Source organism: Hoplias malabaricus, chromosome 1 (assembly GCF_029633855.1).
Source record: "Hoplias malabaricus isolate fHopMal1 chromosome 1, fHopMal1.hap1, whole genome shotgun sequence".
Taxonomy (NCBI): Eukaryota; Metazoa; Chordata; class Actinopteri; order Characiformes; family Erythrinidae; genus Hoplias; species Hoplias malabaricus.
In genome coordinates, this window is record NC_089800.1 from 43,004,002 (window position 1) to 43,067,027 (window position 63,026).

General features: G+C 38.0%; 4 protein-coding genes across 9 annotated transcripts; 1 reads left to right on the forward strand and 3 right to left on the reverse strand.

Moving 5' to 3' along the window:
- Positions 1 to 4,235: 4,235 nt before the first annotated feature.
- On the reverse strand, positions 4,236 to 23,373 carry ube4a (ubiquitination factor E4A (UFD2 homolog, yeast)). Its single transcript, XM_066663001.1, has 20 exons — positions 23,215 to 23,373; positions 21,393 to 21,553; positions 21,082 to 21,258; positions 17,104 to 17,216; positions 16,843 to 16,995; positions 15,582 to 15,741; positions 15,234 to 15,436; positions 14,940 to 15,131; positions 13,422 to 13,755; positions 13,217 to 13,343; positions 12,426 to 12,733; positions 10,933 to 11,065; positions 9,928 to 10,118; positions 9,708 to 9,808; positions 9,448 to 9,561; positions 8,623 to 8,797; positions 8,349 to 8,529; positions 8,091 to 8,238; positions 6,810 to 6,967; positions 4,236 to 6,143 (listed from the first exon to the last, which is right to left on the reverse strand). Exons 2-20 carry the CDS (start codon positions 21,517 to 21,519, stop codon positions 6,008 to 6,010), a joined length of 3,231 nt encoding a protein of 1,076 aa, XP_066519098.1. The 5' UTR covers positions 21,520 to 21,553; positions 23,215 to 23,373; the 3' UTR covers positions 4,236 to 6,007.
- A 5,177-nt stretch (positions 23,374 to 28,550) lies between these two features.
- phykpl (5-phosphohydroxy-L-lysine phospho-lyase) lies at positions 28,551 to 33,983 on the forward strand. 4 transcript variants are annotated; one of them, XM_066663068.1, is made up of 12 exons: positions 28,600 to 28,649; positions 29,738 to 29,794; positions 30,473 to 30,632; positions 30,731 to 30,805; positions 30,913 to 31,000; positions 31,089 to 31,205; positions 31,609 to 31,691; positions 32,252 to 32,477; positions 32,798 to 32,952; positions 33,315 to 33,404; positions 33,507 to 33,637; positions 33,842 to 33,983. In XM_066663068.1, exons 3-12 carry the CDS (start codon positions 30,517 to 30,519, stop codon positions 33,880 to 33,882), a joined length of 1,122 nt encoding a protein of 373 aa, XP_066519165.1. In that variant the 5' UTR covers positions 28,600 to 28,649; positions 29,738 to 29,794; positions 30,473 to 30,516; the 3' UTR covers positions 33,883 to 33,983. The 4 variants fall into 4 exon arrangements, with proteins under 4 accessions (XP_066519174.1, XP_066519165.1, XP_066519146.1 ...); XM_066663049.1 differs by lacking the exons at positions 28,600 to 28,649; positions 29,738 to 29,794 and adding exons at positions 29,339 to 29,481; positions 29,570 to 29,688; XM_066663077.1 differs by lacking the exon at positions 29,738 to 29,794 and having other exon boundaries at positions 28,551 to 28,649.
- A 144-nt stretch (positions 33,984 to 34,127) lies between these two features.
- On the reverse strand, positions 34,128 to 44,963 carry nherf4a (NHERF family PDZ scaffold protein 4a). Its single transcript, XM_066644873.1, has 11 exons — positions 44,882 to 44,963; positions 43,053 to 43,080; positions 42,770 to 42,834; positions 42,026 to 42,231; positions 41,445 to 41,646; positions 40,609 to 40,745; positions 40,306 to 40,510; positions 39,301 to 39,497; positions 38,631 to 38,825; positions 37,985 to 38,209; positions 34,128 to 34,628 (listed from the first exon to the last, which is right to left on the reverse strand). The coding sequence occupies exons 1-11, from the start codon at positions 44,961 to 44,963 to the stop codon at positions 34,596 to 34,598; spliced, it is 1,575 nt and encodes a 524-aa protein (XP_066500970.1). The 3' UTR covers positions 34,128 to 34,595.
- nlrx1 (NLR family member X1) lies at positions 44,769 to 60,453 on the reverse strand. Of its 3 annotated transcripts, none has more exons than XM_066663024.1 (9): positions 60,321 to 60,449; positions 56,946 to 57,084; positions 54,823 to 54,892; positions 54,293 to 54,402; positions 51,515 to 52,131; positions 48,892 to 50,312; positions 48,005 to 48,091; positions 47,490 to 47,741; positions 44,769 to 47,268 (listed from the first exon to the last, which is right to left on the reverse strand). In XM_066663024.1, the coding sequence occupies exons 2-9, from the start codon at positions 57,049 to 57,051 to the stop codon at positions 46,920 to 46,922; spliced, it is 3,012 nt and encodes a 1,003-aa protein (XP_066519121.1). In that variant the 5' UTR covers positions 57,052 to 57,084; positions 60,321 to 60,449; the 3' UTR covers positions 44,769 to 46,919. The 3 variants fall into 3 exon arrangements, with proteins under 3 accessions (XP_066519121.1, XP_066519130.1, XP_066519113.1); XM_066663033.1 differs by lacking the exon at positions 60,321 to 60,449 and adding an exon at positions 60,136 to 60,262 and having other exon boundaries at positions 56,946 to 57,074; XM_066663016.1 differs by having other exon boundaries at positions 44,770 to 47,268; positions 56,946 to 57,074; positions 60,321 to 60,453.
- Positions 60,454 to 63,026: the final 2,573 nt, after the last annotated feature.

Consider the following 63,026-nt stretch of genomic DNA (forward strand, 5'->3'; position numbering starts at 1 on the left):
CACCAAAGAACCCCTTTCAACTATTAGAGAAACCACAGTAATCTCATAAAACACTAGCAGGCATGTCCAATACCCAAGTCTGCCCCAGAGTAACCATAGCAACACCCTGGAAAGCCAAAACAAACTACCAGCCACCACCTGGATTAACACTGGATCACCAGTAACCAACTGCCTCAAGTGCCTTGCAACATGTTCTCTGGCTTAAAGTTGTTTCACAAACTTTCCAAATCCATTTTTTAAACATTTTACAGAAGCACATAAAACAAGAAAGGCTAGAAATTAATCTCGGCTGATTTTACTTGACAGAGTGCGGACTCTCTTATAGGAGTGTCAGTTTTCACTAGGGCTTAGACATAAAAACACCACCTTCAAACACATTGATCACTGAAATAAATTTTTACTTTTATTTTCAGGTTATTATTCAGCAGCTACATTGTAATTACAATACATTTTTGGGTGGCTCAGCATGGACCTCTACTTTGCATTTCATATTTCAAAACATGGATGTTTTAGATTGTTTGAAAGTTCCCTACTGAGTTGATTACACCTTTAAAACAGCTTAAAAAAAGCACTTAAAACTTCTGAAATGGACCAGCATAAGAGTCAGGCAGGTAAGTTGCTTCAAAAGTATCCTTCTAAATGGACTACCCAACAGACTTCTTCCATGTTAGGGCACAGAAAAAAAGTGCATAATTGCAATTTAAAAAAGAAAAAAAAATCTTGATTTTTTTTACTCTTAACAGTAGTTCCAGGTACATCAGTAGAGCCTATTACAATTACATTATCTACTGTTGTGTAATTGTTTCATGTACAGACCAAGTTTCCATTGATACAATCACAGTGCAATTAGATGTTCATATCTCATATGTCTTCATTGAGCCCCCATTTTACTGTCTTATGATTTATGTATATTAATAATAAGACTTTAAATATAATTTGCAATAGTAAAATCACAGTTAATTGTAACACAAAATTGTTAAAGATTAATTCTGTAGAAATTGTCTTTTATATAGAAGTTTTTAAGGATACTTATTATGACAGTTATGACTATGTCACACACTACTGTTATTGTTACTGAATGCACACGGAAATTAACACAAGCATTATCTGCAAACCGAAAAGTTGGGACACTAAACAAATTATGAATAAAAACTGAATGCAATGATGTGGAGATGGCAAATGTCAATATTTTATTTGCAATAGAACATAGATGACAGATCAAAAGTTGAATCTGAGTAAATGTAACATTTTAAAGGAAAAATATGTTGTTTCAAAATTTCATGGTGTGAACAAATCCCAAAAAAGTTGGGACAAGGCCATTTTTTACCACTGTGTGGCATCCCCCCTTCTTCTTCCAACACTGAACAGACGTCTGGGGACAGAGGAGACCAGTTTCTCAAGTTTAGAAATAGGAATGCTCTCCCATTCATGTCTAATACAGGCCTCTAACTGTTCAATCGTCTTGGGCCTTCTTTGTCACACCTTCCTCTTTATAATGCGCCAAATGTTCTCTATAGGTGAAAGATATGGACTGCAGGCTGGCCATTTCAGTACCCGGGTCCTTCTCCTACGTAGCCATGATGTTGTGATTGCTGCAGAATGTGGTCTGGCATTATCTTGTTGAAAAATGCAGGGTCTTCCCTGAAAGAGATGACGTCTAGCTGGGAACATATGTTGTTCTAGAACCTAAACATAGTTCTCTGCATTAATGGTGCCTTTCCAGACATGCAAGCTGCCCATGCCACAAGCACTCATGCAACACCATACCATCAGTGATGCAGGCTTCTGAACGGAGCGTTGATAACAACTTGGGTTATCCTTGTCCTCTCTGGTCCGGATGACATGGCGTCCCAGTGTTCTATAAAGAACTTCAAATCGTGACTCATCTGACCACAGAACAGTCTTCCATTTTGCCACACTCCATTTTAAAAGACCCCCGGCCCAGTGCAAACATCTGAGCTTGTGGAGCTTGCTTAGAAATGGCTTCCTCTTTGCACTGTAGAGTTTCAGCTGGCAACGGCGGATGGCACGGTGGATTGTGTTCACTGACAATGCTTTCTGGAAGTATTCCTGAGCCCATTCTGTTATTTCCTTGACAGTGGCATTCCTGTTTGAGGTGCAGTGACGTTTAAGGGCCCGGAGATCAGGAGCATCCAGTAGAGCTTTACAGCCTTGACCCTTACGCACAGCAATTGTTCCAGATTCTCTGAATCTTTTGATGATGTTATGCATGGTTGATGATGGTAACATAAAAGTCTTTGCTATTTTACTCTGGTTAACACCATTCTGGTATCCTCCTGCCCAACAATGGTGGAATTGGTGATCCTCTTACCATCTTGGCTTCAGAGAGACACTGACACTCTGAGAAGCTCTTTTTATACCCAATCATGTTGTCAATTGACCTAATTAGTGTTAATTGGTCTTCCAGCTGTTTGTTATATGCTCAATTTCCTTTTTCCAGCCACTTATTGCTACTTGTCCCAACTTTTTTTGGGATTTGTTGACACTGTGAAATTTTGAATCAACATATTTTTCCTTTAAATTGTTACATTTACTCAGATTAAACTTTTGATCTGTCATCTATGTTTTATTACGAATAAAATATTGACATTTGCCATCTCCACATCATTGCATTCAGTTTTTATTCACAATTTGTTTAGTGTCTCAACTTTTTTGGAATCGGGTTTGTACCTCTTGTTTCCTCCAGATGGCATGCTCCCTTCAGGTAAGGGGTGAGAACCTGCCCCAAGTGAAGGAGTTCAAGTATCTCGGGTTCTTGTTCACGAGTGATGGGAAGAGGGATGGTGAGATTGACCATAGGATAGGTGCAGCGTCTGCAGTAATGCGGTCACTGTACCGTACCGTTGTGGTGAAGAGAGAGCTGAGCCATAAAGCAAAGCTCTCAATTTACCGGTCAGTCTACATCCCTACTCTCACCTATGGTCATGAGCTCTGGGTAATGACCGAAAGACAAGATCGCGGATACAAGCGGCCAAAATGAGCTTTCTCCGACGGGTTGCTGGGCGTACTCTCCGTGATTGGGTGAGGAGCTCAGTGACTAGGGAGGAGCTCGGAGTAGAGTTGCTGCTCCTTCGCGTTGAGAGAAGTCAGTTGAGGTGGTTTGGGCATATGATCAGGATGCGACCTGGACGCCTCCCACTGGAGGTATACCAGGCACGTCCAACTGGAAGGAGGCCCAGGGGTAGACCCAGGACACGCTGGAGGGATTATATTTCCCGGCTGGCCTGGGAACACCTTGGGATCCCCCAGGACGAATTGGTGGATGTTGCAAGGGACAGACATGTCTGGGCTTCTTTGCTCGCCCTGTTGCCACCGCGACCCTGAAATGGAAAAGCGGAAAAGAAGATGATGATAATGATCTACCTCCACCTAAAACCAAATAAAGACCCCATATCCCCCTCTAGTTAACACCCATTATCCTTCAACAGCTGACACAAAAGTAGTAAGACCAGAACCAGAACGCAACAATGCATCAATTCATTGAGTTCTGCATCAATTTGAATCAAATTGAATACATCAATTGTACGATAAATTTATAAATACACTAGACTGAGGCTATATATCAAAATACAATTATCATTATATGATCATTATCATATATTTAGACCTCTAACATGGACCATAAAATGAGCTTATATGAAATACAAGAGTCAAGTCAATCCATCAATATGTTGTTCCCAAATTTCAGATTACACTGTTATTGCATTCTTATATCCAGAATATTTGTAACTTTTTGTAATAGAATTGTTTCTATTGTGGAAAATAAAAATGAAGTTTATAAAACTGATTCAACTAAAAGAAAATCTAATTTTAATGTAGAATATACTACATATATGTTCACAATAAGTACTTGAAATGTACCCTTGAGGGTACCACCTTAGTGAGAGTTTATCCTGAGCATAAATTTGAAAAAACAATTCAATGTTCCATTTTTGGATAGGAATTTATCCAGTACATTAATTCAGAACCTACCTGTTCCTTAAACACTCAATGTATCACATATTTGGGCACTAAAATCTCCCCACAGCTGCCACAACCTCCCAACCTTTTATTTTTAAATAAATGTCAGTATTACTCAACCCGTTTGTTAACTGTATTTCAGATTTTCATTTTAGTGAAGCCAAGCTAAAATTTAATGGGAGAATAAAGTGACTCACGTTTAAAAAATGTGAATTTTATTTAATTATTTGATTCATTCATTCATTTAATTATGTTAAATGTATTTATTTTACATCTCATCACCAAGGCAGAATTGTGACAGAAAAGGCTATGAAAATCCACACAATAATCTGAAGAAGAATAACACAATGCACAACTGTGTCATCTTCAGAAAAGGAATAATCTTGAAGCTTGAATACAGCCATGTTCCAGACACTAGCTGTCTTGATGGAAACATTCCATAAAACATACATGCATTTGAAGGATGCAGAGTTCAACTTTAAAGTTCTCTTTAGAAGACAAGGTCAATACATCCAGGACATCTGCAGCCCGTCAGTGTCACAAGCAAAGAAACACTCAAATTATTTAACACATGATGAGCTACAGTAACTGGAAATGCCTACTCTGACTCACCCAGTGCTCACCATTCCAATAAGTAACTCTGCAGGCCACAAGACTAGAGAGACAACAAAATCCAGCAAAAATGAACATATAACAATGTTATTACTATGTAACTTATTTGCACAACAATAAATTTCTTTATCTCCTATAATATAAATATATTTAAGAAAAAAAAATTAAATGAGCTAATAGGTTAGAATAACATGGCATTAAGATCCATAAGTGATGCAGGTTCCTGAATGTAACTTTGAATTAATCATGGACATTTATTGTTAAATTTATCCTGCAAAATATTTTATTTAAGGAATTGAAGGAGAATTCTGAAGAACTTTCAAAATTTCTGTGTAATTCCATTGTATAAGCAAAGTTATTCTTTGTGTGTGTGGGATGGGGGGTTAGTTTTTCTTTTTAATTGAGTAATTAAGAGAAACAGTGATGGTGGGAGGATCCAGGGGTCACAACGATTAAAACATGAATATACCCATTTTATGTTCTACCCCCAATTCTTAAACCATAATTCTACTTTTTTAGACATAAGGTTGATAATGGTGATATGGAAAAATATTTTCTTCCAGTACACTTTTTTTTTAACATTAAATGGCATTTAAAAGAATACATTTTATTCTGTATTTTATTCTGAATGGTGCATTTCACACTGAACCATTCTGAAGTGCTTTGTTTGCCATTTGAAACATAATCATGCAGAAATGTTTAAAAATTCCCTAGTAAATGTGAACCTATGTATACAGCTGAAGATATTTTAGGTTTAATGAACATTATTTCACTGTCAAAAAAGCATGTAGAATTCTGTCTATTTAAATGGTTAAACAAGGCTAATGAATAGGCACAAACTGATACATGATTTTTTTTTTTTTTTTTTGCACGGATGATGCAGCATGTTTACTTTTGAACACTGCAATGCTGTGTGAGCACATGAAGACAGTTATATAGCCGAATAAAATATGTAAATTAATTTATTGGATTTGATGTGATTAGAGGTAGAGGACAAATCTATATCAACATAATACATTTATTTGCAAAGATCTGCATATTCTCTCTTAACATCTAAATAAAATTTCTGTAAGGAAAAAATCTTGACAAGGCAAATTGCAAAGTAAAAGGAATAAGAAGTGTTCAATGCAGCAGTAATAAAGCTGGCTGTCCAGGTAGCCTTTAATATCACGGATGATGTCCAGGCTTTTGAGCAGATGGTGTTTAAAATGAGCTTTATAGAGAATGTCTAAATGCTACAGACATATGCCACTGCATTTGACCTTAAAAGAAAATAGTACATCTTGTTAGTTTGTGTTCCTCTCCACTAATCGTTGACTGTTCTTTCCTTCTGAGGCATACATGTGCATGAAAAGGAGACAGTACATAAAGCGCTGCTGGATCATGCCTGAGGGTTGGGGTGGTGGGTGGTGAACTAGCCACTGGGTTCCATCTGCATGGCCCTTTGCTTATGCTCCGCAAGCCACTGCATGATCTGTTGCTTGAGTTCCTCGTTCGGTCTTATCTGGTCCATGGTGAGTGGACTGCGGTTAAAAGGGTCTGTCTGATCACTGTAGGAAGATGAGAACAAACCAAAAAGATATTAGTTGCATTTGCACAGTAAGTCCCGAGACCAACCTTTACTTTATTGTTAGTACATTGTTCTGAGAACACCAGTCTCTTCTATTTTTTCTCTTCTTTTCGCCAATTTCCTTTTCTTAGTAACTAGTTTAACACATCCTTTCAGACCCACATTATTCTGAAAAGTAATAGCTTAATAGCAGTCACACTGCTCAGGGAGAAGTAGGTTGTGGGTTCAAGTCCCACTCTGGGTGACTGTGTGAGGAGTTTGGTGTGTTCTCCCTGTGTCTTCATGGGTTTCCTCCGGGTGCTCCGGTTTCCTCCCATGGTCCAAAAACACACATTGGCAGGTGAATTGGCAACTCAAACGTGTCCATAGGTGTGAGTGAATGTGTAAGTGTGTTGCACTGTGAAGGACTGGCGCCCCCTCCAGGATGTGTTCCTGTCTTGCGCCCAGTGATTCTGGGTAGGCTCCAGACCCACCACGGCCCTAAACTGGATAAGCAGTTACAGACAATGAATTAATTAATTAATTAATAGCGTGTACTAAATGCCCATTTTGACTGGAAATTAAACAGCTCACTAGTGGTCTCTGGACTTTTGCACAGCTCTTTATGTGAATGGTCAAGTTGTTGCATACAATGTAAATAGTATACCTGAGCAGGTGGCGTGCTATTGTTGAGCGGTCGACTGTAACATTTGAAGAAGGAAGCAGCACAGGATCAAGCATCAATGTTGACATGATGGGATCCAAAAACTCATCAGGAGCATCCGAGTATGTCTCTTCTTCTTGCTGATGTCGGTCTGCTAGAGACTGTTACAAAAAGAATTTTCAAAGTAAAACAGCTACATGTGATTCTAAAGCCAAATGCAAACTGTTCTTATAATAAGATGATGAGAGACATTATTATTTATAATATATCACAAATAAGGTTAATGATTTTAATCCTGTATTTCTGTGTCCATTTCTGTATTTAATCCTGTATTTCTGTGTTCAGTCTTACTGTAATAATAACCCAGACTGCAAAATTTGGTAGTAGAGTGTAGTGCGTTTTGATTGCTATTATAGTTTTGTTTTTGTTTTTTACAATTGCCATGAAATAAAATATAAATTTTATTATTAATAAATAAAAATATTATATTTATTTACACACAGTGTTGTGCAAACGTTTTAGGCACCAGAGATCATGAGATATAAAAACTTATTTATTGATAAAAAACAAACAAACAAACAAACAAACAACAAATAACGCCCAACATTAGAATAAAACCAAATAACGTTATTGCAGTATGAGATATTGTGTGTGTAGATGTGTTGTTTAAATTTTTCCAAATCTCTCCACGTGGAGTCCGTATTTTTAGAGGTTATCATCCAATACCTAGTTTTACTGGTTAATAAATAATGATTTTATATAATGTGTGCTGTTGATTTAACAAATTCATGCAATCAAGGAGAGTCTGAACAAAACATTGTTCTTCAAACTCACTCTCACTTACTACTTTATAGAAAAATGATCTTATATTTTTTATTTCATTCATTCATTAATTGTCTGAAACCATCCATCCATTCATCCATTATCTGTAACCGCTTATCCAATTCAGGGTCGCGGTGAGACACTTTTGAGTCACCAGTCCACCTAACAAAGTGTGTTTTTGGACCGTGGGAGGAAACTGGAGTACCCAGAGGAAACCCACGCAGACACAGGGAGAACACACCCCACAGACTCACAGACAGTCACGGGGAGCGGACTATTCCTCCTTGTTTTATATTATTATTTTTTTGTATTTACTGTTATAATATATAACTTTATACAAACACCACACTTACTGAGAAGGCATTAGTTTAAATATATATAATTATCTTAGGTGCCTAAGATTTCTGCACAGCACTCCTGATTCAATATTGTTTTAGTCCCCTTTTCAAATATGTAACAAACCTTTATTTTATCTGATAGGAGGCTAAAAGCCACAATCATGTCACCAGGTTTGTTGATCTTCTTCAGGACTCGTACTGTCTGGCAGAAGAGGGTCGGGGAATATGACCTTCCATCCTTTGGAACGGTGGCACAGAAGTTCTCCTCATCTCTGAAGACAAGAATAATAATTAAAAAAAAAAAAAAAAAAAAACTAATTTAATTAAAGCACTTGTTGAATTTGGAGAAAATATGTAAATATGAAATTTACATAGTGCTCACCCTAGGTTCAGATAAATGGTGCAGATGTCTGACACCAACTGCTGAGGTTTGAAGTCAAACTCACTAAAGTCTTTCACCTTCAAGGCACCCATCTTGGGCCCCACCAGGTGTTGCAAAAAGTAATTGAGCATGGAGATGATCCTCTCAGCCAGGAAAGGGTGAACAAAGATACCTTTGATCTCTGAGCAAGTTAAGATAAGGAACATAAGGACACTTTCAGAGATACAATATCATGACATCTCTATTACACACTAAATACCCCTATGTATCTTACCAGATGTAAGAAAAGCCAAGGTGCCAATGGTCTCGTTTGACATGATGTTGTGGAAGCGAGCCAGCTGTCCAAACATCTGCAGACTAGACTCTTTCTCTCTGCGGGCATCAGGGGCCAGGCCCTCCCATTCTCCCCGGTCTCTCTCCAGTTGAAGGAGCTTGATCTTACTTAGGTACTAAAATAAACAGAATCAGGGCACAGAGGGTTCGATATTTTAGTCCAGCATCAACAGCCATTGCATTAATACATCAAGGCTGCATGTGCTATAACAACTATCATATCACTTCACTGCATGAAAACCATATACGAAGGTTTGACATGTCTTGCTGGTAGCCATCCAACTGTTCACAAACATTTTCCATAGAAAAAACTGATCAAATAGAATGGGATGCTCTGGAACAGTTAGTTGAGCACTCCCAATGCCAAGAGTGGCCTAAAATGTTAAAAAAAGCCCTCTGGACTGTGTAGTAGTGGAACTGATGGAGCTTCTTCCAGTATCACTGGAATGTGTAAGAATGGCATTTGTGATTCAGAACAAATCAGAGAAAAACAGTACCTGAGTTTACTAATGTTCTTGTGGCTGAAGGATAACAAATACTCATAGAATTGTTCCAACATCCAAGCTTAAGTCTTCCTAAAAGGGTAGAGGTTGTTACAGCCTCAAAGGGGGACAAACTAATAACCTTAGTTTCTTCAGAAGAAACATCAGGTGGGCAGGTGCCAACACACTTTTTACCATACAGTGTACTTTATGGATATATAATGCCAAAAAATTTACATCAAGACAGTGTGTGCAGCAAGCAGATTTTTTTCTTATACCAATACCTGTATGGCCTCATCTAGTAAGAAGATGGCATCATTCATAAGCAGATTAAGGAACCTCAGGAAGAGTGGAGGGTTCATGGCTTCTAGATTTTCAGAAGCATAATGAGCTAAATGCTGAAATACAAAATGTAATTTTCACACTTTGTTAGTCAACAAGCAGATGAATTCATGAAATCATAAATAAGTGAAATACAACCCAACAAATCATGGTATACAAAGTGTCACACAGAAAGTGAAATATAATTTTTAGCAATTCCCACCTTGATGCTCTCCCTGTACCTCTCCTCCCTCCACATGTACTTCAGAATGGGGTACATGGGTCTCCTGTAATTAAACTTTTGTTCAAATTGATGAGGATCACCTGAGGGAGGTTGGAGGGAGAGAGACAGGTGAAGCCATTCCAATAAAATCTGACTAAATTCAGTTTCAGTGACAAATTATGGAATAGATTCAACTGTTTTTGTGTAATGCGAAACTAACCAGTGAACTCAATGTCTACAAACACAGTGATGAGTGCTTCTGCGAGATGAGGCGCGTGACAGTAGGAGCAGAACACCCTCTGTCGCTGGAACATAATGGGCTGCGAAGAGCCAGGCGACACAGACTCCATATGCGGCATCACAGCCTCCAGAACCTCAGCCAGCTTTGCCCGCAAATGAGGATTTTTCATTCTGTCAGTAAACAGTTGCATCATGACAGGCAGAAATACTTTTAACAAGTACAGAAGAAAATGGGGAGACAAACTGCCTAAAATATTTAGTTTTGTAAAGAGTCTGGTAAAAATCACTCCCTGGAAAACTAAAAGCTAAACAAAAGATTTCAAATGTTTGCAAACAATTAACTATAAAAGAGGGTATAGGAGGAAAAATCAACATGTTGGTAAAAGTTTACAACCACGTCCAATCATCTGTTACTATTTGTTAATGAATCAAAAAATATTTGTGTTTTTCAGAATAATGTGAAACAACCAGAATGGAAATGACAAAGCCATGGTCAGGCTGGATGAAAAAACTCACCATTTGATTCAACCTCATGAATAACTGTATACCTGGCTTGTAGTGTGTTATATAAAATGTAATGCATAAAAAATTTTACAATTTTCATTTCCTCTAAAGTTCTTTCAGCTAAAGTACTGCTGTACAAAGCCCTATGCCTTCAACTGCAAAAAAGGGAGCTAAACCATTAGGGCTACTTACGAACAAGCAAACTCATGACAGTGGTCATCAAACTTGATTTCAATGCCTAGTTCCACTCACAAAATATATTCACTCCCAGTATCTGCAGCTTAAGGCCACACATCACAACAATTTCATGTAAATTGGACTAAATTTTGCTCACAATATTTTGTTGAGTTAAGTCTAGTTTGACCACAGTTTAACACGGAAACAAAGTATCACAGCATGTGATGTGTTTGATGTATTAGTGTATACAATATATCATATTAACAATAAAATAGAGGTTTGTTGTTGCTGGTGACACTCTCACCTTTCTACATTTCCCATGTACACAGTGATGAAGTTGAGAACTTGTTCCAAGCCCTCTGAGGATGACTCCAGGACATCATCAGCAAACCGTCGAAGAAATATGAAGAAATCACCCATGTTCTCAGCGAAAAATTCTGCAAAACCAGGAATTTGTTTAACCTTTCAAAAACTTGCCTTTTTATTTTAATAATATTTAATAACTACTACAAATCATTCAATAACTAAAATTAAGCTAAAATATTAACTACAGGAAAATGCATTGAATTAGAGGCTCACATAAAATCCCTGTATGTGATTTCATGTCTGAACATGCATTCACAGAATGACAGACAACCTCAGCTAAGGCTAAGTACAAACAACTACGTTTTGGTACCCCTGATCAAAAACGACATATTTTTCTCCCTTCACATTTATTTTTATTTCAAATAGGTTTTTGAAAAATCCCTGTATCTACAATGGTATGTATTGTAGATGATGAAAATTACCCTACAATTATGCATTGCACTACTCGTTGACATTGTTTTTGGCAAAGTAGCAAGGCTCAATCCATCCTGTTATGGCTGTATCCAAATATATATTGCATACGTTGCCATATATTGACAAAACAATCAAATTAATCCTTTTTTTTTGTTTTTGAAATTGGAGTTGTATACATCCCAAAAGAGATCACACTTCTGCACATTTCACAGCACAGTTTTTGTTACTGTTAGAAAATTCCCAGCGCCCAGGGAGCAGTTGGGGTTTAGGTGGCTGTTTATCAATATCTAGAACACAAAGAATTGACTTGTGTTCTCTTGATGTAGCCACCTCCCAAGAGCAAATTTATGATGCCGCAGTGAATGGGGGGGACTTTCAGGTCAATCTAATTGACATGTCATAAACTGATGTATCTTCATTATCTTGGGTGGAGCAAAAACATCCTGGTACTATAATCTTTCTTGTCGTTTGTGATTTTAAGTATTGGAATTTGAATTTTACATTAGAAGATGACACCAAGCAAGAACATGAGATTGTAAGAACACATATTTAATCAGTGTCTTGCTCAGGGGTACTTCAGCAGTTGATTAAAGAATAAAGACAGTGGTGTTCCTTCATTCCCACCACCCATGATTTTCCTGCTCGTCATGGGGATCAAACCAACGACCTCCCAGTTCCAAGCCTGCTTTTCTGACTATAGATTCCCACAAAACACCTTAAATGCACATTTTTTAAATATTAGAGTATCCTCCACAGAGAACACACATCTGCACACTTCAAAGCATATTTACTGTTCGAAGTTTGAAAAGAAATTAAAATAATTGGTTCCCAATGTTATGCTAAGCAAACACAAATATTCTGCTATACAGGTGAAAATAAAAATTTGTCCGCTGTAGAGGATGTCAATTTAACAAAAACAACACAAATTTGACCAATGCTGTCGAAATGTTTACATATGTCAAATTTAACAGGTGTTTAAGAGCTTGCAGAAGAGCTGATGATGATGGAATTTCCCACCTGGCACATAGCACAGCAGGCTGTTTTGTAATACAGGTAGGGGGAAGGAGAGGGGGATGTGCTCTGGGCCCTGGTTGCCCAGGCTCAGCTGGACCAGCAAGGCTGCGCAGGACGTCTGCAAATTGAGGCAGTTCTGTAGCATTGCGGGCTGAGTGGCTGCAGCTTTAGTGGACAGGTAAACGGTCATGAGGCGCTCAAACTGCTCCCGCAACTGTTCGGCTACTGCCCCTCCACTCAGCTGAGCATCTCTCCATGTACCCTGCAGCCTGTGCAGAGACTGGTTCATTTTCACCATCTGGTCATGTAGTCTACAGAAAGCCAACACAAACCAAGGCATTTAAGCATTTATACATGAACTCCTAAAAAGAATTGCAAACTGCTGCTATTTATTTTATCAAACTCCTGGAGCTCTTGAAAGTAAATGTTAGGAATTACTACTGAGGACTCTGAGATTGGAAGTACAAAATGACCAGTTTTGTGAGCAAAATGATGATAGTGTCAGATTGCTGTATTGTTAAAATATACTAATACTTTCAAAAGACAAGATGTTGCAGGCAAAATGGACCATTGGATTGGATGAATTGTATTTATAACACACCTTTTCTAATTGTAAATACAAAATCTATAAATATATTTATTTCAGTGTGGTAAGTCAATTTACATCCATTTACTTATTAAAATATGAAAGTAAATGTTGTAAACAATAGAATATCAATAAAGCCAATAAGCATCCATCCCTAACCGCAGCTAATAAGTTTGTCTGTTGGTGGCAGTGCAAAAGTTGGAATGACCTGTGGAAGCCCAGGTGCAGGGTGAGCTGAGTAAGGATCAGGTTCTCTGTGAGAAGGCTGTACGACTGGGCAAGTTCCACCGTTTGCTGAGGGGGGACTGGAATCAGACATGTCTCCTTATCAAGCCCTACAATAGAGTCATATATAAATCAGTTTTTCAGCATGAATTAAATCAGATGTTTGTATTGGAGTACAGACAGCTTACCCCTGGCATGCACATTTCTGTTGCGCCTCTCCTCCTCACTTAGGTCCCTAAGAGCACAGTAGGTGGGGTTAAAGGTCAGGAGTTTGGGCGAGCGAGGGCGGCAGAAAGGCTGGCACAGTTTGAGCAGTGCAGCACCAAGATTCAGGAAGAACGCATCTGAGGCATACATCTGGTAGAAGATCTCAGGCATTTGATTGGCCCAAATTTTGGTCCGCCCCATGTTTGCCTGCAGGCAGTTTCCCAGCCAGGTGAGTAGCAGGTGTCTAGTCTCAGTTGACTGCTGCAGCAGGTTCTTCAAAATCTGGTGCAGCTTATCATGAAACTGGCCCATGAACTGATTAGGCAAAGGACAAAACACAAAGACAATTATTAAAAGGGTTATTAAACATTTTTTTATTGAAAGCTACCTAGCAGGGCACATGCATAGGTTTTAAATAACAGAACAATTCTTCATTGTTCTATCCTACACATTTTAATTATGAACTGAAGGAACAGAGAATGTTTTTTTTCTACACAATACTGAGGAAATATTAGGGACACAAATAAAAAACATTCTAAATCTGTTGTATGTCTTTAATTTACGAAAAAAAAAACTTATGGGGATTGAACATTGAGCATTGTATCAGGTTTTCTTTTTAATCCCTGAATGAAGCTGCTTGATATGGATGACCTGAATTATTAAACTAATTTTGTCAGCTCTCATGTCCTTTGGAGAGCCCATGTCTTTTAATTCTGAGGTTGTTTCCTCACCATTTGCTACCTCTAACTAGTAAAATATGTTTACGAAGCCCCAGTGTCTGTAAAAGGGTTTAAAAAAAAAAAATAAATCTTACCGCTATAGGATATAGGTTTTCTCTTTTTTCCGGCATACTGAAGGTTTTAGACAACAAAGAACTTTCCAAACTTTAAAAAACATAAACCAAGATGTGGATATTGCTCTATTCCGGTTCCATAGATGGGTAATATTTACATATTTTTGCTGTGAAAGGAACTGACTCTAAATTCGGAAGAGCACTAACTGCATGAAAGTAAAAACAGAGATATAAAAACTAATCAACTTGATTTACAAATGAGTTCCTGTAGTAATTAAAAAAAAAAACCTTGCAGAGAAGCTAGATTTCAGCCACATATAACCAACCATTGTATGCTTCTCCTCAAATATACCGTTCCACATTAAAAACATTGCATTTCTGAGCATAAACAAAACAGAAAACAGCTTTTCCTCACAATCCTAGATGGTTCCCTTTAAGTCTAATAATTTATAATTTACCATGGATAATAATTTTGAAAAACAGTCATTTTGTTAAAGTAGCATGAATTCTGATTCAGTGGAATTGCAGCGTATCACATACACACCAGATTTCAGTACTATAAATGAAAGTGGCTGATGAAAAAGGTCAGTTTTGGCCCACTTTTACCTGCTGTATATTCAGGACAAAGAGTTTAACTCAGCTTTTTTTGTCTCAGCTCTCTGTGGCTTTAGAATACAGCAAACTCTGTGTCAGAATTGAAGTTCACCTGATGGATATTAGACTCTTGAATCTTCATTTCCTGTGGGCTGGAGCGTGAGGGATTGAGAAAGAAGCCATGGTTTTCCACCACACCAGGAGTTTTCAGCAAAGAAGAAATATTCAATACAGTGCCCAGAAGGGTCTTCTGATACTGAAGTCCATTGTTAGGATCTTTGGGTTGAATATGCTCTACCAGCACCTAGGAAAATAAAATTTTATATGTTGAATGATGGATAATTTGAGTTTTACATGCATAATTTTTAAGTGTATCTGAAAAAACACATGAATTAAGTTAACCAACCTTGGCTATGTCTTTCTGCCGGCTGAAATAGACCAGAATATCCAGATAGGAATAAAGCAGCAGCTGGCAGAGGTCTAAGTCTTTTACACGGCCTTGGAAAATATCAAACACTGGCACCATAACTTCTCCAAAAGAGCGCACCTCCTGGTCAGCCAAAAGGCCAGTGATAACTTCCTCCATAAACTCCACCACTTCCTCAAGTTCTGCAGAGGCATTTGCCAAAAAAATAAGCACCAAATAAATCAGTCATTCATAAAAGGGGTTGTACAGGACATAAGAAAACAAAGAAGTACTTTTAAAATGCCAATGGCAAAATTTAAAACTGAATCAGTCATGCAGAAGACATACGGGCTCCGTTGACTGCTTCCAGTATCAGGTCCAGTAGCTGTTCGTACACGTTCTGACTGATGTAGATCTCTGGGGTGAGCAACACCGTGCGAGCGTTGGACACAGTCAGGTTCTTACAGCGTACAGCATACGGCAGCAGTTTCTCTGGCACTTTAGTGACCTGTGGTAGTTTAAACAAATAGTTATTTTTAAAAGAAAACAATCATAAATAAAAACAATCATACTGGATGATGCAGCAGATGGGTCATCACTTCTGGCCCTGGATGGCCAATGTTGTCTAACACAGGTAAGAATTTCCCAGCTCAAAGAGATCTGATGCAACTCAAGAGATAAGTACTATGTATATATTGTGTTTTAGAGCAAGGAATAAAAAAAGGCTCTCCAGGAACAGAACTGATAACGCTTACAACAGACTTTATAAATTAATGGTTATATAAGCACACACACACTGGTTTGCTTCTAGCTTTGTAGAATCTAACTATCAAATATCAAAAGTTAAAATTCCAGTGTTCAGTAATGTTAGAATAGGACAAAAACACCAAGCAAGTAGCAGGGGCTTCTTTACTGCTTTAAGACACAGTGGAAAATCATTCCATGGGCTTATAACTGAGATTTGTCTATGTGACTGAAAAAGTTCAAAAGTTGAGTGACACTGCTGTTTTCTGTGAAAGGAGAAGTTTGCAGATTGCATGATGATACTGCATATTTTACAGAGGCTTACGTGAGAAAACTGTAATTCTAACATTCATGCAAAACACGGTAGAACACAAAAACTACCTCCCTGACCCTAATCCAAAAGTTACATAGTGCCGTGTAAATTTTAAATAATTAATTCCTTTTCATCACAGATTAAACTGAACAGAGTGGAATTTCTGGCCTTAAGTTAAAACAACAAGGTGTTGCCCCTGTCTTAAGTTAAAGAACTCACAGAACACAAACCCACAAAGCTTGCTTGGCGCTGGTGAAATCTATTATAATGTTCATAAACGTTTGTGGACACACATTGAAATTGAAAAGCTAATGTGACTAAGTTCAGAGGGAAATGTTCACATGCACTACTGAAATGTGCCACACGAGTTTAACAGCAACAATCACCTAAGGCATGTGTCCCTATGGCTGGCCACACTGGGTTCCACAACAGCTCAGTGGTAATGCAGGATAATAGCCATCTGAATTTTATTCACAGACCCTAAAACTAAAGCAAATAAGGCTTTAAACAACAGCAGTATGAAGTATGTAGACAGAGGACATCCTTGCCCACCTCTTCCTTAGCCCTCTGGTAGCAGGCATAAAGGTAGGGTACAGCTTGTTTCTCCCCAGCATCACGATCTGCTGACAGGTTCACTACACTGCAAGAAGTCATGTAGATGAGGTGGTTCCCCGGTTCTTGTAACAGCAACCTGTTGAAAATAGCCTGACAGGCCACACTGAAAAGTTACACAATTATTCCAAAACAAAGTTAATTTTGCTATTTTAAACATGTTAATTTCAGAATGAAAAAAGTGTTTAAAACAAAAAACACCTGCTCTATTGTGTCCATGTCAAGCCAGTCCTGGCCATCGAGGTCAGCTGCCATCTCTTCAAGATAGACACAACGTGGGGGGATGCCATTACCACTTTTGAGACTGGGGTCACCTGGAGCCCCCCCCCCCCAAAAAAAAAAAACATCAAGTGCCTTTTCTGATAGACCAACAAACCAATATTTACTACTGACATAACATTTCTTTCCATTCCAATAAATATACAGTACCTACCAAAAAATGTACAGCAAAATAAATTGTTATTATCAATAAAACTTAGTAAATACTGACTGATATGCTGTTATTTTTTTCTCTTGTGCACATTTTCTCCTAAACATGTGGCCTTTACATACAGGTTTACCATAGATCTGTCAATACTTCTGTTGTGTCCTAATAATTTTGACAGATTTATGTTTTTTTTTTAAATGAATATTTTTCTTTCTGGTCTTTTACAGTTTTTAAATTGTAGCCCAAATAAATTAAGTGTAAGATTACCTGTTGCTGGTCAGTGTACTGATATATGAAAATATATATTTTGCTGCTGTAGACCTACATTAGTGGACTGCAAGAGTTACCACTTAGAGCCATTTTATTAAATGAGTTGCATGGTCATGAAGTGTTGGTCACGTCAAAAAGGGACTTCTGTAATGCATGATAGAATGCATGATAGGATAAAATTGTCAGGATATGATTTTCTGAGGCAATCAAATCCCACTGGTATATCATCTTATGTTTTTAATTTAATTCATGCTTTTGTTTTTTTTTTTTTTTAGCTTTCATCCAAAAGTGTTTCAGCTTCATTTTTATCCCATAACACTAAGGACTGATCCATGACCCTGAACTGGATAAGTGGTTACAGACAATGAATGAATTAATATAATAATTGATCCAACAGAGTTCCTGAGTGCCTTATCTATCTAAAGGCTTTTTAATGTAATATGACACATTACAAATCCAAATCCAGACCTGTCTCTACTAGTCCATTTCTCATCACCCATCAGAATCATGAAAACTGGGAGGGCTTTCAGAATATAACAAAAACAAAAAAAGAATTTCTTATTCTAAGTCTGCATTTTGTTTCACTTTAGAGACACAGATAGCAATTAGGGCTGACAATTATTTTATAAATGGCAGCTCTCTGTCTCTGTGTCACTGTTTAATGATTCTGTTACAAATGTGTTGACTAATTAATTGTATACACTATTTCTATGTCCATGCAGACATTCTTCCAGCCAGACATTCTGGCTCAAAACAGCTAAAACCCCAGCAAGAAGATGCATTAGATTCTGAGTACTCTGGTAAGTTATGGGTAATTTGGCAACAAAAATCACAATATAATGCATGAAAACAGTACTGCCCACCTCCAGAATCCTGTGCTGCAGCAAGGATTGAAAAGCCACAGTTTAAATAAAGTTGGGACACTGAGAAAAAAATGATGTGATGGGGAAGGTAAGGAAAATAGACCAACAAAAGGTGACAAAATGCAGATGACTGAGATGCTTAACCGAAAAAAGGATGAAGTCACTTGCTCTACTTCTGGAAAGCAAAGTCACCCTATTATCGTCATCATAGCGAATGAGCTCATCAGTGCATTAGAACAGATGACCTCATGTTTACAGCATTTCACATGCCATTAGTGAAACAAAAAACAAAACTAAATTTCTTTTGCCGGTAGTGTACACCACATACCAGAAAATCTCTAAATGAACTGTGTTATGTCTTACAGGAACCGAACTGAATTAATCATACAATCACAGTTCGAGTAATAGGTGTTTCATGATCATGAACTTTTAGCTAATGACCAACTACAATGAAATATGTCTGGACAAAAAAAAAATTCTGATCATTGAAGGTAGATATCTTATTTTGTATCTTTCCATATTTAGCAGCTTTCAGCAGCTCCAGCGCAAGCAAACAAATATCACATACTGCTAAATGCATTATAACTACAATCAGATATTAGAACTTTTGTTATTTTTGTAATGATGTGTAATGAGCAGCATTTTCTGCTTTCTTTTATACACATCCATTCAGCTCAATCCAAGAGCCACCCAAACTCAATTCATACTGTTTGCAATGAAATGCCTGATTGTAAGCTAATAACTGTGCAAAATATTTTTGGTCAGTTTTAATAACTACAAACCGATTCCAAAAATGTTGGGACACTAAACAAATTGTGAATAAAAACGGAATGCAATTATGTGGAGATGGCAAATATGTCAATATTTTATTCCTAATAGAACATAGATGACAGATCAAAAGTTTAATCTGAGTAAATGTAACATTTTAAAGGAAAAATATGTTGATTCAAAATTTCACAGTGTCAACAAATCCCAAAAAAGTTGGGACAAGTAGCAATAAGTGTCTGGAAAAAGGAAATTGAGCATATAACAAACAGCTGGAAGACCAATTAACACTAATTAGGTCAATTGACAACATGATTGGGTATAAAAAGAGCTTCTCAGAGTGTCAGTGTCTCTCTGAAGCCAAGATGGTAAGAGGATCACCAATTCCACCATTGTTGGGCAGAAGGATACCAGAATGGTGTTACCCAGAGTAAAATAGCAAAGACTTTTAAGTTATCATCATCAACCGTGCATAACATCATCAAAAGATTCAGAGAATCTGGAACAATTGCTGTGCGTAAGGGTCAAGGCCGTAAAACTCTACTGGATGCTCGTGATCTCCGGGCCCTTAAACGTCACTGCACCTCAAACAGGAATGCCACTGTCAAGGAAATAACAGAATGGGCTCAGGAATACTTCCAGAAAGCATTGTCAGTGAACACAATCCACCGTGCCATCCGCCGTTGCCAGCTGAAACTCTACTGTGCAAAGAGGAAGCCATTTCTAAGCAAGCTCCACAAGCTCAGACGTTTGCACTGGGCCAGGGGTCTTTTAAAATGGAGTGTGGCAAAATGGAAGACTGTTCTGTGGTCAGATGAGTCACAATTTGAAGTTCTTTATGGAACACTGGGACGCCATGTCATCCGGACCAGAGAGGACAAGGATAACCCAAGTTGTTATCAACGCTCCGTTCAGAAGCCTGCATCACTGATGGTATGGTGTGCATGAGTGCTTGTGGCATGGGCAGCTTGCATGTCTGGAAAGGCACCATTAATGCAGAGAACTATGTTCAGGTTCTAGAACAACATATGCTCCCATCTAGACGTCATCTCTTTCAGGGAAGACCCTGCATTTTTCAACAAGATAATGCCAGACCACATTCTGCAGCAATCACAACATCATGGCTACGTAGGAGAAGGACCCGGGTACTGAAATGGCAGCCTGCAGTCCAGATCTTTCACCTATAGAGAACATTTGGCGCATCCTAAAGAGGAAGGTGCGACAAAGAAGGCCCAAGACGATTGAACAGTTAGAGGCCTGTATTAGACATGAATGGGAGAGCATTCCTATTTCTAAACTTGAGAAACTGGTCTCCTCTGTCCCCAGACGTCTTTTGAGTGTTGTAAGAAGAAGGGGGGATGCCACACAGTGGTAAACAATGGCCTTGTCCCAACTTTTTTGGGATTTGTTGACGCCATGAAATTTTGAAACAACATATTTTTCCCTTAAAATGATACATTCTCTCAGTTTAAACTTCTGATCTGTGATTTGTGTTCTATTCTGAATAAAATATTAGATGTTGGCACCTCCACATCATTGCATTCAGTTTTTATTCACAATTTGTTTAGTGTCCCAACTTTTTTGGAATCCGGTTTGTACTATCAGTTTAAAAATGCTATAATTAAATATTTGTGACTATCATATAAATATGGTTGGGTGCTGACCGGTGAACTGTTTGTCCAAAATCATTTTAGTGATAAGATCATCCTAAATTTTAGAGAGTCTTGGGTGTGGTCCTTGCTCAACAGTTTAACACTGATCTTTGATCTAAGACGTTTTTGCGATCCCCAGCACAGGTTTTCTCACATTGACTATGGTCAACTAGACATGGCATTATTGATGACAAGAACTCACTGTTGTCCAAAGTGATGAGAAAAATCCTCTGGATCATGTGATTGACATTGAGCTGCTCACAGAGCTCCTGCCGTGAACGAAAAGATCGGCTGATCTCTGCCACTGAGTCATCATTGTCCTCTATACTGTCAGATACTGAATTGTCAGACTCTGACTGGCTCTCCCCAGAGTCTTCCGCTGTAAGCCACCACATAAAGAACATGACAAGATACAGAATTTTTGAAATATCACTACAAATATTATACATACACATTACACATATATAAGGTCTCTGACTGTATACCATACAGAGCAGTAAACGAAAAACTTACAAGGGGGCTCAGCCTGTTGCTGTAGCTTTTGGCCTGATGCAAACTGTTTTGCATCAGCAAGGGAACTGAAGAGGGCAGCAAACGGGTTTCCAGAGATGTTCTGATTGTTATTTCCCTGGTCTGTCATTTCACTGGAGCATAAACAAGTGCTCAATACCAGCCTATGTGAAGAAAAATTGGAAGATTAGTTTACATGCCACAAGCCATCTGGATCACATCTGTTTTAACAGTGAAGCAGTTACAGTAACAATTTAAACAGTAACCATTCAGATATTTATTTTGAGGTTATGATCACACATAACCTGCTTTCCAGTCAGACGTTTGGAAAGAATTCATAATGTAGTTTTGTGTAAAATAGAATTGTATCAATTCTCATAAAGTGACCTAGATTTTCCTAATAATCCAATGCCTGATTTTGTTAAGTTAAAGAGGAGAGAAATATTCTAAATGCAAAAGTTATTACATACGCCTTTAACTGGATAATACATCACTTTCAAAAGCAGTGAAAATAGCAAACAAAACAGAAGTTTTAAAACTACATATATAAAACATATAAATATAAATATATATTTTATCCCAGACATTTTTTAATTATAAACCAAATGCCAACAGAAATGCCCTTTCAAACTTAAGGTGCATTATTCCCCAAACCAAGCTGAAACTGAGACTGCTCTGACCACCGGGGATGAGTTTCAGCCCAGAGACTTAGCCAGCATTTTTTCACAAAACTGATATATAGGTCTTCTTCTTATATAAGGAATGTACAGGTTGCATTTCTTCATGCAGCAGACTGTGTTAAAGGTTTCCTCAAACTTTTCACAATATTGTGTATGACAGATGATTAAAGACCTTTTAAATTGTAAATTAAATTGTAATATTTGCTGCATTGTTTTGCCGAGAAATATTCATTTTAAATTGTTTGAAAATTCTCTTATTTGCCACAAAGGAGCCACAACTCATCCTTTGCTTTAATTGATGGTCTTTTTATACCTTTTATATTCACATACTCATTGTGGAATGTTTGAAAACAGTGTAACCTAAATATCCTATAACCTTTTCACAAGTTTGGTGCAGGTATAGGATTCTAAATTTCGTTATAATTACATAACACAATCAAGCTGATCTGTGAAAACTTTCAAAATCTTTTTTATTTTTTTTTGTATGTTTGTAGGCTCTCTAGAAATGGGATTGCTGTCTTACATCAAATACAGTGATGTTCATGCAATTTTTACATTTTGGCCAGAGTACCTTTATATTTTCTGTGTTTACATTCATACATTGCATATATTACATGGAAAACTGACCTACGACTTATCCAAATTAATATATTTACCATTCATTAATGTCACACAATATCTTTGTTTCATCATTGTGTCAACAATGCTGAATTCTAATCAGTAAAATTACAGTGAGTATTCAGGTGTATGATTTCATGTATTTGAGTTTCTGAGCTTCACTAAATTTCAACAGCACAGTAACGTTAAATGGCATTACAGATGTTCACTGTCATGAACAAATTTAAGGATGACATTCTCTATCCTGTCAAGTAAAAGCCTTCATTAACTGCCTCTTCCTCCCAGTAAATAACCGTCTTAACTGTTCTGCGGGTGGTATGAGGTGTTAGTTTGTAGCTAATGCACAATTTAAAGTTGAATCGAGAATCCTAATTAGAAACTTTAGGCTACTCTCTCATGCTAGCTCGCTTGCTAACTAGCTTTCCTGCTAAGTCTACATTAGCATGTCAAGCTGCGGAGAACTGAGCAGAATACAGCGTAACAACCTATGGAAAGTGAAAATGTATGAATCGAAATACGTGCCATACCCTTTTGCTGCTGGTAAAGTGTGTGTTTTCTCTCTGGTTTAGAAAAGACAGTGTTGATCTACTGTACAGTGCTGCATTTCCTAAATAAACACATATGAGTGTAGCGTCACCACCAGAGAATCAGATCACACTCCACCGGCACATACACAACCACTCAAGAAAAGAATCGGCTCGAAGAATCGACTCGTAAGATTCGAATCCCAGAAAAGATTCTTCACGACTTGATTCTTTAAATCAAACGTCTGATCCAATAATTCCAAGGACTATTCAGCAGTCAGGCTGACAACCGAGAGCGTTGGACTGCGGGTAACTGTGGACCTGCACCCGGGGTCCTCCTTGGTTAGGGGGCCCTACATCAGCCCCAGAAATAATTTTATTTTTATTTCTATTTTATATACTCTCTTTTATGATAGAAATATATTATATCAGACCGCGTGTTAGTGACAATTTCTGTTTATTTGCGCGTTGTGTTCTTTCATTTCTTCTCCCACCCCTCACCTAGTCGTTTGGTCCTCCAGTACGCAACTCCAGTTTCTCGATTTTCAGTGTTGTGAACTTGGTAGTCTTTGCGACTCTCTTCTCTACATGGCTCTGGGCAAATCATGGGGACTTGGTTTTGAACGACTGTGAGCCGCTGATCTCCAACTCATTTTTACCACCTATCTGTGGCCGTGTATGATTTACAGATCAGGAGATATTGCCGCCTTGGTTTCAAGTGAAGCATATGAAAAGTTTAATATGAATGGCGAAAAACAAACAAAGTAGCTATAGCACAGTGTTTAGGAATGTATATGCTGTACATATACCAGATAGCAAATAACATTGATAAAGCGTTGAAATATGGTTCTATTGCATTTTTTGACGTTGATGATGGAAAAAAAACTTTTAAACAACCTTTATTTAACATTGCCTCATAAGCAACGGTTAGTGTTGAAATTCTGACATTGAATCAACGTTCATTTAAAGGCTGTGAATGGTTAGGGCACCTGTACATTCACAGTACTCTCAGGCAAAATGTGCTACACACATATATTAATTAAAATAGTAAAAAAATTAAATGTATTATTATTATAATAGATGTATTATTTATTTAACATGACTTAAATGTCACCTACACTGCAATGACATAGTACACACACACACACACACACACATATATATATATATATATATATATATATATATATATTAGGGATGGCACAATACCACTTTTTTAGGTCCGATACCGATATTTCACATTTGGTATCTGCCGATACTAATCCGTTTTTTTGAAAAAATAATTGCTTTGAAAAAAAAATTGGGTGCTTTTTACATAAGTCAACAGTCAAAGTATTGTAACACTATGATATTATACTCATTTGCAAGAAATACATTGCACCCAAAACACAGTTCAGTTGCCAGTACTGATTTTTTTATTTAAACATAACTTTTTACAGCATTTAGCTGGTCAACACTATGAAATTTTAAAACTTAAAGCATAACTTAAATATAAGGATCTAAAGTAATATTCAAAATGAAACTAGTGCAAACATGGCTTTTTGTGACCCTCAACTAGAATTAAGATGGCTGCCAGTTCAATCTTTTTCCATCACATGAAACCTGAAGTTCATCTCAGTGAAATCTCAATACAAAACTTAACACTTGTGTAAAAACATTTCCAGTATAAAAAATACAAATATGTTCGTGGTGTTAAAGTTCCCAACACTGCTACCACCTCGTGAGACTGTAGCATTACACAAATTACACTCGGCAGTCTTGCTGTTTTCTTCGTTGACTGTGAAGTAACTCCACACTGCTGACATGTTTACATGCCTCTCACAACAATCGCTCTATCACGTGATGCCTGCGGGTCCTATGTGAAAGTGCTGCATTGGCTTATGGCAGTTTGCAATTTCACCCCAAAAAAATTCTTTTTTTTTATATTTAATGGATCGGATTGCATGTTTTGTTCCTTTCCAATATTCGATCCAGCAATTTAGACCAGAATCGGACCGATACGGATACTGAATATATATCGGATCGGCGCATCCCTAATATATATACGTAATGCAGATGTTGTCCATCTAAACATCTAACATCTAAAACAAATAATACAGTCCTATAATATTCTGTAGTCAAATTAAAATAATGATTGTAGACATGAGAGACCTAATGGATTTCACAAGTTTGCAGTTCACCCCATAATTAGATTACCAAAAATATATAATTAAAATATCATTTTGAGGATAAATTTGTAATGAATGTATTCTACATTAAGTTGCACCCATTACTAACACAGATGTGCAAACGTGCACACACTGCCTCTCTAATCCCTGTAGAGAAATACTGACAATAGAATTGGATTCTCTGGAGTAGAGAAACATGAACCCAATGCCAGGCGAAGAATATATAGCATCCCAGCACTGAGCTGTGCTGATGAACCCATATTTACTGTCATGTCTCTTGTTAGGTAGTGAGTAGTAGCCTATATGTAAGCAAACATTATCATTCTCAGTACATGTGGTCTCAGTTAAATGGTTAACCTCTTTTTATTGCAAGAATTTCACATATTAAGCCAACCACAAACAAGTCTGTAAATCACATAATGCTGAAAATGTACTCCATATAATGTACTTATTTATAAGTATTTAATTTAGTACAATATCCCAAAGAACTCACTGACATTCTCTTAAACTTCCAAACAATGCTCAAACAGAGCAATCTGAGCTGCATTAGATATAGAAATTTGTTAGAAGAAACACAATAACCGGGATACCTATTTTGTGCAGGGCATTTTGCACAAAGCATCACAGTTAACCACACAGCCTAGGTTTCTAAAAGTATCAAACTATACACACTCTCTGAACTGTGGTGTATAAGGTGCCCTGCAGTCTAGTATCTGTGCCTTAAGAATTGAGGTGAGGGGCCCTACAGTCCAGTTTCCATGCCTTAAAAATTCTGGGGTCAGGGGCATGGCTTAACCACAAACATCGCATTGACCCTGAGACCCTGCTCATCAACACAAGCTTTCAGGAACAGCTCCATATCAGCCCTTTTTCAAAAACAAATAAAAAGGGTTCTTTAGCCTCTGGGTCATCTCCATACATGACCTCGTTCAGAGCCTTTATGCCAACTACATATCTCGAAGCCAGCGACGTGCTTGAGTCGTGCTTAAAATGTTCTTCTGCGCTCACTTGGAGCTGTACGGCCCACTTGGAGCTGCCTCCGGCCTGCAGAGATACTCTTCTCCAAAATTCAGAGTACACATCCAAGATACAAAGGATAAGCAATCGATTCATTAGGATTTTCTCTTTCACCTTAAATGCTGCACTAGCTTCATTCTGTCGCCGCTAGGTGGCAAAATACGAACACAACTTCCACACCGTGGAAAAACTACACGTTTAGTTTCATTCCGCGGATATTATCTCTTTATTTTCAAAGTGTCTCAAAAATCTGAAAGACTCACTAAAGACACAATATAACAGACTATTGGTATCCTGAAGATGAAGAAATTTTACTGTGGAAATTTTTTTGTAATGGCCCTGTGAAAATTTTTTTTATTCGCATATTTTACGACACAAAATACAGAACATTAAACAAGAATACAGATTCTCGTGGAGGATATTATATCCACAAACATTCAGCTATCCACAAACTTTCAGCTAGGGGGCGCACATTAATGAAAAAAACCCTTAGAATACAAAGTTTTGAGAGATTTGGTGTGAGATGATTCTAGCAGTTTTCCAGTTTTTTAATCTATTTAAAGCAGAATAATATGAATTAAATTAATTCATGAAACAGAGGAAAGAGGGCGTATTCCCCCTCCACTTACTGCAGTGAATGTGGTATTTTCCTAAGAGTATGATTACATTTATAGCATCAGAGAAAGCTGAACTTAAGTTTTCAATATAAAATAAAATGGCATCAACATCAAATGAAGGAATGTTAAGTTTGAGATTAATCCAATTTCTAATATCCATCCATAAACTTTGTGAATGATGACATGAAAAAAAAAATGTTCCAGATATTCATTTTCTGACTTACAAAATACACATAAATCAGCATCAAAATTAAATCTTTTTTCAAGAAACACAGCTACAGGATATATCATATTTATTATATCTCTTAGAAGATATGGACCATTTAATAATTTTTGAATGAGCAAAAGTCATTGTGGCTTTGTAAATTGTGTTAGGAGGTTTCTTGAAAGATTCTCTATTATATTCAAAATACATTTTTTGTCTCATACCATCATTAATAATCTTATTATTACACTTGGAGTCAACTAAATTATATTCATTTACTTTTAATGTGGGCAGAGAAACAGTCACCTTTGTATGTATAATGATATTTTTAATTAACTGAATCAATGCTAAAGGGAGAATGCTAAACGAGAAAATTCACGAGTTCTATTCAAGAGCAATTATATTCAGATGCATAATTTCAGTGCAAAAAACATTCAAAGATACAAATTCAAAGGTGGTAATATTTCAAAGTCTGATGACAGAGTTTTGCTTCCATAATTTTGTAGTCTGTTAAGTTATTAAATGTTGAAAATTTGGTTAGGCTTAGGTTGTGACGTCACTACTAGAAACCAACCAAAAAAAACAAAATTTAAACCATCCCCCGTTTGAAAAACACGGTTAAACTAGCAGCACGTCAGATAGTTTAGTGCTCATATACTAGTGACAGAGCGGTAATACTCAATGCGTGTGAAGACCTGAAAGTAAGTCTTCATTTTAAAGGAAAAGTAACCTCATTTAAGCGGTTTATATATTGATAATTTCTAGTTGTTCATGCAACCAACAGATATGAGTTCAGTGTTTACTATACTATGTACCTATGAAATATGAAGTGATTTTACTGTATAGTTTTTGAGAAAATAGCATTCAAACTACCCATCATTTTCCAGTTTGTAATAATTATTCAAGTTCCATGTTCAATTAAATTATTTTGAACAAGTAGTCCACAAAACCAAGAGATATGAGTTCAGTGTTTGCTATACTATGTACCTAAAAAAATATTAAGTGATTTTACTGTATAGTTTTTGAGTAAATGACATTCAAAGTCCCCACAGTCCTTCAGCCTGACATACTGAGGCCTGCCAGTGAGGTAGTCAGTGATCCAGATGACCATGTGTGGGTCCACTTGCATTCTCGCTCACTTAGTAGGAAAGGACTGTATGATTTTAAAGGCAATGGGAAAGTAAAAAAACATTACTCTCACATCGCTACCACCCTTGTCCAGATGAGAGTGAGCCCAAGGTAGAAGGTAGAGGATGGCATCCTCAACTCCCAACTTCTCAAAATATGCAAACTGCAGGGGATCCAATGCATGTCCAGTCTGGGGTCTGAGAAGGTGTAGGAGGAGTCGCTCCAGGGTCTTCATAACATGCAATGTTAATGCGACGGGTCTGAAGTCATTGGGCACACTGATTCGCACCTTCTTGGGCACAGGTATGAGGCATGATATTTTCGAGAGTGTGGGGACCCTCCCAAATTCCAGACTCAGATTCAGGTTAAAACTGTGCTGTAAAGACTCCCCCACCTCAGCAGCAAAGGACTTCAGTAGTTTAGGACACACTTTGTCTGGTCCAGCTGCTTTCCTAGTGTGGAGTCCCCTCAGCTCACCTCCAACCTGATCCACAGTAAATATGTGTGGAATCAGCAAATCATTTTAAAATATGGAGAATTTGGATGAGATTTACTCAAAAACTATACTGTAAAATCACTTCATATTTCATAGGTATAATGTCTGGTAAATACTGGACAGATATATGTTGGTTGTATGGCCCACTTATTCCAAATGACCATTTTATAAAACAGTAAACTTGAGTCATAATTAAAAACAATGGACAACAATTATGGGGATTTGGAATGTCATTTACTCAAAAACTATACAGTAAAATCACTTCATATTTTATAGGTACATAGTATAGCAAACACTGAACTCATATCTGTTGGTTGTATGGACCATGACCAATATATAAACAGCTTAAATGCGGTTACTTTTCCTTTAAAATGAAGGGCTTACTTTCAGGTCTTCACGCGAATTGAGTATTACCGCTCTGTCGCTAGTATATGCGCACTAACTGTGTTTTTTAAAACGGGGGCTGGCTTAACCGCAGTACATTCCGTGACCACTGGCTCAGGCTTGGTGGAGTTATACAGCTAAGGAAAGACACCGAAAAAGAAAAGAGAAAAACACAGATAGAAAGAAGACCAGTGCAATGGCTATGGAAATGTTTCCAAAGGAGAAAACTTTGAAAATGCGGAGAAAGCTTATTGGGTAAGTCTGGTTTCGTCCAGTGGCTTTTTGTTGTTGTTTTTTTGGTTGTGAAGTTGTTTTGACCGGGGACCTCTTCTCTCTGTTGTAGGGAGTCTTTTAAACTGTTTTTTTCACACGATCCGGTAAAAATTGTGAGAGCTCGAGGGCAGTATCTTTATGACGAGAACGGGACTCAGTATTTAGACTGCATTAGTAACGTCCACCACGGTTAGTGATTTATTATTTATTTATTTATAATCTTCTCCTTACTATTCAGTTCCAGAGAAAAACTGGAGTGCACACAATGAAAGAAATGACAACTTTCTCAAGAGAGGTAAATGCTCAAGTAGGATTATTATGGCTTGAGGTTTAATTTTTTATATAATGAAGGTATGGCAGATTGCTAAATAGCAATTTATGTTATTTAAAGTGTGGCCCACGTCATCAGCGAAGTTTTAACCGCACTAAAAGATTGTGAAAGTTTTCACAAATCAGATAATGCCTAAAACAATTGAATTTTCAGTTTTCAATATAACCTCATGTGCCTTTCCAGAACTTTCCATCAGACCACACTTTAGTGAAGGCTACCAACAATCCACTGTCATCTTGTGATGTTTTACACATGAAACATATAGACATGGAAAATGCAGAAAAACAAATTTTATTTTATTTTATTGTGCAATCAGCATCTTCTTATTTTAGAAATGTCTTTTGAATCTAATAATATTTTGGTTAAATCTGTATCTATAATCTGTACGTTTCCAACCTCTGCAACACTTATGACTCTGATGTCTGCCATTAGAAAATCTTATGAAAGTGTGCACTTCTGTCCTCAGGGTTTATGGCAAGAATTGGGACAGGGACTATTTCCAGGACTGGAACTCTTTTTTTTTTTTTTTTTTTTTTTTTTTTTTAGAAAAATGATTGCTTTTTAAATCAAAGACAGAGAACTCATAATTAGATTTTGATCAAATCAATCAGCCTCACCAGCCTTTTCATGTGTATCTTGCAGTGGGACACTGCCATCCTGCTGTCACTCAGGCTGCTGCTCTTCAGATGGATCTTCTTAACACAAACACCAGATTTCTCCATGATAATATAGTGCAATATGCTGACAGACTTTCAGCCACTCTGCCCAAGAAGCTCTGTGTCTTTTACTTTCTCAACTCAGGGTAAGAACACCAGCTCAATGAAGCACAAAAACATACTGTAACCTAAGCCAAGCAGATCATTGAATCAGCAAACATGTCAATATGTATTCCTCCTATAGCTCTGAAGCGAATGATCTTGCCTTGCGATTGGCCCGTCAGTATACTGAAAATCAGGACATTATAGTTCTAGACCAGTAAGGTTTCCAACACTTACACTATGATATTCTTATATTTATCAATTCAAAAATTCATGCAGTGTGTGTTTTGATAAAGTCAGTGCTGCCCTTCTCCTCTTGTCAAGCGCTTATCACGGTCATCTTACCAGTCTGATCGACATTAGCCCTTACAAGTTCCGGAAACTGGAAGGTCAAAAAGAGTGGGTTCATGTGGTGTGTAAGAAACCTGAACTACACATATATTTTCAGTGTCTCCTCTGCATTCCTCTCCACATAAATGTAGTGTTTGTTGTTCCTGCAGGCACCACTCCCTGATACATATAGAGGCCTTTACCGACAGGACCACCCTGATCCAGCACAGGCTTACGCAGACACTGTGAAGGATCTTATTGATGAAGTGCATCAGAAAGGAAGAAAGGTAGGTTGTCTTGTTTAGGCATTAGGGCTTTCCAGGCATTGATGACAAAGACACTAAGGCTTCATTCACATCTGTATGCATGCAGAGAATGAGATATTATCCTGTCAGTGTTTACACAGATTGTCTGAAATATGCTTCTTTCTACAACACACGTACAGACGCATAATCTATATACTGAATGTATTTTAATTTAAACAAGGTGTTAAATCGTAAAATGTAAAATTGACCAACATCAACTTGGCTGGTGCTGAACAATCTGTCATCCTAAAGTACTTGATAATTTAGCCAGCCTTCGTTAATCAGAATTTTTAGAACCAATATATTTGAGAAGCAAATTGTCCAGTTTGGCATAAAATGGATTTTGTTTAAAGGTTAATAAAAGAAAATTGATCTTTGTTCATAGATTGCAGCTTTATTTGTGGAGTCCTTACCCAGCGTTGCTGGGCAAATCATCTTTCCAAATGGTTACCTTCCGAAAATTGCAAAGTAAGTGCTGTGCCTGCTCTTATTCAGTTATAATCATTTAATGAGTTTACTTAATCAGGCATAAGAAATTTGACACGATGGCTTTCATTCATCCATCTTGCATGGTTTGGAGATTGACCTGTCGATCACATGCGGTCAAAAGCCTTGTCAGTGTCAGGTGAGATCAGTACCTCGGGGCAAGTGGATGCAGGGGAAGTGTATAAGACATTAAGAGCGGATAAGACATAATAAAAAATATGCAATGCCTTAACATTCAAATAAAATTATGTTGGTCATTGGTAGTTCCAATCTTAATTCCTTTAACTTGGCCAATATTTTTGACATCTAAATTTAACAAGAAAATAGTGCTGTATATAGTTACATTCTTACCTGGTTTGTGTAGTAATATTTGCTCATGAAGATATTCCCATAATAGTTATTCAATGCGTAGATTTTAATAGCAAAGTGGTTACAATATCTAGGGTGTTTCCCCTGCTTCATTTCACTTGAATATACTTGAAAATGTGTAAGACTTAATTTGCTTGTTAATACATGGCCACATTAGTCTGTTCTGTCAACAGGTACGTCAGAGATGCCGGAGGAGTGTTTGTGGCTGATGAAATTCAGACAGGTTTTGGACGTGTAGGAAGTCACTTCTGGGCTTTTCAACTTCATGGTGAAGATTTCTGTCCTGATATTGTGACCATGGGCAAACCTATTGGTAATGGACATCCTCTGTCCTGTGTGGTCACTACAGAGGAGATAGCTGGAGCCTTCACAGCCAATAGAGTAGAGTACTTCAACACTGTGAGTTATTATATTGTTCATTCAAACTTTACACAGAGACAGTTTCATTATGAAATCACATTAAATCATGAGAAACATTGGCTAGATATAAAGATTAACCCCTCAGCTGAATATATATGTATGCGATGAACTCAATGTGCACTGACTTATCACCAACATGGTGGACACATAATACTCGAAACACTGAACATTGTTGAATGTGAACATATGGGTGGACCCTTTTCTGGGGGCCGGAAGAATCCACAGTTAACCTGGGGAAGAGGGTACTCACCTTTATACAAGGTATAAAATGTACTATTTCTTTGTTTGTTTTGATGCAGTTTGGTGGGAATCCAGTGTCATGTGCGATAGGCCTGGCAGTACTAGATGTGATAGAGAAGGAGGATCTGAGAGGAAATGCTGTTCGTGTTGGCAGTCATTTGAAAAAACTCCTTAAACAGCTTCAGTGCAAACATCCAATCATTGGAGATGTGCGGTGAGTGAATGCATTTAGGAACTTGCTAGATCTGTTGGTTACAAAACAAACTGCTAGAATCAGAATGGTATTTGGGGAACATCAGAAATGTCTAAGGTACTTAATGTAACACATTTTAGATCTTTACCTTCTTCTACTCCTAAATGTGCCTTTCACTAAAATTATAAAATGCTCCAAAAGAAACTAAAAATCTTAATGAGGTAGATTGAGGTTCCTGTAAATGCTTGTAGACTGTCACACTTTCAACATTTCAAGGTCCAGAATAGATAGGTCATGAGAAATAATGTGGCCATACAACTGTAACTACATGTAACTGCACTTTCTGATCACTATAAACAAAGAATACACTTTCTTTCTTATAGAGGTGTTGGGTTCTTTCTGGGGTTGGAATTAGTTAAAGACAGAGTGACTTTAACACCTGCTACAGAGGAAGCAGCACTGCTTATCAAAAGGTGAGAAAAACCAAAAATGTTCAGAGCAAACGATCTGTATATTTATACTTTCTCCAGATTTCCATTTATCTGAAAGATTCTACTGTCACTTTGCTTCCTCAGGATGAAGGAAAAGCACATCCTCTTGAGCACTGATGGACCCTGGGAGAGCGTTGTCAAATTTAAGCCCCCCATGTGCTTCAGCATAGAGGATGCTGAGCGACTCGTTGAGCAAATCGATCTCATACTTACAGGTCAGAAACCTGGTGTAACTTGCATTTACACATTTTATTAAAATAAATACTGAAAATGGTTGATCATAGGAATGGAATATTTGATAACGTATTATCATAATAATTAAAGCTCTAGCATGTAGTGAAAGAACTGAGAAATGTAATATCAACATAGTCATTTATTGATTTGAGGTAGTCCTGTATTCATTTCTGGATTTTTTACAGAGTTTGAAGAGGCTGCTCAACAGGAAGAAAAGAAAAAATGAAGGATAGCTTCAAAACAACTAACCTGAAAGCTGCCTGATACACACAAGCAAAAATAAACCAATATTCTGAATAATGGTGAGAAGGAAAAAAAAAAAAATAAGGTTAATAGATGACACTTTTCAGTAATTTCAATTTCAATTAAATTTAAGACACATTTGGAATGTGATTAAATGAAGAAATAATGGATGAATTACATTTGTACTTTGATGTAGCAAACCGAAGCATGAACAGAAGAAATGAGAACTTTGTGAACTTGCAGCATTAAATAACAATAACCAAAGAAACAAGACACTATTTACTTTTAACTCTTTACATAAAGCATAAATGTATTTTTTTTAAATACAGGATATGTTCAATTATTTCCACACATGTTTTCTACAATTTTAACTCGTACTGCATTTAATATGATTACTGTATTGGAATTATTGTTAATATGGCATTAAAAAATATGTTCATCTTAAGGTGCAAGAAGTAAAATCTTTATATGTAATATTCTAATGTGTTTCTCTCTCAGAGCAGTTTATATTTAACCACATCATTTTTCTTTGATGCATTGTAGTTTTATTGCATAACCTTTATACCCATTTAGTTTAATGACATGGCAGCAGATAAGGCATTCTGCAGTTTCAGCAGAATAGTGGTGCCACCCTCATATTCCTTAAGAAATCAAAAGAATCACTGTTGTAGTTCGTCTGAATCTGTTCGTTGTCCATTAAACAAAGTAGTCTTGCGTTGAATCTGGAACCTGTAAACACATCGTTATGTCAAAATATTGTGACTGAAATGATTGACTTATCTCCTTCTGTATTTATTACTATACTAATACGTCCAAATAATGACTAGCCAACTATATCTAGAGATTGTTGACCATTGTTAACCCTAATGTTCAAAGTAATTAATTGGACTGAGTGATTCTAACTTAAAATATATTGAAAAGTTGCACTCAATATAACAATTCACTTAATTTCAACAATGTAAAATCTTGATTTAGCAGAATCTCGTTAGTACATTTAAGTTAAAATAGCTGGATATGAGAAATTCAACTGAACTTAAATGCTACGAGTTTATGCAGCATAACGTATGAAGTCACAGATTTAGGACCAGCGCAGCATTTTTCAGCCGAGATGGTGGATGGTCTGGAGTTCACTGCTTTAAATGAATGTGGACGGGTTCGTGTGTTTATTTCAGTGGAAGGGGTGGTGGTGTAACAAGTAGAATCACTGTCACACAGCTTCAGAGTCCTGGGGTCGTGGGTTTTAGACCTGCATCAGGTCACTGCCCTGAGGAGTTTGTGTGTTCACCCGCAGTGCAAAAACATGTGGGTAGGTGGACTGGCCGTTCAGGAGTGTCCATAGGCGTGAGTGTGTGGTGTGATGAACAGGCACCTTGGTTTCAGACAATGAATGAATTTATGGTTAGATTAGTTAATAGTACTTTTAGCATTAGCATTGGGTACCAGAAATGAACATTTTCTGAGTTGTATCAAGCCCAAGTAGTAGACACTTAAAATAACTGCATACTTCTGACATTTGAGTTTATGAACTTAAAAATGTTATGAAAACTAATTGCCTTAATTTTTTTGAGTTCTGCACTTATTCAGGTTTACAGTACGACGGAGTTTTAGGGCCACAGCGTTAAAAAAAAAAAGAAACAAGATTCCGAGATTAAAGTCAGAATTCAGAGAAAAAAATCTCGGAGTAATTCTATCTGTGTAATGGAGCAGACACAGTGTAACTGTGGAATGCAGTGTGTTGCTTAAGTTGCTATGGTATAGATTTCAGGAATAAACACTCTTCTCTTCCACATCAGGGCCATAGTGCGGTTAGTGTTTAAACCCTGAATCAGTGCACGAACCCAGGGCATGTAGTTTCACATGATCCAATTAATGATCACGAAAATGATGGATTCAGAGCGAGTCGAAGTCCGGCGCCCACGAGGCTCCATCGCGTTACGGCTCGGACTCGTACTAAAAACTAAAGCCTTATGCATGAATTATTTATTAAACGCATTCACAGACATGACGCAGCCCCTGACTGAGATGCAGAAAGGCTTTAGTTTTTTGTACGAGTCCGAGCAATAACACGATGGAGCCTCGTGGGCGCCGGAGTTCTACACTTTTACACTGTGTCTGCTCCTTTACACGCAGCGAATTATTCCGAGATTTTTTCTCAGAATTCCGACTTTAATCTCGGAATCTTGTTTTTTCTTTTCAACGCTGTGGCCCTAAAACTCCGTCGGATTACAGTGTACAGAAACTGAGAGTGTTTCTCACAGAACTACGGAACTTTAAGGCCAGTTGTAGCACACCTGGAAAACCAAAAGCACACTATTCAGACATAGGACCTATGATCCTGCCAAGTGTGTTGCTTTCAGCCTTAATGTTGTAGGAGTAGAAAAAGCTATGTCGAAGGTGGTTACTAAGGTATCTGCAGCACGCATGTATGTGCACGGACGTATGTTCGTTCTTTCAATTGTTTAATTTTATAGAAAAAAATAGACAAATGCCACAAAACATAACATTGTTGTAGTCAGTCAAAATAGCTCTGTAATTTGCAGTTGTAAAACAAACACCTGCATCAGATTAAATCTGAATATTATTCTTCAGTTAAAAAGAGGGCTCACACATTAGAGAGTGAATTGACATTACTCATGGTTCTAACACGAGACATGTCAGCTGAAACAAAGGAGGATTATAAAACTTAATCAAGAAGGTAATTCTACCGAATGTTGCAAAAGCTTGTTCCCATTCAGCTGTGGCTAACATTTGGACCAAGTACAAACAAAATGGGAAGGTTGTAAAAGGGAAGCATTATTATGGAAGCAAATCTGTCTCATCAGACTTTGAACTATTACCACCTTTGAACTTGTAGCACTGAATTTATTTTTGCACTGAAAATATGCATCTGAATTTTGTTGCTTTTGAATTTAAGTCTTCAGATTTACACCTCTGAATATTTTACTTCGCAATTATGAATCTGAATATAACTGCTCTTGAATTGAACCCGTGAATTTTCAAGAGCACGTTTTCACTGTTATTATTCAAGGTTAATAAATTCAGATAAAAAAATCAAACGATATATTTCGCAGTTGCTCAAATTCGATGGCAAAATACGAGTTACAAAAAATTCAGATACACATCCGGGACACCAAGGATGAGCAATAGATTCATTAGGATTTTCTCTTTCACCTTAAATGCTGCACTAGCTTCATTCTGTCGCCGCGTAGGTGGCGAAATACCAACACAACCTTCACACCGTGGAAGAACTACACGTTTTGCTTCCTTCCGCGGATATTATCTCTTTATTTTCAAAGTGTCTCAAAAATCTGAAAGGCTCACTGAAGACACAATATAAGACTATTGATATCCTGAAGATGAAGAATTTATACTATGTAATTTTTTGTAAAAAAAAATTCAAAGATACAAATTCAAAGGTGGTAATATTTCAAAGACTGATGAGACAGATTTGCTTCCATTGTACCCTCCATAGTGCAAAACAGATGTTCAAATCCTCTAAACTGCTACTATGAAATGATTTAAAATGTACAAAATTAAAATGAATATTCTAAGTGGAATTCTTATGGAAAAGAAAAGGGCATTTCAAATAGTCTTGCCTGAGAGCTAGATTTGTGATAACATCACCCACTTTAGGGCCCCTCCATTAAAATGAATGAACAACAGAGAGGAAAGTGAGGACTATCGGAGAGTAGCAGTGTGCCCAGATTTGACTGTTTGAATTTTGGTGGGTGTAGCTTTAAAATGGACCACATTAGAGCAATTAGAATTTTTTGGTCAAAAGTTTACAGGCATATTTCAATGCAGAATTGGAAAGGTGTCAGTGACTCAAACTGTAGAAGGTGTAGCTGTTATAGAATGACAAAGCAGATAAAAATATGTTTTGAGAAGAAAAACTGTGTAAATAAGAGAAGCGAAATTTTGAGTTTTAAATTTCATTATTTCAGTGAACTCATTCATAATTATAAAATTAAACAAAAGACGGGGTAAACCTCTGTGTATTTGCTTATTAAAAGCAGTTATACAAAAGCTACTCCAAAAATTTTAACTATTCACTTTAATATTTAGTATAGAAAGTATTTCCTTACCTGTATACTGCATGAGATTATTCCTGTGTTGATTGAGAAACCACTCTTTCTGAGTGTTTCATATCCTGCTCTCTCTACCACCAGCAGTCTGAGAGTTGTTCCTGCATTTTTAATCAGCCTCAGCACCTCCGCAAAATGCTGCCCCTCCACGTTCTGTTCATTCACCTCTACAATCACATCTCCCTCCTTCAGACCTGCTCCCTCCCCGGCTCGCCCCACTGCCACCTGCCAGACCACACACAGATAATCTGACCATCATCCAGCAGGGACTCGCTCCACAAATTAAATAGTGAATGTATGCACATATTCATGCAGATACCACATTTCAGCAGGTTTAATGCACAATTACAGTTTATTTGCTAATTTTATTATATTGGGGGGTAAATTTATTTTAACTGCAACAGTGAAAGTGCTTGTGCAAGACCCCTAATACTACATTCACCTACATATATGTTCCATGATAAGAATTCTGGAAAAATCACCTCTGAAATGCTGGAAAAAACGTTTTCTCTTTTTTTGTGTGTGTCTATACTTAAAGAGAAAATCAACAAAAAATTTGACCATGTCATTTATAACTAGCTTTTAGTGCGGTACACTACAGTACTGTACACTGCTGATAAACTCCACTTAGAGAATAAAGGATTACCTGACCAACATAGGTTCCAGCCTTGTTCTGGACATATGCCAAGTTGAAGCCAAACCCAGTGTCCTCCTTATGAAGGACACACAGTCGAGGACCACGCAGCTTGGTGTGTACATCTTTGCGTGACAGGGTGAGCTCTGGGAAACGCTCTCTTTTGGGAATGGTTTGCTCATAAAATAGCAGTGGTGAGAAACCAAGCTGTGAAGGACACAAGCAGGTCACTATTGTAATTAATCTATATTTCGAACCTCAATTCCAAAAATTTTGTCTGTGAAGCAGTATGTGTAATGCAAATATAAACATATAAAATACAAATTGACATATTCAATCAACAACAGTACTAAGAAACTATATTCATGTTAATTCTTAGTGATTACAAAGACATTCTACAATCTGGATATTCACTGTGATGCCTGCAACACACTCAAAAAGAGTTGGCAAAATAAGAATGAAAGCTTATAAATGTAACACGGTTCTTGAAGCTTACACAATTACTGCATATTTAGAGAGGGTCCCAATCTTTGTACATGCAACAGCAAGGTTGGCATGGATTTCTCAGGCTATCCTCAGGGTTGTTTGTACATTGCATCAGCAACCACAGAGGAAATTCATTTATTGTGAGTAAATAGATCTGTTTCTCCATGTATAAAAACAAACAGGTGAGAGTGCACACCTGAGAGTAGAAGTCTCTGCCTTGAATGGAGATGGTGGTCAGTGTGACCTGCTGTCCACTTTGTCGTATTCTGCTGACAATGTCCTCATGTTCTGATTTCTCCACCTGCTCTCCATTGACAGCCAGCAGTAGATCGCCATCCTCCATCCCTGCCACATCTGCTGGGCTGCAGGGGTCTATCTCCCGCATCAGGTGGGCTACACAACACAAGGTTTCTGTAACTTATTATATAATCATTAGGTGTATAAATAAGTTTAAACCACTTTTTTTATTTTGTAATGTGTAATCATAATTTGAAATTTGTTATTTTATTAAACAAAAAAAACCCCCACAAAATAGAGCTTGAAATGGCAAGTAAGAAGAATTTCTCACTGCATTTGTTGTTTGTACAGTCAGGAAAAAAGTAATCAATTTGTTCTGTTCTTGGGGATAATATTGAAACCCAGTGTATTTAGTTGTGGTTTAGATGAAAATGGTGATTTTAATGTTGGCAATCGTGAATGTAGTGATGTGCGTATTAAGGTTAAAAATGAGGAAAAGCAAGCATTGCTGGATGAAGATTCATGTCAAACACAAAAAGGACATTTAGACGCAATGGGGTAGGGTCAAAAGGAAGGAAAATGGGAGCCACATGAATTGTGTAAGAAGAGTAAGGACGACTGTGTTGTTAAGTGTTTGAAACAGAGAAAGTCTTTCCTGTGGAGAATCACGACTGGTGATGAAAAGTGGATGTATTACCAAAACAAAACAAACAAAAAAAAATACTGGGTATATCCTGGGGATATGATTGGGATATGAAGGCTGTGCTATATAATGAACTTCTAGAACTGGTGACCACAACAACAATCGCCACAAGCATAAAGGAATAAATAGGGATAAATCTATGACATTCTCCATGTGTGATTGGTGGGTTCCAAGTAAATGGATGAAACTGGTAATGTACAGTGTGTTTTGAATTCAGCTTAATGAATGTTAGAATTTAGTTGAGTGAAACCCAACACTCACCAATTCGTCCAGAGGCCAGTTTTTCTTGTCTCAGCAGGAAGCCGTAGCCCTGTGGTCCCTGGACAAGTTGCAGGGTTTTGGGTCTGTGTGGAAGATTATGGACACCGGCAAACGCTGGGAGAATGGGCAGTCTTCTGTGGGCATAGCTCTCTTCACTTCTGCTGTCTATCACCATGAGGGTCATATATTCAGCACTGTTCTTCACCTGTCAGTAATAAAAACATAGCACAGAGAAGATGAACACTTAGACAAAATAAGCTCTGGAGTGGGAAAAAATGTAATGCATTTACAAAGTCAACCAACCATTTTGGCCAGGGCTGAGTGTGTGAGAGTGGATACCATAACCCCGTTGATCCACAGCAGACGATCTCCAGCCTGAATCCCCGCTCTCTCAGCTGAGCCTTCACTCACTGGATTTAAATAATACTTCCCTCTCTCACCTGCACAAAAACAAAGCAATTCTCTCATTTATGTTTGCAATCTTATGTTATTTTCAAATGAAAATAATGCTGAATCATTTTACTGAGATCTCAAGAACTCAAAACATGTTCTAGAACTTCATTATTATTTCTTTTGGCTTTGTCCAGGGTGTGTTCCTGCCTTGCGCCCAGTGATTCTGAGTATGCTCCAGACCCACTGCCACACTGATCAGAACAAAGTATTTACAGACATTGAAAAAATAATGAAAGTCATTGTGTGTAATTGGAGATGTGAATATTTTCATTATTGGAATCTTGAAGGATATAAACCCTTTTATTTTACCCTTTTACTTAATGTTAAATAGTTTGCGCCATTTTTATTGTTCCATTCTTCATTAAAATGTATCAGAATGTAAAGGGAACCTGGTTTGTCGTATGATGTCAGCAAATGAAAAAATGCCAAATAACTGATAGCGTCAGTCAAAAGATGTATGTGCACAGTTGCTAAATGTACTATGAAAATTAACTGCAGTTCTGTGGAACTCAGTCTTTGGAGTTTTTAAGTTGTTTTTGTTGGATGGCATTATACTTCTGCTAAAGATATTTAAAATTTGAAGCTGAAATACATTTGCATATAGGTTTATGCTACTCTACCCAACTGTGAATGGTCAGTATTCTTTCCTGCCTGTCTTTCACACACATTCCATATGAAGGCATTACCATTCACAGGGATGATGCTGAGTCCGAGGCCAGAACCAGGCTCTCTGATGATGTGGCACAGACGTGGTCGGGCACAGTCCCCTTTGTGAGCTCTGACCATAGCCATGAGGTCCATCCCCTCACACATAGCCAGCTCATAATCCTCTGCTCTCAACACCAGTAAAAACAGCTGTGACCCAGATGCCTGCACTTTTAGCACCACCTGCAAACACAGCACACCACAGCTCTGAGAACACCTTCAGCACAATCAAGACAACTCTAAATCAATGTTTATAGACATGCTCGTCCGAACGAAGGGTAAGAGTGTAGAATGTAATTGGCCTAGACAGTTAAGGGCTAAACTAGAGGCACAATCACAAGGTAGATGTACACATTTGTATTTTAATGGCACTGATTCAGTGTTCTCTCATCACAGAAAAGTCTTCCCCAGTGCAGAAAAAACATGTTCCATTTACCCCAGAGTCTACTGTGTTAGTTTAACATTGGTGACTTTGCTGTGAAATATGCAGTGATGAGGGAATGTAGGTCACCTTGAGGACACTGAGGTAGTGTTCAAATTATGTTTGAAAGTAGGCTTGTACCTTCTCATACTCTTGATTGTCCACAAAGTCCTCATTGACCTCTATGACTCTGTCTCCATCCTGCAAACCACTGCGCTGTGCTGGACTCCAGGGGGTCACCTGCTGCACCATATGACCCCGGCAACCCTTCTCCTTCCTCAAAGAGAAACCAAAGCCTTCCCCTTCCCCTCGATTCAGCAGGCACAATCTCGGACGCACATCCGGCTCTGGGGAAAACATACACATCGTCCATTAAACCAACATTACATTTGTTAAAGATTATTGAACTGTAGTGCCTTTTGCAAACATTTGCAATAACTGAAGAACCAGGAGTTTGTAGACACCTGCTTATCCAACCTTTCTTCTTAAGTTCATGGTATTAATACAGAGTTTGCCCCCTCTTTGCTGCAAGAGTAGCATCTACTCTTTTTTGGAAGGATTTGAATGAGATTTGGAAAATTGTTGCGAGGTGTTAATAGCATTTAGCAACAAAATTGTTAATGTCATCAGGTACAAATACCATTCTAACTCATTCCAGAAATACTGGGTTGTGGGAGTTCAGTTCCACTGCTCCACTGCCCAGTGCCTATAGACTTTATAGTCTTTTAGCCTAAAAAAGTTTATTTTTTATAAAGCTATATTAATATGCATTTGAAAGTGGACAATGGATGCACCTTAAAGCAGCTGAAATCACTTAGAAAAGGGGTATCTAGATAATTTTGCACATGTGGTGCTTTTATTGCGAATAAAGTAAGAAATAAATACCTGTGTCATCTGAGATTACCAGGGCTGGATTGTCAATCCCAATTTTTGGATTGAAAGTGAACTTTCTGTGAAAAAAAAAAAAAATATATATATATATATGTATGATTAGCAATAATAAAAAAAAATCTAAATTCAATGTATATTTTCTAAGAACTATATAAGTTTATTGACATTATTATGGTTTGTTTATTACGTCTTAAAAAGTTTTAGAAAAACATTAAATTACACCAGTGTTTCACTGTAATTTTTTTTTAAATGAGGATAATTCCAGAAACACACTTACTGTGGCAGTTCTGGTGCATCTCCAAGCCCTGTAAATATAAAACCATATTAATTCTTAATAAGACTGTTTACTTATTTCCATCATCGTTCTTCACTTTTCCATGTCAAACAGTGTTCACTGAAGTGAGGCTGGAGTTTAACATTAACTCAAACTCAGTCACTGTTTTAGATACTGAACCGAAAATCTAAGAGTCTCTTATTAGAGCAGATAGGCAAACCGTCTGTGTAAATTAATAAAACTAATAAATCAATAAAACTTGCAGCATACTACACATCCCAACAATTTATTTCAGAAAAAACAGGATATATTTTATCTGCTGATGTTAGAGTGACCAGACGTCCTCTTTTACCCGGACATGTCCTCTTTTTTAGACTTAAAAAATGTCCGGGTGGAATTTTACAAACGTTCGGGATTTTGTTTTTCTAGAGTTTACATAGAACTTCGAGAAGCGGTTCGTTCACAAACTAGTCCCGCCCTCCCCTACTCCAATTGGTTCGCTTGAGTGAGATGGGGGCGTGGTGAAGTAGCCTAAAATCTTCTGATTGGACGGTCTGACTGTAGAGCTACCGTTATTGGTCGATAACCTTCTCTGTAAACATTTAATTGGTCAGTCTGTACGTCAGTAGTCGTTCACCCCGCCCATCAATGACTTCAGCATTGCATTTTTCCGTTTTTCTGCCCCTTACTCCAATATAATCATGTTTACCTTTGCCAAAAAGTCATTTTTATTAGTTTGTTTGTTTGTTCTAAAAACGGTGTTTTTATGCTGCCAGTTGCCTCCGCCATGGCCCCCGTAACAAAATTCTGCTTAGAGCACCAGTTTGGCCGTTTAATTCCTGTTGTCACTGGACCTCATTTAAGAAAACAAGTGCTTCTGATGGATATATTACATTACGTTATTTCTGTATATATACTACTGCAAATCCACCTCAAATCCAATCCAACAAAAAACATAAAATGCACATTACCTTCCATAATTAGCTAAACTGCTACACTATTTGAGAGAGTACAAATCTTAATGGAAACAAGGAAGAAATCTCTGCAACACATGCTATACATTTTGTCTGTTTTTTTTTTTACTACCTCATTACAGTAGAAGAGACAATTTACTATAGAAGTGAAAAAGATTTTCACGTAAGTTTCTATTTTGCCTGTGTGTGTGTGTGCTTTTTCTTAATATAGCCTCTGGACAGGTTTGATTTATGTGGTTTTCCCTGGCCAGCAGATTATTTTCAGTTAACTTCATCTGACAGCTCCAGTTATTATCACAGCTCATCCTCTCAGCATTTGATTACTTTTCTTGGCTGTGGTTGATAGTCACTAACCTGGCAGTAATCAGAGACAAGATAAAAGTCTACAGTCCACCTTTACTGGAGTCAGTTAGTTAAGAAAATGTACAAGTGCCTTCACAAACACAACTTAGTACAAGTGTAAAAAGAAATTCTATAATGTTGCCCCGTGAAGGAGTGGCGCCCCCCTCCAGGGTGTATTCCTGCCTTGCTCTGAACCCACCGTGACCCTAAACTGGATAAGTGCTTACAGATAATGAATGAATGAAAAAAATGTGTATAAAATGTAAAAGTAGTAGCGTCACAAAACTGCTTGTGTGGAGAGATTTATAGAAAAGCAGAAACAAATACATCAGAGGAGAAATTTAAATATTACTTGACAATACCCAATAAAAACAACGCAAAAACATATGTGAGAAACATATATTAAGACATTATATATCGTAACTAAATAGAATAGTTGCTGTGATATTACTAAAGCTATGTTGTTGTATTAAATGAATGGAAAGGCAAATGAAACGGAAAATCCACTGAAGTTACCTGTGGTGTATTTCATGGTGCTGCTTAGCTGTGTCCTGACTGCTTGAATGGACAGGAGGCAGCAAGAGGGTTCAAGGTGCATATCATGGCACAAGGACTGCTCACTGTCAGCAGGACTCCTCCTTTCTCCTCCACAGGAACACACTGGAGTTTAATGTGTAAGCTGAGCTTTATGAGGCAATATCCTGACAACGGCTGCTTATATTACATAACGCTGTTCAACCAAGGGCCACATCTGAACATGCAGTGCCTTGATAACTGAACTGGGCAAGATGTAATAAAAATCTCAGACTGCATCAAATGAACACAGACTTGTTTCCTGTATTTTGTTTTATTCTTACATTTAGTTTTTCTGCACAGCCACAAAATAAAATAGAGTAATCCTTTAGCAAACTCTGGTCAATGGCACACAAATAAAATTTGACACAATTCAAAAATATATCTTCTGGGATAGCACCAAAGTGACAGATTTTATGGCTGACTGTTACACTAATTTAGATCATTATTCCACATGTACAAGTCAGTTAAATAATGAGTTAAAAGGAAGCACAATAGTTTTAGGCGGTACTTTAAATTTTCATTCTAATACTTAATGGTGTAACAATAATATTTTCATTAAGGCTAAAGGTGTAACATTACAAACGTGCAAATTGAACAAAATATGAGGTTGGAGACAGCCCTTTTCCCTTTCAGAACTGCCTTCAGGTGGCAAATTTGAAAGACTTTCCAAAATTGGAATTAAAATACTTTTTATGCAGAAAAATGGGACTCACAACAACAAAACACCACCACCACAGATGTCACCAAAATCTCTGAGAGAAAATCAAGCCATTATTAAGATTTTAAAAACGTCCAGGTGTTTCTGTCTTTTTCTACTGAAAGACGACTTAATGATGTGGGCAACAAATGATGTGAAACCATGAAGAAGCCCTTACTTAAAAGGAGTAAACAAAAAACATAAAGAACTGGTCTCTCCAGAGCCCAGGCCAAAACTTCACAGAATTGTTTTGGCATTAATTGGAGTGTGTTAAGCAGAAAATGCATCTAGCATTTACATTGGGCTGACGCAACAACCAACCAATCTTTTAATCAGAAAAATGCATAGTTTTGGCTGGATTCATTTGCATGTATTTCATCTTGGCTCAGTTTTGGCCAACTTAACATGCTGGACCCATCATGCCCACCAATGCTTCCTTTAGAAAATAAATTGGATCCATTTCATTGTATTCATTCATTCATTATCTGTAACCGTGTATCCAATTCAGGATCGCGGTGGCTCATTGGGAACAAGGCAGGAATACACCCTGGAGGGGGCGCCAGTCCTTCACAGGGCAACACAGACACACACACACACACACACATATGGACACTTTTGAGTCGCCAATCCACCTGCAACGTGTGTTTTTGGACTGTGGGAGGAAACCGGAGCACCCGGAGGAAACCCATGCGGACACGGGGAGAACACACCAACTCCTCACAGACAGTCACCCGGAACGGGAATCAAACCCACAACCTCCAGGCCCCTGGAGCTGTGTTACTGCGACACTACCTGTTGCGCCACTGTGCCGCCCCATTTCATTGTATTGCTGGACTAATTTTAATTATTAAATGTACAACTAAACTGTCACTGTAAAAATGAGCCTGCAGATTTCTTTGAAATACTTACAGCAAGTCTCTTGAAAAGAATGGATCATGTACAGAAGGCACATTTTGGGAACACAATATACTGAATATGTTTGGTTTTTTTTTGTGTAGGAGTGCCAATTTTCTGTAAATGTATGATTGCTTGTATGGATTGCTGCACTTACTGTGGAAATTCAAATTCTGTTTAGGAGTAATACCAAACCCCACTATCATCCAACCAAAATGCATAAATGGACTTAATGAGTTAATTTACAGTCTCCCTCTCTCTCCCACTATCACTTATGCTAAAAACTATTGATGCATTGGATGACTTTTGTACTCTTTTATGTTCTATGAACATAGCAGGTTAAATTTTACCATGCAAAGCACTTGTGTAGAGTAAAGCAGTTCCCTGTCACTTGGCGAGAGGTTTGGTGGTGCTGCCTTTCTCCAGCATGCGCATGGTCCGTCTCACCACACTCTCCACTCTACGGAAGTGCAGCTTTTTAAGGAAACTCTGATGCTGCTTACGACCCCACTCCAGATCCTTCATAAAGACTTGAAGCTGTTCCCTTACACGCTCCTTTTCCCAGGAGAGTGAGTTCTTCCCGATCACACTCAGGATAGAAAGCCAATCCTCTGAGATGTCTGAGCCTTCAGTCACAGAAGCTAGCGCCTTGACCTTTCTCCCACCTTTCTCTCGAGGAACCCCTCGTGCATGTAGTGACTGCTTCCCGACATCGGTCAACTGGTTCAAATACAGACTAGGAAAATGATAAGAAGAAAAACAACTTCAGTCATGAAACCAGCTGATCTTACCTTTTTGTATCACACTTTATCTACTTCATGGAAAACCAATCACAGGCCTTTTGTATTAATCTTAAGGGCACTAGAAACTTCAAAGCTATAAACATGAAATGTGTGTAAAATGACTGTGTGCCAGTCCTTAAAAGAATGATAATGACAAAATCTTACATATACTCACTGAACTGTTTGAATACTAGGGTGTTCTCTGCAGGCGTCGACCAATGTAAGTGCTGCACTGTCTCCAATGTTGTTGTAGGCCACATTCAGATCCTGGAGGCTAGTGTGCTGACCCAACCTCGCAGCTAACTCCAGGGCAGCACTGTCCCCAAGGCCAGTGTGCATCAAAGACAGCTTCTTCAATGACTGATTACCAGACAGAGCATCCAGCAGATGGGTAGCTCCTCTGTCCAATAAGGAGTTGTCACACAACCTGTAGCCAGAACAACACGGTTAAAGATTAAATAAACTAAGATATACAGCTTATAATAAAAATATTAGATTGCAATCCTTAGATATCAAGAAGCAAATGGTTTGTTTACAGACAAGAATTGTGCTGATTTCAATGGATACTGAGCTTGCACTGAAGCAGGCAAACACAAACAATTATGTACTTTAAATAGGAAAGGTTGAATACTCATTGTCTTGAGCAAAAAATGGCTAAACAAACAAAAGTGCAGATAAAATCCTCCTTACTGTAATGTTTTTATTGTACAATTGGGTTCAAGTAGCAGATCTCGCAGCAATATGCAGGATTCAGGACCCAGGCTGTTAAACTGCAGGCTGAAGACAGTACAAAAAACACACACACAGCTATCAAAAGATCACTCGCATGCAAGGAGCTTTTCCACTTTCTCTGAAATCTGCTTATTGTTGTTGTCAAAAAAACAGAAATTTTCTATTGGTCAATTCTTCAACCAGAAGTACATATTTGTCCAAATGATGTAGATAAATATATATCTTATTAATAATTATATTATTAATATAATTATTATTATATAATAATTTTTATAATTAATAATATATATATATTATTTTTTTGGGAGAGCAATATTGATTATATTCTGTTAAGGCACCACATGATCATTTGATAAACACCTTAACCAACAGTAAGAAATAAAGCATTAGTTGTAGGAACACTGCATGCAGTAGCAACATTTAAAAGACATGCAGTACATTCTTGTAAAATGTACCACTAAAAATTTAAATCAACAGAATACATTAAAGCAATTGCACACAAAGCATAATGTAACTATACACATGTTTATAAATGGATTTATGATATGTCACAACACTCTATTCTGAAAGCATTATCAGGCTTAGTGTAATACAGTATGTGTGAAACACTGAATAAAAATCACTAACATAATTTCCTTTTAAATGTAGAATTGTTTGAGCATTGTGTCTGAGAAAAATTATTCACTTTTAAGTACTGTGTGTCTGAAAATTATATTTTAACCATAATGAACAATGCTATTTCAAAGAATATGACAGGCATGACATTTTGAGTATCACAAATGTTACATGAATACAATTTAAAAAAACAGATAATATGCTTTGTTTTATAAACAGAAAACTCTCACTTGAGGCAAAGGGTGTTACGGAAGGCTGGCCTGAGCATGGGCAACAGGTCTGGGGTGATGTGGCAGGAGGATAGGTTGAGCTCTTCCAGCAGGAACCTGGAAGGAGTGCAGTCCAGCACTGAGCTCAGCACAAAGCACTTGAGTGGGGTCATGAGCACAGTGGACAGGTTGATGACCTTGACGGACTGCAACACTTCAGCTGTGAGCCGAGGGTTCTGGAACTCATAAAGCAGCACTAGGAGATCCATCAGCTCGGCAGGAGGAAGCTGCTTGCGGCTCGCCTTGACCAGCTGTTTCTTCAGTGACCGGGTGATCTGCGCCACCGCAGTACTCTTGATGTTGCAGCCAAGTTGATCCAAGATTCTTCTGTTACCATAATGAAGGAGTCCTCCCATGAAGATTGGGTATAACTCAAACGACCTTGTGTCAGCTTCCTCTTGCAGCTGAGGGCCTTGTACTCCCAATAGACTTTGCTCCACTTGATCTAGAACGTCTTCGTTGAAACTGTCCTCTGAGCGGAACATTTCCGCAGCCATGGTGTTAGCAATTCGACCCCTGCTAAGGTTGGTGACCCGCTCAAAAAACTTTGGGAACAATTTCAGCAAGTTGAAAATGGCAAAGATCCTCAAAGGTATAAGTTTAGACAGAATGCTCATGATGCTAGTGATGTCCTCACTAGCTTGTCCAATAACATCAGACACCTGCTTAGTCACTTTCTCCAGGGTGCTCTTGTTCTCCCCAAGAACCATATAAAGGGCAGCCAGATACTCTTGCATGGCAGGAACAGCAAAGACATAACGTTTCTCATTTGACTCTGCAAGTTTTCTATGTTCAACACAAGGAATAAGGAAGAAGTCCAGCACATCTGTTCGGAAGACTGCCAGCTCCTGGAGCTCTTCATCAGTTTTGGTCTTTCCACCGATCCACTGTTCAAGGTCGTTCTCAGAAAAGGACGTACGCTTGGTGGTCACTCCATCAAAAGCCAGTTTCCCTACAGTGCGGACTACATAGAGCATTAATGAGGTCTGTTGCTCCTGCGAGGATGTCTCTCCTGTGGCCATCACCTCTCCTCCAAAGTTCAGTCTCAGAAAACTTGTGTAGATCCCAGTAAAAGTGCGAATAGGTGCACGGGCATCAGTAAAGTGCAAGAAGTGAAGGGTGGCACAAGTGAGCCAGCAGTATGACGGCAAAAAGCATGCTGCTGCTAATTGGCTCTCTCGCTGCAAATTGAGGTAGAGCATCTCAATCAAAGCTTCTGCTTCTTTTTCTGGTTTCCCTCCACCCTGTGATAACAGCCTGCTTGCAAAGTAGGCTCTCTGACGATCAGGATCGTTGAAGCCACAGATTTGAGCATAGCGGCCCACGTATTTCTTAGGAATATGATCTACAGCAGACAGCCTTGTGGTGACCAAAATGGTGGCCTGAAAAATATTCAGAAGGTTTAAATATTGTTTGCATAAATTGTATGTTGTTTTTTTCCCAAGTGAAAAGATTTATATTCAATCAAATCTGTGGATATGAGCAATTGTGTGTGATTTGGTTGTGTTTATGGTGCTAGCTCCTTGACTGCCGGCAGCTGCACAGCTACTTTAGCCAACTTTGTTCGATAAAATAAAATCACTTTAAATTCACTTTCATTCAAAGTAATTTTGGAGCATCTGTATGGTCCATTCTTATACAAGTATTACCCAGTACAAAGGACTGCACAAAGCAGAGTACAAGGACACAAAGCATTATTGTAACACAATAGCACCCCCTTGTGGAGCAGTCCCTGAAATGTGAGTGCACATGGATGAAACAGCTGCCTTTGTGGTGTAATTAACCATTAATGACCAAACTATGTTAATAAGCGAGTATGTATGTGAGTGAGGGAGTGAGTGAGTTCTTGCTAGTTCCATGAGGAGCTTTTTGCCTAATGAATCTGAAACAAATTAAGATACATGTTTTTACTTCTGGACAGTAATTTCTTGCTACAGATCAATGCGCAGCATAATATACTCTTTTGTATATAGCTTAAAGGATTATATTTGAGTTTATACTGTTTCTGGCTAATATCAAAATTGAGTCTTTTTTTTTTTTTCAGACCAGGCCCAGTCTTGATTATTTTACATATCAAGTGTCAGTAGAGCTTTATGTAATGTACACCTCATCATAGTAATAGGTAATGGGGAAATACTATACCCATGTTCCTTCAAGTCAATGCATTTCCCTGGGGTCTTATTGAAACATCGGTGACATCCTTTGATGAATATACTACAAAGATTGAACTGTACAGCACAGTGCTCCTTCTGTCTAAACAGCAACGTTCAGAGAGATGGGTTTTCTCCATGCTCATTGTGTTGTTTTGTTTTTGTGCTCTCATAAAACATAGGTCCAATGCTGTGATTGGCGAGACTTAGCTGAGCAGTCGTCATTTTTTCAGACCACAAAATACTGACGATCTGGTGTGATCTGGTTCCAACTGTTGGTTGTTAAGAGTTTCAGTCCACAATTGAATATGCTAATGCTAATGCTAATATGTGTTTGTGTCCCTTAAAGAACTTCAAAAAACAGACAAGAAAATATAGCCTCATACAAGGCTTACCAAATGGTCTCGTAACTCAAATATCTTAACCATACACACCTCAGGTAGGAGGTACTTCCTCAGCAGGTTGACAACAACAGCTCCTGTTGAAATAGCCTCATTAGGATCACTGCAAAGTTCAGTGGAGCCAATCCTAAAGTCTAACTTCATCTTCTCCATGCCATTAAAGATAAAGAGGATATCTCTAGACTGATTACTGTCTCCACTAAGGAAAGGTGTCTTGCGAAGGTGCATGTATTTTCTACCCACAAGGTCTCGGAGTGATATTGGTTTAGACAAATGAGAAATATCCTCACAAGAGAAGGGTACCACCAACTTGAACTGAGAGAGTGTTGACCCAGCACACCAGTCCAAAACAAGTTTGCGGACAACAGTACTTTTCCCAGTGCCTACAGCCCCATAAATTAGCACATTGAGTCCTCGCCCCTCATCTCTGCTTGTCTCAAAGAGTTGTTCGACTGTGAGAGGATGACTCATTGATGCATTTGCTTTGAAGGGACTGATGGAAAATCCTTTTCCCTCCTCTGGATTCTTCTCCAGAATTAGAGGCTCGACATGCATGGTCTCAGGTGAAAAGTAACCACCAAATTGCTTCTCTTCCTGAGGCATGTGACTGAACCACAGCATTAACTTGTGTTTGTGGGTCTCTATGGGGTCTGTGGATAAAATATAAGAAGATTTCAGAAGTCATTTATGTAATTTAGTCCTAATAAAATTCTTTGAATACTAATCAACTGTCCAAAAAAACCACATTTGACTACCTTTCATTTTATAAACTAGCAATTAAGGGCCATTAACTAATTCAGCAGAAAAACATGTTCAATTGAAAAATTAACAGAAGCCTCAAAGACAATTATATACTGTAGATGGTCAGTTTTGTTCAGTTCTGAATCATGAATGATCCTTGATTTTCTCTCATTGTGGAAAGCAACATTTTGGAGACTTCTATGTCGCTTTCTATTATATCTCCAAAATGTTATATATATATATATATATATATATATATAGACACAGTGCCTTGTGAAAGTACTTGGCCCCCTTGAACATTTCAAACTTTTGCCACATTTCAGGCTTCAAACATAAATATATAGAATTTTAATTTTTTGTGAAGAATCAACAACAAGTGGGACACAATCGTGAAGTGGAATGAAATTTATTGGATCTGTGAATTTTTTTTAACAAATAAAAAACTGAAACGTGGGGCGTGCAATATTATTCTGCCCCTTTACTTTCAGTGCAGTAAACTCATCCAGAAGTTCAGTGAGGATCTCTGAATGATCCAATGTTGTCCCAAATGACTGATGATGATAAAAAGAATCCACCTGTGTGTAATCAAGTCTCTGTATAAATGCACCTGCTCTGTGATAGTCTCAGGGTTCTGTTCAAAGCGCAGAGAGCATCATGAAGACCAAGGAACACACCAGGCAGATACACACCTGAGATACTGTTGTGGAGAAGTCGGATTTGGATACAAAAAGATTTCCCAAGCTTTAAACATCCCAAGGAGCACTGTGCAAGCAATCATATTGAAATGGAAGGAGTATCAGACCACTGCAAATCTACCAAGACCCGGCCGTCCCTCTAAACTTTCATCTCGAACAAGGAGAAGACTGATCAGAGATGCAGCCAAGAGGCCCATGATCACTCTGGATGAACTGCAGAGATCTACAGCTGAGGTGGGAGAGTCTGTCCATAGGACAACAATAAGTTGTACACTGCACAAATCTGGCCTTTATGGAAGAGTGGCAAGAAGAAAGCCATTTCTCAAGGATATCCATAAAAAGTCTCGTTTAAAGTCTGCCACAAGCCACCTGGAAGACACACCAAACATGTGGAAGAAAGTGCTCTGGTCAGATGAAACCAAAATCTAACTGTTTGGTGTAAAAGCAACACAGCTCATCACCCTGAACACACCATTCCCACTGTCAAACATGGTAGTGGCAGCATCGTGGTTTGGGCCTGCTTTTCGTCAGCAGGGACAGGGAAGATTGATGGGGCCAAATACAGGACCATTCTGGAAGAAAACCTGTTGGAGTCTGCAAGAGACTGGGACGGAGATTTATCTTCCAACAAGACAATGATCCAAAACATAAAGCCAAGTCCTCAATGGAATGGTTCACAAATAAACGTATCCAGGTGTTGGAATGGCCAAGTCAAAGTCCAGACCTGAATCCAATTGAGAATCTGTGGAAAGAGCTGAAGACTGCTGTTAACAAACGCTCTCCATCCAACATCACTGAGCTCGAGCTGTTTTGCAAGGAAGAATGGGCAAGAATTTCAGTCTCTCAATGTGCAAAACTGATAGAGACCTACCCCAAGCGACTTGCAGCTGTAATTGCAGCAAAAGGTGGCGCTACAAAGTATTAACGCAAGGGGCCGAATAATATTGCACGCCCACTTTTCAGTTTTATTTGTTAAAGTTTGACACATCCAATAAATTTCATTCCACTTCACAATTGTGTCCCACTTGTTGTTGATTCTTCACAAAAAATAAAAATTTTATATCTTTGTTTGAAGCCTGAAATGTGGCAAAATGTTGACAAGTTCAAGGGGGCCAAGTACTTTCGCAAGACACTGTGTGTGTGTGTGTTATATATATATATATATATATATATATATATATATATATATATATATATATATATATATATATATATATAAACTCTTCCTGTCCTTACTGACACTGATATATGCTTAATGACACTTGTGACTGGAAAATATATTATTAAAATACTGGCCTCAAATTTTTGCACTTTACTGTATAAATGTAACCTTGACTTGTGCAGTTAGAACCATAGTATGTAAAACATCATTTACCTGCATTGGATGTATTAGAACAAAATATTCTCTTATTGATCCTATTGGATGATGAACTCAGTAACAGTATTCGATCAATCCATGCACTTCCATGAGAGCTTAGCCATTTGCTGAAAATAACAGAATTGTATAAAAAGAATTTTTGTGTAAAAAGACTTTAACAGAGTGAATAACTTATACTTATTATAATCATACACAGAACAATACACACACACAGTACTGTGCAAAGGTTTTAGGCACCATATATATATAAAATATAAAACAGTCATCTAATTTCTTTATAAAACTGTACCTATGAAAAAAACGCAAATGGTCATCACATATAATACTGACTTTTTTCGTTTATTAATGTTTACTGCACATTGTTGTCTTTTTTTTCAAGTAATAAAAAATGTATTCCATTATTTTTGAAGTCATCTTTACTTTCCAACATTTTTTGCATGTGCCTAAAGCTTTTGCACAGTGCCATATATATATATATATATGTCCAACTGATGATTATAAGACAGATTTAATTAAAGTTGTCTTACTTTGGAGATAAGGAGGCTCCTGTTTTTCTGATGCAATAAATGCCACCTGGAAGAAGGCTGAAATTAATTTCTGGGGGAAAAAAAAGTCATCCGTAAATGTAAATCAGTAAAAGCAGAACTTGCATGCAAATTAGGGGTGGGCGATATAACATGGAGGTATATTTGAACAGTGCCCCTGGCTCTACAGATGCACAAATGTGTTATGCACCACACTGACTGAGATATTCGGTGCAAAAGTGAGTGGACGCAGAAGTGGTCATGTGTGAGAGAAAAAGATGTAGTCGTTGACCAGTGTTTCTACAAGACAAACCCCCCACCCAAAAAAAAAAAAATGAATAAAAAGGCAGATGTGTAACTCGCATTGCACAGATTCACATATTGGTTTGTGAATGTGCATCTTTAATAAAAGTGCGTAAATGTGTTTTGCACCATATTCACCGCTGCAACTGTAGCAAAACCGTGAGTATATAATATTTTTGTACTTTTATGTGTAGGGTTTGTGCACCTGCAGTGAAGAATTTGTAAAGGTGTAACTGTTAAGTTGCATTTGTGGGAAAAGAAAAAAAAAATCTACAAGCTTGCAACTCCTTAAGAGATATTCTTTGAGTTCAAATTTATTGATACACGTGTGTAACTATTTTCTGCAACTACAAATTTCACTGTCACATGTGCTCAGGGGTTTTGCACCGAATATACCTCCATAGACACTTGCCATATCGCGATAATATGACATAAGCGCGAACTTCTGATGCAGGCACGTGAACGTGTTAGGGCTGGGGGATATATATTTTACACGATTTTGTAAATTACCATATTCGTTATATCGAGTATGCCGATGATACGCAGGTTTCCATCTAAGTACATTTATAACAGTGCACAAATATCCTGTTCAGCTGTTGTTCTCTCTCGCACAAATGCAAACACTACGCTGTCCTACCATTGTTCGTCTATGCTGCAGGAGCAGTTCTCAGCACATAGCCCGTGTACTCAGGTCTACCTCTGCGTTAACTGTGCGCAAGTCAAAAATGGACAAAAATTAAGCCGATGCCTAAATGACTAGTGTGTCCGAATACACGTATTCGTCGGGCAGTGTGAAAGGTCCCTGGATGACGTACATACTCCCTGATTTCACTGAGCTGCGGTGCTGAGGGAAAAAAATGTCGAACAGAGATTTTAGCGAGTAGTGGGCCTTTAGTCATTTATGTGACGTCATACGACAAGGTAAGGTGGCGAATGTAGTGCGTCCGATCGTTGTGTGAATACTGCTCACTCGCATACTGAAAGAGCGTATTGCTTTAACGGCCGGGCACTGAGCACTGACCCAATTCAGTACATCCTGTTCAAGTACGCGATTTTGGACGCAGCCCATGATTTGTTGGAACGGTGTTGTCCTTAAGCCGGAGGGAGGGGCAAATACACCGCTCCTAAACGGAGCACTTCCCATTGCTCGTCAATTTTATTAAGCCAAATCAGCTGCCAGAGTTAGCTGTCCATCATTTAGTGCTGCAGCCAATTAAGTTACAGTCCCGCCTATAGATTTTTGTCGGTTTTGTGGTGGCTCTGGAACAAGTGAGTGCTTCAAAAATAAAAATCTTTTTTTTAGCACCGTTAAAATCACATTTAATATTAAGAATATATTTAGATAATTTGAGATAAATAATATACAATTATTTACTATTTACTTATATATATATATATATATATATATATATATATATATATATATATATAAAATCAAGCAGCAGCTTGGATGCAGGCAGTTTGTTTCTTAATGCGCGCTATTCCGTTTCAAGCAGATACACTGGGCTGAGTTTACATGTAGTGTGCACTTTAACTGTACTTTCTAGAAAAATCAAAGTATTAGACTGGGACAAGCTTGGGATCGGGGACAAAAAACCTTGACTGGGACATCACTATTTCTTAGACATACAGTTTTATAATAACAGTTAGATAATGCAGCATGTTCTTTTTGATGATACAAATAAACACTAGTACTTTGATATTCTAATTTCGTATCGTATATTGCCATTTTTTAGGCATATCTACATGGGCTTTTGGGTCATATCGCCCAGCTCTAATACAAATAGTCATGTTTATTAATTTGACTTTCAAAATACAGTTACTTTTCTGTGTAACGACAGGTTGAGGTTTGTGGGGCACGTCTCTTTTTACTCCACAGTATCTCCTCCTTATAACTCCTGTTCCAGTCGTACTCCCAGATCGCCACATTGTGTTGTCTTTCAAAACACCACCTAAAAAACACTGCATAAGTTCATGGGTGCACAAGGGTCATGACATGGTTTCTCATCTACAATTTTAGTCAAAAGTATATATATATATATATATATATATATATATAGCACAGAAAGAAAGGAAATTTGTGTTTGGTAGATTATTTCTTTGTTGTAACAATGCTTCTTGGCAATAAATAAATAAAACCTGTTAATGTCCCTTTTAAATGGTTCCACATTTGTAAGAAACATGCATGAGGAGCAGTAGAGCTGAGTATGTGGGTTGCACCCATGAAAAATTTGCCAAATCCTCTCTGCTTTTGGTTTACTTATTGTGTACTCTATAAACCACACTTATGTTTTTGGTCCACTATGCAAACTTGCTTAGTCACCTTCTACAGACGACTAGGCAGGTGCCCTAGACAAGGCAATTTTACTTATAAGTTATGTTGCATACACAGAGTGTTCCACCTAAATAAATACAAAAGTCCTCATTTACCCAATTTTTGTTAGAACAGATAAGACCTTGAAAGTATCCTAAGTTTAAAAAAACACAGGAAATGGAACCGATATAGGCCTTAACATACAAGCAATAATTTAATTTAATAAATCAAATTTATTTTCCAGTTGGCACAGTGGTGCAGCCACACAGCTCCAGGGACTTGGAGGTTGTGGATTTGAGTCCCACTCCAGGTGACTGTCTGTGGGGAGTTTGGTGTGTCCTCCCCGTGTCCGTGTGGGTTTCCTTCGGGTGCTCCAGTTTCCTCCCAAGGTCCAAAAACACATGTTGGTAGGTGGATTAGAGTCAAAAGTGTTCGTAGGTGTGAGTGACTGTGTGTGTGTTGCCCTGTGAAGGACTGGCGCCCCCTCCAGGGTGTGTTCCTGCCTTGCGCCCAATGATTCCAGGTAGGCTCTGGACCCACGTCGAGCCTGAACTGGATAAGCGGTTGCAGATAATGAATGAAAAATGTATTTTCCAGCCATGGTATTCCAGTTGAATTTTCTACCAGCTGCTAGTAAAATATTAATAGTTATCCTTGTTTGGTACAGATTTGAAAATCAGTCCATAATTCAGAACAAGAAACGACATGCTTAATGTAACTGTATATTTTTTCTAAAACAATTAAAAGTCTATGTTTTATCCTCCAGTTTGATAGCTATTTATCTATACTCCCAGAAAAGGTGCCATTGTGGTGGTACCCCAGAGGTATATTCATACTATTAGTTTAGGAATATAATTGTATAATATCAATTGTAGATTTTGAGTTGATTTAATCAATTTCATCTTCAGAATTTATATTGCGTTTTTTATATTGCAGTTATGTAATAAAATCTTACAAATTCACATCTGCTTCTGGAGAAGAGGGAACACAAAACCTTTAAAACCACTGTTATAACTTTAAAATGCAACACTGACACTGTACTTTTAGTGACCATCATGCACAGTACCTTTTTTCTGACAGTGTAGCAATGGGTGTACTTTACAGTGTAAGGCTATAAATCTCACTGCTAGAGTATTGATAATCACTTTCCTAAACACATATATAAACTGTTAAATTAAACATTCATTAATTTTCTCATTCATTGTCTGTAACCACTTATCCAGTTCAGGGTCACGGTGGGTCCAGGGCCTACCTGGTACAAGGCAGGAACACACCCTGAAGGGGGCGCCAGTCTTTCACAGCGCAACACACACTCACACATACAAACTCTTTTAGAGTTTTAAGTCACCAATCCGTCAGGACTTGAACCCTCAACCTCCAGGTCCTGGCCGTTCTGACAATTAAAAAATAAAAATGCCATAGGATATATACCCCAAATTAATGTTTTCCGCATATTCTGTCACATGCTATGTTCACAGGGCCATTCCAAAAAAAATCCCTCAGCAAAATTTCTTCATCTTCAGGATATCAATAGTCTTATATTGTGTCTTCAGTGAGACTTTCAGATTTTTGAGACACTTTGAAAATAAAGAGATAATATCCGCGGAATGAAGCTAAACGTGTAGTTTTTCCACGGTGTGAAGGCTGTGTTGGTATTTCGCCACCTACGCGGCGACAGAATGAAGCTAGTGCAGCATTTAAGGAGAAAGAGAAAATCCTAATGAATCTATTGCTCATCCTTTCTATCCCGGATGTGTATCTGAATTTCGTCTGTCGAATTTGAGCAACTTCGATATACATTATTTGAATTTTTTTAAACTTAAATTTTTTTTATCTGATTTTATTAACCTTGAAAAATAACAGTGAAAACATGTTCTTGAAAATTCACGAGTTCAATTCAAGAGCAGTTATATTCAGATTCATAATTGCGAGGCAAAATATTCCGAGGTGTAAATCTGAAGACTTAAATTCAAAAACATCAAAATTCAGATGCATATTTTCAGTGCAAAAAAATTCAGTGCTGCAAATTCAAAGGTGGTATTAGTTCAAAGTCTGATGAGACAGATTTGCTTCCATAAGCCAGTGACATAAATTAAAATGTCAGTGGGATGATGAATCTAGTCCACCTCCCAAACCCTACGTGGTCAGTATTGAGTAAGTGTATGAAAAGAGGAGGAAAAAAAGATTACAGGCCAAACACGTTTATTGCTAAAATTGTTTTAAACCATGGGTTTAGGAGTTTGTTGTTTTCCGGTTAAATTACCAGTGTAGACAGAAGTTGACTGGAAACACTACTACTGCGTTTATTTCAGTGTCAACTCGCAAGGAGAAATTGTATCACAGTTTCTTTACATGTGGAGATTTACGTTTTGAGTCTACTCCAGAGAGCTAGCCTACAGTATTTTGAAGCAGAAATAACGTTAGCGGTTTAATTCAGAACAGCCAGCGTCTGTTTACAGGGAGCTCCATATTCACACACTAATAATGAATATATAGCATGCATTTATATTAGTCCAGGCATTTTATATACGAATAAGTGTCTAGCCGGTACATTTAATGCTTCATAACTAAGCCATATGTAGCAGCCATGAGGACTGTAACTACGTAAACAAAGCACAGCTAGTTTGAGCAGCTAAGCTGCGCTCAGCGAAAACAAAATAACATAAATATAGAAGGAAATAACAACAGTATTGACTAACCTGCCAAATGCCAACAACGAACGAGAGGGGTTTTTTAAAACTAAAATCTCAGGGCTTCTCTCGATGCAAAAAGCTATTCTGAATTTTCTTTGTATGAGGCACGGTTTGAAGATTACTGACAGCAGCGACCTTGGGTCGACATGGCTAAAGAAGAGTGGTTATGCAGAGAGCTAACGCAAACTTACCCGGTGTTATAACTCTATAACCAGTTTGAATATGTGCCGATAAACAGATAAAACCCCAGAAACACTGAGCACCGCGGTTAAGAGCTAAGTTAGAGTCAGCTCACACTTCCTGTTCTTACTGAGAAGAAGATTCTCCCCTTCTGGCTTATTCATGTTTTCCCTTATGACCCGCTACATTACTCAAGGGCATACACGCCCAAACTATGTTTATATCCCAGAGGAATTAAACCTACTTCTCTTAGGCTCAGTTACTTAACTCGTTGTCAAAATCTCTGCGTCATTGTGGTCTGATAATTTAGGAAAGAAAAGACATTCAGCTTTAATGTGACATTTGCTGAAATGTACTCCTTCAAATTCCTTCAGTTAGTCTAAAGGTCTTTGCAATATAAACCTTGTCCTTTACAAAAGGATCAATGAATGCTGACTTTTTATATGTAATGTCAATAGTATGTGAAATCAGTTTGCGTGTGTTCTTTTGGCCCACAACGCTTCCTGTTTCGTCTCACATCAGACCACACGATATGACATAGTTCACATTTTCAGAACTAAATATTGTGCAGATATTGGAACAGGTGATTTTTTTTTAATGTGCACATATTTCTTTAAAAAGTCTACTGATTCTGACTCGTCTTATAAGCAAATTGATTTTATCATTTTCATATACAGCCTATTTCAGTCTTTGAATATCAGTACTTGAATGTACTTCCTTGCCACTTCTAATAACATCTATTATTCCTTCATTCATCATTGTCTGTCGAAGCCTACTCGGAATCACTGGGTGGAGGGCAGGAACACACCCTGGAGGGGGCGCCAGTCCTTCACAGGATGACACATACTCACACATTCACAATTATGGACACATTTGAGTCACCAATCCACCTTCCAGTGTGTGTTTTTGGACCGTGGGAAGAAACTGGAGCACCCGGAGAAGACACACGCAGACATGGGAAGAGCATTTAACATCTATTAAAAAGAGGTTGTTTTAAACAAAAAATCAACAGAAGAGCAATTCCTGGTGATGAAATTAGTTTTTATTGTTTTTACAAGAAATATACCTCCTAGGAGGTAAAGTAAAAGATACAATAGATGTCAAACTAAAACAATGATATGTATACAGACCTGTATAAAAACATGTTGTGTAAAAATGTTTTAAACCTTACTTTGGTTTGGAAGTACACGTTTGAAGCAGAGCACCATAAGTGTGTGTGCGTCTTTATATTGATTCTACAGGGGTTGGACAATGAAACTGAAACACCTGGTTTTAGACCACAATAATTTATTAGCATGGTGTAGGGCCTCCTTTTGCGGCCAGTGCAGCATCAATTCGTCTTGGGAATGACATATACAAGTCCTGCACAGTGGTCAGAGGGATTTTAAGCAATTCTTCTTGCAGGATAGTGGCCAGGTCACTACGTGATGCTGGTGGAGAAAAACGTTTCCTGACTCGCTCCTCCAAAACACCCCAAAGTGGCTCAGTAATATTTAGATCTGGTGACTGTGTAGGCCATGGGAGATGTTTAACTTCACCTTCATGTTCATCAAACCAATCTTTCACCAGTCTTGCTGTGTGTATTGGTGCATTGTCATCCTGATACATGGCACCGCCTTCAGGATACAATGTTTGAACCATTGGATGCACATGGTCCTCCAGAATGGTTCGTTAGTCCTTGGCAGTGACGCGCCCATCTAGCACAAGTATTGGGCCAAGGGAATGCCATGAAATGGCAGCCCAAACCATCACTGATCCACCCCCATGCTTCATTCTGGGCATGCAACAGTCTGGGTGGTACGCTTCTTTTGGGCTTCTCCACATCGTAACTCTCCAGGATGTGGGGAAAACAGTAAAGGTGGACTCTAAGAGAACAATACATGTTTCACATTGTCCACAGCCCAATATTTGCGCTCCTTGCACCATTGAAACTGACGTTTGGCATTGACCAGAGTGACCAAAGGTTTGGCTATAGCAGTCCGGCCGTGTATATTGACCCTGTGGAGCTCCCGATGGACAGTTCTGGTGGAAACAGGAGAGTTGAGGTGCACATTTAATTCTGCTGTGATTTGGGCAGCCATGGTTTTATATTTTTTGGATACGATCCGGGTTAGCACCCGAACATCCCTTTCAGACAGCTTCCTCTTGCGTCCACAGTTAATCCTCTTGGATGTGTTTCGTTCTTCTTGGTGGTATGCTGACATTACCCTGGATACCGTGGCTCTTGATACATCACAAAGACTTGCTGTCTTGGTCACAGATGCGCCAGCAAGACGTGCACCAACAATTTGTCCTCTTTTGAACTCTGGTATGTCACCCATAATGTTGTGTGCATTGCAATATTTTGAGCAAAACTGTGCTCTTACCCTCTGCTAATTGAACCTTCACACTCTGCTCTTACTGGTGCAATGTGCAATTAATGAAGATTGGCCACCAGACTGGTCCAATTTAGCCATGAAACCTCCCACACTAAAATGACAGGTGTTTCAGTTTCGTTGTCCAACCCCTGTACCTCTAAGTGAAAACATGAGCTCACATTAAGAGTGACATAATAACAAGAAAACTGTTATAAAATCACCTATGATGGAAACATGGCACTTAATGTATAGTTCACAATTTAAATTCACCTTCTGCATTCCTTCTGCATAAGCATGTTTTAAAAGTTATCGTGACAGCAGTTGTACACATCCTTTTGTACAATGCTCTTCTCACTTCAT

Bases quoted from the DNA above. Each gene is read 5' to 3' on its own strand.
- phykpl (XM_066663049.1), top strand. From the start codon at position 29,423: ATGGCTATGGAAATGTTTCCAAAGGAGAAAACTTTGAAAATGCGGAGA. The intron at 31,692-32,251 runs GTAAGTGCTGTG...TTCTGTCAACAG, and splicing joins TACCTTCCGAAAATTGCAAA to GTACGTCAGAGATGCCGGAG. The intron at 33,405-33,506 runs GTGAGAAAAACC...TTGCTTCCTCAG, and splicing joins GCAGCACTGCTTATCAAAAG to GATGAAGGAAAAGCACATCC.
- nherf4a (XM_066644873.1), bottom strand. From the start codon at position 44,963: ATGCACCTTGAACCCTCTTGCTGCCTCCTGTCCATTCAAGCAGTCAGG. The intron at 38,826-39,300 runs GTGTGCACTCTC...TGTCCTTCACAG, and splicing joins GCAGAGACTTCTACTCTCAG to CTTGGTTTCTCACCACTGCT. The intron at 34,629-37,984 runs GTAAGGAAATAC...ATGTGTTTACAG, and splicing joins TAATCTCATGCAGTATACAG to GTTCCAGATTCAACGCAAGA.
- nlrx1 (XM_066663024.1), bottom strand. From the start codon at position 57,051: ATGTGGCGATCTGGGAGTACGACTGGAACAGGAGTTATAAGGAGGAGA. The intron at 52,132-54,292 runs GTAAATGATGTT...TTTTATCCACAG, and splicing joins TTCTAATACATCCAATGCAG to ACCCCATAGAGACCCACAAA. The intron at 48,092-48,891 runs GTGAGAGTTTTC...TACTGTCTTCAG, and splicing joins CGTAACACCCTTTGCCTCAA to CCTGCAGTTTAACAGCCTGG.
- ube4a (XM_066663001.1), bottom strand. From the start codon at position 21,519: ATGACAGACCAGGGAAATAACAATCAGAACATCTCTGGAAACCCGTTT. The intron at 21,259-21,392 runs GTAAGTTTTTCG...GGTGGCTTACAG, and splicing joins GCAACAGGCTGAGCCCCCTT to CGGAAGACTCTGGGGAGAGC. The intron at 6,144-6,809 runs GTATACTATTTA...ATCTTCCTACAG, and splicing joins ATAGCACGCCACCTGCTCAG to TGATCAGACAGACCCTTTTA.